General features: G+C 38.5%; 1 long non-coding RNA gene across 1 annotated transcript; it reads left to right on the plus strand.

The window, feature by feature from the left end:
• The first annotated feature begins 25299 nt into the window (after positions 1-25299).
• On the plus strand, positions 25300-28554 carry LOC139742385 (uncharacterized). The gene is made up of 3 exons (XR_011711671.1): positions 25300-25403; positions 27228-27293; positions 28246-28554. It is a non-coding gene; the product is annotated as an uncharacterized lncRNA (long non-coding RNA).
• Positions 28555-72089: the final 43535 nt, after the last annotated feature.

A 72089-nucleotide genomic window follows, 5' to 3' on the forward strand; every position in this document is an offset into this window, starting at 1 on the left:
CTACCCTCTGACCCCGCATTGAGGGAGAAAACAGATGTTCATACACATGGAATAAGATTAGGGTAAAGTTTAGGGTCCCTCGCCCCTCCCCCATGGTGCCAGGCCAGCACCCCCAGCAGCTGGACTATATATAGATTCGCCACTGGTTATCCACATGATCCATGTCCTGTAATGTAAAACAGAAACGGATATTAGACCAAATGGATATTGGACCAAATGAACATGAATTCTCGCTATCGCCAATGACGTAAAAAGTACCCGGATGTTCATTTAAGCGTCATTTACGGTGCATTATGGGATAGTCCGGTAGCAAAGTCACTTCCGTTCGTACGCGCGTGATACGTGACTAATGCTATTTACACACACAACCGACTGTATTCTACGTGTACTTCCGGTTTTCTCGACTTGAATTACAGCTTTAATATGATTTGAAATTTCTCCATTCTTAAGAAATTGCTGTTAATACGACTATTGGTTGTTGCTGCGAAGCTGCCATGTGTTGTTCGCACGACAATAAATGAAAAAAATCTGCAGAAATAGGACCCTTACTGGCATGCGAGACGTGACGTGGCCGCGTGGGTGAAGTTTGCGGGTGACTCCACAGCGCAGTACATGCACGCGCGACTTACTAGTAGTGGTAGTACAATGTATTATAGTAGCACTAGGTAGTAGGCCTAGTGCCTACGTACATTGTACGTACTTACTTGGAAGAAATTGCTTCGGAGACAGGATAAGTTCGAGATCACTGTTCGTTCCCGATTGTGTTCGTGACATTTCGACAGAGAACAAATAAAAAAAAAATGGGCATTCCATGACGATATACTGTATATCCAGGTGGGTGAATATTTTCCAGAATATTTTCAGCGTATGCAGAGATGACTGATCTGTGATGTGCACATCGATCGCATGATCAAGCAGTACGCCGTACCGGTATGTGTTATGTAATTAGCTTATGCGCTGCGTGCAGTGGTGCATGTTGACCGAAAGATCGGTCTGTATCTGTTCGTCGGGGAATGTTCCGCGAAGACTGCGTCTGGCTTCACCGATCCCCTCCGTCTACGGAGGACAGCGTTAATGGCAAAATATAAAAGAGTCCTCCGGACAGACGGATCTTTCTGTCTATGGTGCATGCTAATGCAAGGCCGGCCGCCGGCGGGGACTACAGTGTACGAGTATGACAGGCCTGGCCACGCGCCACTCGCTGGCTCGGCGGGCGCGGTACAGCGGCCTATTGGCCCACTGTACTAGTATCCGTGGTCGGCGCTGCGCTATAGGTAAGGTACACGTACGCGCACGCTAGCGTTGTGCAAATTATGCCCCGCGCCGGAAGTGCCCTTGCTACCAAGTGCCCTAAATCTTGACGAAAAAGCCACATCCGGGTACTTTTTACGTCATTGGCGATAGCGAGAATTAGATCCGGACGATAGCCTCTTTGAAATGGTTGTTTAAAGGTTAAATATAAATTCAAAACTCGTCTTTTAATAGTACATGAGAAAAAGTACCAACGCACCCTTTCGGCAAAACCAGGGGGGGGGGGGGGGGGCTTTGGACGAATGGTGGAGTTCCAGTCAACGCGACGCGACCCAACGCTCCCAACGCACCCTTTCGGCAAAACCGGGGGGGGGGGGGGGGCTTTGGACGAAGGGTGGTGTTCCCATTAACGCGACGCGCCACCACCCGACCCACCATTTCGGCACAAGCCGAACCTAACTGTAGAGGATGAAGTAAGGTTAAGCGTTAGATCAAGCAGCTCAAATGAGCAAAAAGTGTGGTTTGTATTAACAGTGCACCGTACTGTCGATCTAATAAAGTACAAGAATGCCACCACCTCTAGAAGATACACGGGGATACACGGAGTAAAATCATGATTTGGCAAAGATGATCTAAGATCTGCCAAAGTGTAAGCATCTCTACTGCTATCACCAGAGAGCCATGATTCAGTTATGACTACGACATCAAGCTTATTGTTTACAACTAAATCAGTACCTGCATGAATCTTATTGGTCAAGGACCGTGCATTCCACAGGCCGAGTTGGAGGCCCGTTGGAGGCACAGTGGTAGATACCGGGGTTGCAATCTTGGAATCCTACGCCTACGTCCGCGGTGAGTTGGACGCTGACAGCCGATACCAAGCTCGCAAATCCTATTCCACACAGGCTGCGGCAGCAGCTGGTATGGCTGGCTGTTCAACTGATATAGGGTATTGACATTATAGCATATACGATTTGAAGAAACATCAGTATGTGTATAATGAAACGTAGGGTCGTGGACAAGATCAGAACGATGAGCACTGGGTTGTTGTGGGCCTGGATTAGGTTCAATGTCACCAGAAGTTAAAGAACATAGATGAAAACAAGCTGTTGTGTTGCTGTAGTACAGTACTGGCTTACTACAAAACTATAACCTGCTATTAGTAGCGGGCTGTGAGTTTAGCCACCACTCCTTACATACAAGAGACAGGTCAACATCACAGTCAACACTTAGAACGGATAAAACAAGTGTAATGCAAATGAGCACTTTCACAAGTCTAGTACCCAGCATTGTCATGATATGCCATGTCAGGCATGCACAAAAGAAGCGGGAATGCCTAGCAGACAATTCAGCTTGAATACAAAGAACACACAGTCAATGGAGTGATGGAGAGTGCAACAAGATTGACAACAGAGCCACTCATGTATGCACTGCATGTACAAAATGTAGAAAAGTCTAATACTGGATTTCACCAGTACAGCCCCTGCTCGATGCACAACAACTCGACGCAAAAATTCCATCAATTCTGAGGATGTACAAGGATTTGGGCGAGTCAGTGCAAGTGTCTTACTTGCTAAACGCGTTCTACTTAAAATTTACTTGCGGGTATACTGTGTGACCTGTGTACCAGTCGCGTGGGTGCTGATAACTCAGTGAAGGAATTCCTCTGAAGGAATGACAGACATCCCACAGAATGTCATTATCTTGGCTGCATACAGGACTGCGAGGTACCCGCGTGGGAGTTGCCTGCGAGGTGCTGCAGCTTCGGACCTCTCACTGGCGTTGTACGTGGACCTCTCCGGGCATCCCTGCGACTCACCCGGAAAAAAAAAAAGTTTTGGTCATGCTTAAAACTTGACTGCGGTTAAATAGGACTTGCGTGGGCACCTCCGGGCAACTACAGGCGAGAGACGCGCTAGGTACTGTCAGGTAAGGGCCAACTGCAGAGAGCCTCGGGTAGCAAAGTTGTTTCCCCGCAAGTCAAGCCGCATAACTTCCCCAGATACAGTAATGCCTTGAGCATGCTCAAAAACTTGTTCCGAGTGAGTCGTGGGGGTTCGCTCGCAGAGGTACACGCATAACACCATTAGGAGACCCTTACCGGCAGCACCTCGCAGGCAACTTCGTTTGCCTGAGCAGCTGCATTATGGGGATTTTTGTTGTACATTTTAATCTTTATTTTGTTTTGCTCTGGTGTTTGGGTTTGTTTTTGTTTTGTTTTGTTTTGTTGTTGTTGTTTATTTTTGCTTTCTTCTATTCTTCTGATTAAAAAAAAAACAAACAAATTTCGAGCCTAAGGAACTGGCGGGCATTATCCTTTGATAAATAAAGAGAGTTACATAATTTCTGATTGAAAATGGGCTGCTTTCAATGGTCAAATCCACCATCACTGCGGCCGGGTATGTCAAAACACATTCCAACCCGGAGCTCTTTGGTTGATAATTTCCTTTTTCTTACAACTTATTGTTACTGAGCAAGAACATCTGAAGTCAACCAATTGTCAGCTAAGCTTCCATACATTTTTCCTTGTTTTGATATTCAACCATAGAACTCAATTGTGTATTAGCCTCTCCACATGTGGCCAATTACGTGTCTTGTGCATGCGTAAACCAATGTCAGGGCGAGGTTTCCCCTCCACGCCTCTGCTATCCGACCTCTTCGTTGATCCACTGTGAATCAATGTATAGAGATTCACTTCATAAATTATTATATTTAAAGAAATCACATTATATTGTAAAGATTTTGATAACCGGTAAGGTGAAAAACCTAATGAGAAAAAAGGGAAATCAGTTTCTGTCATCACTGTAGGGGTACACAGTTCAAATCGGCAAGGTTATGTTCATCCGCCACCAGCCTGCGAGCTGAATGTTGACAATTAGTACCTTACGTTTTCACGTATTAATTGTAAAGCCAGAAATGTTCACCTACCTGTTTCCCTTTAAGTTTCAAAACTTTTTTGAATCCATATCTCCAACTTTCTGAATGAAAGTTACTAATCAATTTGAAGTTTACTCATGCCGTCAATCCCTCGTTTGAGGCGAGTCCCCAACTGGGGCATACCCAAAGTGGGGTGCGTATATTTGTCGTTTGGGAGTTGGGAGTCGAAGGACTTGTCCATTGCAAATAAACTTTCTGCTCAGGCGTGACAAACCTGGAGGCCAAGCCAGGGTTTGATGACTCCAGCAGCTGTCGTATTACGTAAGAGCATGATAAGGATATCTGCCTGTGGCAGACCATTCAAAGTGAACTCAATTTTCTCTATCCTTTCTAAAGTTTTCAATTTTATATTCTATTGAGAAATTCTATGGTCATCCATTTTACATTTCGAACGAAAAAAATTGACCCGTAAATAATGAAAATACAGGAATAAGAAGGAGAGCATTGCTAGTTTGCCGGTGCTGACAATGTGCTATTTGGCAGTGAGTTACAACGGGGAGGTGAGACTACCTCCCTGGTTACAATCAGCCTGCTGACTGGATCATTGAGAAAGCAGCTGTCGTATTACGTAAGAGCATGATAAGGATATCTGCCTGTGGCAGACCATTCAAAGTGAACTCAATTTTCTCTATCCTTTCTAAAGTTTTCAATTTTATATTCTATTGAGAAATTCTATGGTCATCAATTTTACATTTCGAACGAAAAAAATCGACCCGTAAATAACGAAAATACAGGAATAAGAAGGAGAGCATTGCCAGTTTGCCGGTGCTGACAATGTGCTTTTTGGCAGTGAGTTACAACGGGGAGGTGAGACTACCTCCCTGGTTACAATCAGCCTGCTGACTGGATCATTGAGAAAGAGAGAGAGATCGGGAGAGAGAGAGAGAGAGAGGGGGGGGGGGGGAGAGCGAGGGGGAGAGAGGGAGGGAGAGGGGGGAGAGATGGGGGAGGGAGAAGGGGAGAGCAAAATGGAATGACAATAGTTCCGGTCACTACAGTACAGGCATGCTCTGTCTGCATACGCTGAATGTCTACACTCACACACACACACGTACACACACACACGCACCATGGAGCTACATGGCCCATGCCAAAACCAAAACAATCTCCTCCTCTCGCGGTGCCCCCCCCCCCTCCTGTGGCGCTGTGGCGATGACTGATGCTTAGATTAGGCCAGGGTCAAGAAACAGGTGTTTTATATCTTTGACTTTAAGTCATTGATTGCCAAGATATGCACTGGCATTATTTACTGGGGTGTAGCCTCTTCAAACGAGAGATTTGCGTCATGGATAACTGGCAAACGGTTTTTACAAACCTCCATACTTCCTGTTATTGAACCTCGATTTTCTCAGTATAGTATCCCCTGCACTGCTTTGGCAGGCATTTATCCCTGTACTTGCCCAACAAAATTATTTTGTTTTGCAAATCATCTTTGTGAAAGTCAGAGGTGTTCCCACTGACGTAACGTTCTTATTCTATGCATGTGTACTATCAGAATTTTGCAAGAATGTGTAATCGTTCACATGTTTAGTGTAGATACTGAGCGTGGCTACTCTTTCACACCACGACCTACTTATATCTCTGTATGTTAATCAAGCCACTGCAAGTGGCACCTGTGTTTGACGCATGTTGAACGGGTTCCTGTTTGTACACCCTGATTTCCATTCAATATTTGTACAGTATTTTTTTCTTCGACGTGTCTTTTAATGGGTACTGAGTACATGGTTAAAAGTCTCGTATTTGATAGTCAATACAGAGATTGCAAGAAATGTACCTTCACTCCCCCTTTACTCCCCCCCCCCCCTCCCCTCCCTAACTGGACAAGGGCCACGGTCCTTTGGTTTTCATATAAAGTAACTCTAAAGTTTGTAATGAATTTGTATTATGAATTTGTGTCTACCAATGATTTTATTCAGTTATTTCTGCAACGTAACCATAATTATATATAAAAAAAAACAAATGTGTAGTCTTTATAGTTGTCCACACACGTCTAAAATATAGACACAGGGCGTGGCTCCCCTTCCTCACCACGGCAAAAATTATATCTAATATTTTATATCGGTCTTTTGAGCCATTTTTCCTGTTCGTATGGAGGGGTCAAATACTTCGACACTTTGACTCTCATGATCAACTTGTATTGGTTTTATTGTGGCTAAGGATCATGTAAGGCACAATGGCGTTGGTTGAGTTAAAAAAAAACAAATAAAGAAAAAAAAATAATTTAACACATTAGCCACGAAAAGAATGTATGTTTGTCACTACCTTCCAGGAACCATTAAAAAACTACCATACAGGAAGATTTTATTTGCCCTGTTAGATTTATTGACGGGCATCGCCCTTTGACTCGTAAAAAAGTTACGTAATCTTTGATTGAAAATGGTTGCCTTCAATTGCCAAGTCCACCATTACTGGGAATGGGAATGTCAAAGCACATTCCCATCCGGAGCTCTTTGGTTGACAGTTTTCCTTTTTCTTACAACTTATTGTTCTTGAGTAAGAACATCTAAAGTCAACAAATTGTCAACTAAGCTTCCATACATTTTTCCTTTTTCGATATTTAACCGTAGAACTCAATTGTACCTTGTAACATCACTACAAATATAATTGTTGTTAATTACGTGTCTTGTGCGTAAACCAATGTCAGGGCGAGGTTTCCCCTCCACGCCTCCGCTATCTGTCCTCCTTGTTGATCCACTGTGACTCCCAACGCTGTGTGTAATGAATGATAGAACCATGGTTTGTTTCAACCATTTTTATTTCCTATTATATACATTCATATGTACATATATATATATATATATATATATATATATATATATATTTGTTTTTTTTTTTGATGGCGGTTATCAAAAAAGTTTAACGGGAAAAAAAGAAAACCTTTTTCGGTCATCATTTTAGGGATACACGGTTCAATTTTGCAAGGTTATGCTCATCCACCACCTGGTCATTCTCCACAGTATGGTGACAGTTTATAGTACCTCATTTTTTCACGTATAGATTGAAGCCAGACATTTCTACCCACATATTTCACTTCATAGTTTCAAAATGTTTTTGAACCCATAACTTTAAATTTTTAAAGAAAGTCACTAATCTTTTTAAATTTATAACTGGTAGATGGTTCTTTTAAACCTCCCACACTTTTTGGTATTGAACTCCGATTTTTTTATTATTATTATTATTATTTTTAGTACAGCACATCCCTCACTGCTTTGGCAGATATTTATCCTCCTGTGAACTGTCCGGAAAAAAAAAAAATCCCTTTGTTCTACGAATCACCTGTTGAAACTCCGAACCCATTGATAAGACGTCCGTATTATACATGTACAGTAAGCAGTTTCCATGAATGTATAATCGTTCACATGTTGTGTGTCGACACGAGGCGTGGCTGCTTTTTCGCGCCACGGCCGACTGATCTGCAATGGTAATTAAGCCACTGCAAGTAGCACCTGCGTTTGACGCATGTTAAACGGGTTGCTATTAACACCCTGATTTCCATTCAGTATTTGTACTGTTTTTTTTCTCTGATACGTGTGTTAATGGGTGCATGGTTAAAAGTCCCACATTCAATAGCCAATACAGATGTTGCAAGAAATGTACCTTTACTGTTTACTCCCCTTTACTCCCCTCCTCCCCCCCCCCCGTATACGGGAAAGTCTCCCTGAACTTTAACTGGGCAAGTGTCACGGTCCTTGAATTCTCTGTCTGTACGTGTTTTAAAACACAACACCTTTATACTGAGTGGTCCGGCTATCCCCTGGTGATCTGTTGTAATTGCGTACTAGTAATTATTGTAAGTGTGACCAAGATGGGTCTAATTGTACCAAATTTTGTATTGTATATTGAAGCCCCACACACATTTGCACTTTGCACACACACCTGCACAGTAGTATGCACTTGCAAAATGCACATTAGCACCTATGCAGTTGTTGTCTCTCAAATCTCCGGTAATTTACATCTCTGTATTACGGAATGGCGTCGTCACATGTGAATACCCCCGATATTCCTGCTGACATTATGCCTATGCGCGACTGTAAATATTACACACCCCTTGAATTCAATGATATTGTATCGTATAGTTCAGATAATATTTCACTTCTTCATATAAACTCTAGGAGTTTGAATAAAAATTTTGAATATTTGGAAAATCTTTTGCACTCTTTAAACAATTTTGAATTTTCTGTTATTGGAATAAGTGAAACTTGGTTACATCAAAACTCCCCAGATATCTTTAATTTACCCAATCATAAATTAGTTAGGGCTGATCGTCAAGGAAAAAGGGGTGGCGGTGTTGCGTTTTATATTGCGCAAAATTTACAGTTCAAAATCCGTTCTGAAATCTCGTTAAGATATGCAGAAACGTTATTTATTGAAATTGAGAACCCAATCTCTAAAAACGTTATTATAGGTTTAATTTATCGACCTCCTGATCTGAACTGTGAATTATTTTGTGATGAATTGGATTTATATCTCCATAAGATAGGTAATGAAAGCAAACATGTTTTTATTTTTGGTGATTTCAACATTAACTTTTCCCCCACATCCGATAACAATAATTCCCTTAATTTTATGCATTTAATGTATTCATATGGTTTTATGTCGATTATCAATAAACCCACCAGGATAAATCCACACTCGTCAACTCAGATTGATAATATATTTTCGAATGTGTATAATAATACAATTATGGGGGTATATTATGTTCTGAAGTTTCTGATCATTTACCAATATTTTCAATTTGTGAATGTAAAGTGGGTCGTAATAAATTACATGATAAAATATGGTACTATAAAGAGTCAAAACGTAATGTGGAATTATTGAAACAGAATTTATTTTTAGAGGAATGGACAGATATTTATAGTATTAACAATGTTAATTTGGTATATAAATGTTTTAATGATAAATTGTTGTATTATTATGAAAATAATATTCCTTTATGCAGAATAAAAAGTAACCGAAATAAACCAAGAAATCCTTGGATTACAAAAGGTATTTTGAAATCCATAAACACTCGTAATTTTTTGTATAAGTTACATATTCGTAACCCAACTGAATCTAATTTGAATATGTATAAAGTTTATCGAAATAAATTGACAAGATTGATTCGTTTATCCCGCAGATTATATTTTTCTGATAGAATGAAAAAGGTTTCTTTGAATATTAATGCAACATGGAAAATTATTAAAGAGGTCCTAGGTAAAAAGCCTGATTCTCCGCCAACGGATGATATCACATTAAACGGTATTAAAATAAATGATCCTAATATGTATGCTAATTCATTTAACTCATTTTTCGTTAATATCGGTCCGGAACTTGCTACTAAAATTAGCAATACTTCTGCTCATTTTACAGATCATCTTTTTGACCAAAATCAAGAGTCTATTTATTTTAACCCAACAAGTCCCAGTGAAATCATTAGTATCACTAAATCTTTAAATAGCTCTAAATCTTGTGGTTCTGATAAAATAAGTATGATGTTATTGAAAGAAATAGTTTATCCACTCGCAGAACCGTTAAGTTATATATTTAATCTTTCTTTATCACAAGGTATTTTCCCTGACCTGCTGAAAATAGCGAAAGTTAATCCTGTACATAAAAAAGATGATCCTCATGAAATTAGCAATTATCGTCCTATTACTTTATTGCCTAGTATATCCAAAATCTTAGAAAAAATTGTTTATAATAGACTTCTTAAATTTATTAATAAGTATGATTTACTTATTCCCAATCAATATGGTTTCAGAAAAAATTATTCAACTGATTTAGCACTAATACAAATTTATGACAAAATTACGAGTGCTTTTGCAAACAAAGAACATGTTGCAGGTATATTTTGCGATTTGAGTAAAGCATTCGATACTCTTGATCATTCTATTTTACTCACCAAACTTAGTCATTACGGTATTCGAGGACAAGCACTTTTATGGCTTAAAGATTATCTAACTAATAGAAGACAATATGTTATTTTTAATGGTTGTGAATCTGACCCCCTTTTAATTAAATGTGGTGTTCCTCAAGGCTCAATTCTAGGCCCATTATTATTCCTTCTTTATGTTAATGATATCATAAATACATCCTCTCTTCTCTCTTTTGTTCTATTTGCTGATGATACGAATATATTTTATTCTCATAAAGATCTTAAGATTTTAAATGACACTTTAAATATTGAAATTAGGTTTAAGTCTAATAAACTTTCTTTGAATATAAAAAAGACTCATTTTATTCATTTCAAACTTCATTCTCATAATGAAGATACGTTAATACATATTAACATTGATGATATCCCATTAGAAAAGAAAATGAATTCAAAATTTCTAGGAGTATATATAGATGAAAGTTTGACGTGGAATGAGCATTTACATTATGTTACAACGTGTATTTCTAGAAATATAGGGATAATTTCCAAGCTGAAGTTCTTTCTTCCTCGTTCAACTTTATTTCTATTATATAATTCCTTAATTCTCCCATATATAAGTTATTGCAATGTTGTATGGGGTACTTGCGGCTCTACCAAAATAAATTCTATATTTAGATTACAAAAGAAAGTTATACGTATTTGTACAGGATCGCATTTTCTGGCTCATACTGATTCTTTATTTCATGAGCTTAAAACATTGAAGGTTTTTGATTTGAATATTATTCAAGTAGCAGTAATTATGTTCAAATATATACATCATCAACTTCCATCATCGTTTGATAACATGTTTAGGTTTAATATTTCTGTCCATTCGTACCCTACTCGTATATGTAGAAATTTCCACCTTTTGAATCCCAAATTATTAGTGACACACAAATCTATAAGACATTCGGGTCCGGATATTTGGAATAATCTCCCGGATAATATAAAGTCTTGTTCAAGTATTTATTCTTTGAAAGCTTCACTTAAACGATATTTGATACAATTATATTCTCCAAACCAATTGAGCTAACAAATATTTATAGTATAGATTGTCATCTTATTGTCAATCTCAATTTTCTTCCTACAACTGCATCTTGCACTCTCACTTGCAACTGCACTGCACTCACCTGATCACCTTCCTCCAAGAGAGTTATGTCGTTGGATAGTCATTTTATGAGGCCTCCATCCATTTCAAGCTTAATCGCTTATGATGGTGGTCTCCTGCATTCAATTATCTCTGTTGTTTACTGAAAAATACTGTATATTTTATTTTATGTTTCTGTGTATCTACATTGCTCAATGCAATCACCTACGTGAATCTATTTATGTACTGTTATCGATTTATTTCACTGCACTTGTTATTCTTTGTCTTTGTACTTTTTGAAGTTTGCATTCAAATTGCATCTGATTGAATGCAGAAATAAAAACAAACAAACAAACAAACAAACTGCTCCGGTACCGTTCGAACCTGTTTGCATGGACGGGTTCACGAGTGAGTTCGAGGTGATCTGTTATGTGCGAAGCTGACGTAAACAATAAACAATACCCAGACAAAACCAAGTACCACATTGTTTTCTTATTCGAAAGGAATTAACACTAAATACCCCGGGGTGGTATTCTGAGACCGTTTTATCTCTTTTGTAAGTCTGTTGTTATTTTTTGAATGTTATTTAGGAAAATGTAGTTACTGCGGTGACTCACCCTTGATTCTGGGTAGTTTCCCCACGGAAAAAAGCAGTAGGCCTAACTGCACTCTATCTACAGATGGCCAGGAGTCTGCTGTTTTCCCCATGGAAAAAAAAGCAGTAACTGCACATGTCACATGACCATAGTTAGGAGAATTGTTACCACCACCAGCTTATAAAGTTCTTCTACTTTCTGGTTAGTCTAGATCTATAAGATCTAGGACCTAACGTTAGACCTAGACTCGGTCTTGTCGCTTCTACTCTATCTAGGGATAAATGGTATTTTGTGTAACAACAGTAACATCTAAGGTAATTGAAGTGAATGTAGACCTAGCGTTAGATGATCTACTACTAGACTAACTAGTGTATACTAGATCTAGTGCTCATCTCCACTCAAAATTTCTACTCATATTTTCAGCTCACCTTGATTTTCTGGTTCCTCTGCAATTCATGATAGATTTGCAGGCATGCCTGGACTGCAGAAAATGTTCAGTCACTGTGTGACTGCATGGTTGGTACTGTCAGACTGTACTGTACTGTGCAAGTGATGACTAGACTGTGTGTGATGTAGGGTTGGGGTACCACGTATCGTCACCCTAAGGATCTGTAGCTTGTTTATTCTAAAAATTTTACACAAATCCGCCTAATTCTTACCTCAAATATGCCATAAATACTGCAGTTTTGAATGTCGTGACCGTCTCGTTGATTATGAATCTCCGTTTTAAAATAGCGCAATTTTAGTGCGTGCGTTCCGTTTTCTTCGCGCAGCTAAAATTGAGTGTACCGTCCAGTATAAGTCGAAATGGTTGTTGTGAAACAGATATATTGAAACTGGCTGATACATTTACTCATGTGTGTGTGTGTGTGTGTGTGTGTGTGTGTCAATCGGTTGTGAATTAGTAGCCAAACTCTTTTGTATAGAAACAAGAGTCGCGTCTGGGATAATTATCACTCGGCCACTCCAGGTACCTTCACTTTTGTGAATGTAGAAGAGAATGTTGTTATGAAGGAGTTACAATCAATTCGGATTGACAAGTCAACCGTCTTAGACGGTATCAGTGCCCGCCTTCTTAAACTGGCTTCACCTCTTGAGAGTAAATCGCTTACTCACCTTTTTAATCGTTCCCTTGTATCGGGGTAATTCCCCAAGAATTTGATAACAAGGTGGATGATCATGATGATGAAGAGTCTGTAACATGTGGCAAGTGTGACCAAGTTATTGACTGCAAGCCAGGTCAGAGTAGTCCAGATGCAGTTGTATGTGATATATGTTTGTCAAACTACCACCAGTCCTGTGGGGGCCTCTCCGACGATCTGTTTGCAATACTGAATAAATATGGCATGCAAGGCTCACATGATAATTTATTATACCATGGCATTGCAAGACATGTAAACGGTATGCCAAAGCACTACTTGAAGAAATGGTTGATCTGCGTAAACGACATAATAACCTCGAAGCTGGAGTCAAACAGATCAAAGACAGACTGAAAGTTATCGAAACAAACAGTGGAAATGCTATCCCTGCCGCCGAAAGACAAGACTTGCACAGAACAGTCAGAGAAGTTTTGGAACAAGAAAAAAACACAGCTCAACGTTGTAGTAAGCAACCTACCTGAAGTCACGAACACCAGCACCCCACATACAACATTGAAAGCAGTGAAGGACCTGTTTCAAGCCAAGCTCAAGGTGAATCCAAACGACATTGATAGAGCGGATAAAATCCCAACCGATAAAGGGAATTTTCTGAAAGTCCAGATGAAAACCAAAGCGGCAAAGAAACAGGCGCTATTCAACGCCAAGAACCTACATGATGACCGGGTGTACAAAGACGTCTACCTCAAACCAGACCTCACCTATGAACAGAGAAAGAGAGATGCAGACCTGAGGCAAGAATTGAGGCATCGCAAAGAGCAAGGGGGAAAAAAAAAACTTGAAAATTGTGAGGGGGAAAATAGTCAAGACCAGACCTCCCCCTTTGATGGAGAAATAACTACCACTACATCCCCCATTGGCACAATGCACGATGTAAATACAGCACCAATGCACCAGTCACATGTGTTTATGCAACAGACAGAACGTGAGGGGACAAGTAGCCTTACTGCACAGTTTCAGGATGGAAACTGTTTTAGTCTCAGTGGCCAAGGAACTGGAATGGAAAATCACCAACCAGTGGACCGCAGTGAAGATGTACAAGTAAGATGGGCTCAGAATGACGGTTCTAAAGCATTTAGAGACAGCAACAACCAATCAGCAACACTGCCAACTAAGTCAAGGAAGGATAATCACTCAAGTAAAAGCAATAAACTCAAATGTGCATTTACCAATGCACAAAGTCTAGTCAACAAAATAGATGATTTACAGTGCTATGTTGATGAAGAGGCGCCAGATGTAATAGGTATAGTTGAGACATGGCTCAACAGTGATGTAAGCAACGCCGAAGTACACATCCCAGGATACCAAGTTACTCGCCGTGACAGAACCAGCAAGGCTCATGGAGGTGTAATTATGTACACAAGAGACAATATAGAGGTACACCCACGTGATTGTGATCCAGTACTGGCTGAATACGAAGATGCGTTATGGTGTGACATCTCGTGTCAAGGAACTGAACTCAACCTCCTACTAGGTATTGTCTACAGAAGCCCCAGCAATACAGATGATCAAAATGACTGCCTAAACAGAATACTCCTGAAGCTAGGCGATGAGCAAAAGGATGTCATGATTATTGGTGATCTCAACTACAGAGAAATCAATTGGGAAACCACATAAGCCAGGTCTGGTAGAGCAGATGCCTTTCTCGAAGTTATACAGGACAACTTGTGGACACAACATGTGACAGGACCCACGAGAGAAGATTCTCTACTTGACCTGGTCATCACCTCTAACCCCGACATGATTGACGAAGTGTTAGTACAGGCGCACTTGGGATCCAGTAACCACTGTATGTTGAGATGGGACCTGAATTACCTAATTGTGCCTGAGGAATCAGTGCCAAAGAGAGATTATAAGAAAGCCAACTTCGACAAAATCAAAGCCAATCTATCCAAGAACAAATGGAATGAGGAATTCAGAGACTGCGCAGCCGAACAAGCATGGACATCCTTAAGAGAGGAAATTCAACTCCTCATACAGAGGAACGTACCTACTAAGCAGGAAACCAAGAGGGAAAAAAGCGATCTGGCTAACAAGAAGAGCTCAGAACGCTGTGCGCCGCAAACAGAGAGCTTGCAGAAAGTACAAACAGGCTAAAACTACTAAGAGCAAAGAACACTACAGGAAGTGCCAAAAGGAAGCCAAATATGAAGTGAGGAAAGCCAAACGTGACTTTGAAAGAAAACTTGCCGAAACATAAAAGAGGACTCCAAAAGTTTTTATGCCTATGTGAGATCAAAACAAAAGGTACAAGATTCCATTGGCCCTCTGAAAAACAAATCAGGCCACACTATCCCACCAGGACAGGAAACCGCCTACACCCTCAACAAGTTCTTTGCATCAGTGTTTACTGTGGAAAGAGATGAAACACCTCAGCCTGAACAAATATACATGGGATCTGATAATGATAAACTAGTAGACCTGGAGGTTACAGAGGAGGATGTAAAGAGAAGATTACAGGAGCTTGACCCATCAAAATCTGCTGGACCAGATGGTATTCACCCTTGTATACTGAAATCTCTAGCAGACAAACTGAGTGAACCGATTGCCTGGATCTGCAACAAGTCCCTCGAAGAAGGAGTAGTTCCTGAAGACTTGAGGGTTGCCCACATCATACCCATCTTCAAAAAGGCATCAAGGTCACATCCAGGAAACTACAGACCTATAAGTCTTACCTCTGTAATTAGCAAAGTCTTGGAAAGCATTATCAAATATCGTATCACACAACATCTCGAACAGCAAAATCTGATCCACAGGTCACAACATGGGTTCAGGAAACGAAAATCTTGCCTAACAAATCTTCTCGAACACCTCGAAGTCCTAACCAGGCTCGTTGATGACGGAATCCCAGTAGATGTGGTGTACTTAGACCCAGCCACCATATTTCTAATCTTGGACCCAATAGAAGCACTTCCAAGAAGTGTACATTAGAATTATCCATATACATGTATAGAATTCGTTATATGCACTTTTGAAAATTCAGAACAAGTGCTCAGGCATTAATGATAAGCATTTTGGAAAAAAAACAACAACAACAAACATTAACCAACATGTGGCGCATGTTATGACCTCGCTTAAGATAGATACTCTTTTCACTGCATATAGTGATAACCCTGACTTTACTAAACCGATTTAGATCGCACATTTCTGTGATCATGACATAGTTATTTCATACATTGAACCAATCTGAAAGATATTCTTTAATTTCAATTTTGTGATTACAAACTAGCTATAAGTTTTACGATAAAATGATTTGGTGGTGTTTTCCCACTTTTGGCTGTTTCTTGTTACAGACCACACACACATACACACAAAATTACTCCGTCTTGAGTTACTACATTTGAAAACTCAACTATACAAAACGCTATATAATTATGTCCTTATACAGGTAGTATCATAGGAACTGATTTGTATCATTAAAAACAATAAACTTTTGTCCAATCCAACAAACTCGTTTAACAAAACCCCAAAACATTTTTTCTTTGTCGAAAGTATTTTTCTTTCCTTTTTTCTCTCTCCTATTGGATGTATAATAATCAAATATCTATTGTCTCTGCTGAACAGTCTCTTTTTTTTCAAATCCGTAAATGAACATTTTAACAATTTCTGAGAGATCTCAGCATCATTTTTTTTCATCACGTTTCAATTATGTCTTCTTCTTTTTTACCTCTATGATTTTCTAACAATATAATGGTTAACAAATATTAACACTCAATTATCTTTTTTTTTTCATTAAAAAATTCACTGGAAGGAATCTTATGGTGTATGTATGTATCAACAACAGATCATAAAGAGACACGATTCATACATTCCCTTAATCAATATGCACATTCGCATCTTTCTCGATCACGGGCAAAAATCGATGATCGCGTAAGGGTTTTAACACATCAACGGTGATAAGATAACATACTGTAGACTCGACCACCGAAATCACCAAAAAAAAAAAAAACAAAACAAAACAAAACAAAACAAAAAATGCGTTTCATAATAATCAACTTGAAAATGTGCTGATAGAACATGTGTTGATAGAACATGTGAAGAAGGTAAAATATCTTGGTGTTTGGTTGGATCAACACTTTACATGGAATGAACATATTGCCAAGGTATCTGCCAAAATTGCTTCCAGGCTAGCGTTCTTCCGTAGAGTTAGAAAGTATTTGACTGTTGAGAGCGCTAAGCTATAAGCGAATGCTCTGATATAACCTTATTTTGATTTTTGTTCAAGTGTGTGGACAAATTTTAGCCAAGGAGTAAAGGATATTCTCATCAAGCAAGAAAAACAAATAGCAAGAATAGTCTCGCAGACAAACACTCGCACATCAACAAATGGAATGTTCACGCGTCTATGGCTGTGTTTATCAATTCCTTTTCTCGGCAGAAACAGGTTATCCAAACAGCTTTCAAGGAATTTTTACGAGTTGATAAACGCAAAGCTGTTTTGAAAGCCCTTTAGGAAAGCCTTTTACGAAAGGGTGCGTTTATCAACTCTCCTTTCTCGGCAGAAACAGGTTATCCAAACAGCTTTCAAGGAATTTTCACGAGTTGATAAACGCAAAGCTGTTTTGAAAGCCCTTTAGGAAAGCCTTTTCGAAATCCCGAAATTTGTGAGGTGTTTCTCTCACCAACAAGGTTTGAGAAATAGAGTAACAACAGTCGCACTCCCTTTGATCCCATGTCTCATGCCGCCACTCAGAAATATTTGAAGAATGTGCTAAACTGGAGCTGCCTCACAGGTAGGAAGACAATTGATTCATGTGGCATTGTATCATGACTCGTCACTCTCAAAGGAAGATAAATTGTCTTTATGATGGTAATTGCTTTTCGCCGTCCCTTCTTAGAAAACAAGCGGCATATTAATAGTACAGGCAGTCAATGCTTTGGAAAGGGCTCTCGAAAGGGCTATGGAAAGGGCTATCGAAAGGGCTATAGAAAGTTGATAAACGCAGCCGACGAAAACAAGCGGCACATTAATAGTACAGGGAGGACAGGGCTTTCGAAAGGGCTATGGTAAGGGCTTTCGAAAGGGCTATGGAAAGGGCTATGGAAAGGGCTATCGAGAAAGGGCTTTCGAAAGTCGTTTAAACTGGGGAAAGTTGATAAACACAGCCTTAAATAGATAGATTTTGAGAAGAGATGGCAGTTTCAAAAAGGCAAACGTATGTATGATATTTTGAATAGTTCTGCCCCTGTATATCTGCAGAGTATGTTTACATCTGCCATGAGTGTACATCGATACAGTACAAGAAATGCTGAAAGTAGAGGTTTAATTGTGCCCAGAGTACAAACTGAAAGTGGTAGAAAGGCACTTTCTTTTGATGGTGCAATACTTTGGAAGAGTTTTCCTAGTGAAGTGAGAAATGCTCAAACAAAGCAAACATTTTGTACTCGGTTTCAAAAAAGTCGGCAATATTATACATATTTAGTATTTTGGTATATGTTTTTCTTTTTAAAAGCTATAGTTGATTTGGTAATAGTATATTCTTTTGAATATTATGCAGAAAAAAATGAATTTTTCTTTTCCGAGCTCCCCTCTTATTTTTTTACTTAAAGTTTACACACATGTGATTACTATGGCATGTAGGAGTGCAGACCCACTTTTTGTAGTAGTCGGATGGTATGAGTTGTGGTGACAGGTTTTGATTTTGTTTTTCTTTTCTCTTTTTTTGAAGGTCATTTAAAGTGCCAGAGGGTGTGATAGGCCTTTTGGTTAATTGTTTAATAATGTGTTGAAATGGTAACAGTATATCATTTTGAATGAAAAATTATATTAAAAATATTGGGGAATTAGTTAACTCAGTGTATGAATACTGAGTTTTTGGTTTGGAATTTCTCATATGTAATCATTATTTTTTAATAATTTGGATGCATAAAATGTATTTTTTGTATTCTTTATTGTTGAAAAGTATGTTGCCATGGTAATGATATGATTTGAATGAAAATTTTATAATAATCATGCCGTCAAACCCCCGTTTAAGGGAAGACCCCATCGCCAAACGAAGCTGATGGGGTGCTATACCCCCCTAACGATTTGTCGTTTGAGAGTTGGGAGTTGATGTCCTTGCCCACTGCAAAATATCTTTCTACTCAGGCGTGGCAAACCTGGAGGCCAAGCCAGGGTTTAATGACCGCAACAGCTGTCATATTACGTAAGAGCATGATAAGGATATCTGCCTGTGGCAGGCCATTCAAAGTGCACTCAATTTTCTCTATTCTTTCTAAAGTTTTAGATTTTATATTCTATTGAGAAATTCTATAGTCATCCGTTTTGAATTTCGAACGAAAATTTTTGACCCATAAATAACGAAAATATAGGAATAAGAAGGAGAGCATTGCAGAAGTTTGTCGACACACACATGCACCATGGAGCTACATAGCCCATGCAAAAACCAAAACAATCTTTTCCTCTCGCGGGTGCCCCCCCCCCCCCCCCCCTGTGGCGGTGACCGATGCTTAGATTAGGCCAGGGTCAAGAAATAGGTGTTTTATATCTTTGGTTTTTAAGTCCTTGATTGCCAGGATATACACTGGCATTGTCTACAGGGGTGTAGCTTCTTCAAACGAGAGATTTCATGGGCGTCACCAGGGGGGGTGCGTTGGGTGCGAACGCACCCCCCTTCAGATCCTTAAAAGAAAAAAAAAATCAGTCTGCGAGCGACCTCAACGCCGGACGCTAAATAATTATTCTTTTCTACTTTTTTTTATATATTTTGCACCAGGGACACACACACACACACACACACACACACACACACACACACACACACACAACTCGTTGGCAAAAACAATTCGCTCCCCTGGTTCTGGCAGCACTGATTTTATACATATCTATTGGTATTCTACAGTGTTTACTATTTATCGACCGTACTGTACATCCATACGATACGGAGCACTTATTCACGTTTGCATGTACGTGTGCTACTTACAAGTTAGTATGTAGGGTCTATGTACGTTACTTCTGACCAATCCATATTGCCAGCCCAAGAGCGAGCCTTAGCCTCATTAAAAAGAAAAAGAAAAAAAATGGAGGGGCAAGCATATTAATTGCCCCCCCCCCCCCGTAATTAATAATTCCCGAAATGAGAAGATTTTCTTGCTTTTGAAAGAAAACAAAAATGTTGCCCCCATGAAAATATTGGAAGGCAAGCGCACCATTTGCCCCACCCCACATAATCATAATTCCCGCGATGAAAAGATTTTCTTGCTTTTTTGTTAGAATTCAAGAAATCTGTCCAATCATTTCACCCAAAACAATGGCGTAACTACGGAGAGGGGGGGGGGGGTGCGCCCCCTCCCAATCCGCTGGTTAAAAAAAAGAAGGATTTCCCGAAATAGTAGTTCAAGTGTTAGTAAACTGCTTTTGAATGAAAGGGTGATCCAGAAATAAGATATCTTTCTATGATTTCTTTTAACCATAATTAAATAGGTATATAGTGTGAAACATTGTTCAAAAAGCCCGGACCCGACAAAAGATTGTAATTCCTGGTTGACATTCTGCATATAAGCAGGATGTGCGCAGTGTACCCAAAGCGAAAAAATATACTTGTAGCTACAAACGGCAGTTTGGGGACTGTAAAATGTCAAAATTTTCAAGCTCGCTCGCTCTGTTCGCTCGCATTTAATCTTTATGCCATTCTTCTGATGTTGCTGCCAGTAATTGCCTGCAGTTGCGCCCGGTGCGCCCCCCCCCCCTTTAATTTCCAAAGCGAAAAAATATGGATAAGAACGGCAGTTTTTGAACTGTAAAATGTAAAATTTTCAAGCTCGCTCTCTTCACTCACTCGCATTTAATCTTTATGCCATTCTTCTGATGTTGCTGCCAGTAATTGCCGGCAGTTGCGCCCGGTGCGCCCCCCCTTAATTTCCAAAGCGAAAAAATATAGCTACAAACGGCAGTTTGGGGACTGTAAATATAATGTCAAAATTTTCAAGCTCGCTCGCTCCGTTCGCTCGCATTTAATCTTTATGTCATTCTTCTGATGTTGCTGCCAGTAATTGCCGGCAGTTGCGCCCGGTGCGCCCCCCCCCCCCTTAATTTCCAAAGCGAAAAATGGCTAAGAACGGCAGTTTTTGGACTGTAAAATGTAAAATGTTCAAGCTCGCTCTCTTCGCTCGCTCGCATTTAATCTTTATGCCATTCTTCTGATGTTGCTGCCAGTAATTGCCAGCAGTTGCGCCCGTTGCACCTCCCCCCTTAATTTCCAAAGCGAAAAATATGGCTAAGAACGGCAGTTTTTGGACTGTAAAATGCAAAATTTTCAAGCTCGCTCATTCCGCTCGCTCGAATGTAATCATTATGCTCTCTTGATATTGCTGCCAGTATTTGCCATCGCAAGCAATTGCGCCCGATGCGCCCCCTTAAATTCTAAAGCGAAGAAATATAGCTACAAACGGCAGTTTGTTTGTTTTTTACTGTAAAATGTCAACATTTTCAAGCTCGCTCGCTCGCTCGCATTTTTTTAATTGTTACGCAATTCTCCTGATGTTGCTGCCAGTAATTTCCGGCAGTTGCGCCCGGTGCGCCACCCCCCCCCCCCCCCCAAACGGCAGTTTTTGGACTGTAAAATGTCAAAATTTTCAAGCTCGCTCTCTTCGCTCGCTCGCATTTAATTGTTATGCCATTCACCTGATGTTGCTGCCAGTAAAATTGCCAGCAGTTGCGCCCGGTGCGCCCCCCCCCCCCTTAATTTCCAAAGCAAAAAAAAAAAAAAATGTGGCTACAAATGGCAGTTTTTGGACTGTAAAATGTCAAAATTTTCAAGCTCGCTCGCTCGCTCGCTCGCATTTAATTGTTATGCAATTCTCCTGATGTTGCTGCCAGTAATTACCGACAGTTGCGCCCCGTTACGCCCCACCCCTCCTTTATTTCCAAAGCGAAGAAATATGGCTCCAAATGGCAGTTTTTGGACTGTAAAAATAATGTCAAAAATATTCAAGCTCGCTCTCTTCGCTCGCTCGCATTTAATTGCTATGCCATTCACCTGATGTTGCTGCCAGTAATTGCCAGCAGTTGCGCCAGGTGCGCCCCCCTTAATTTCCAAAGCAAATAGATATGGCTACAAACGGCAGTTTTTGGACTGTAAAATGTCAAAATTTTCAAGCTCGCTCGCTCGCTCGATCGCATTTAATTGTTATGCAATTCTCCGGATGTTGCTACCAGTAATTATCGGCAGTTGCGCCCGTTGCGCCCCCTACGCCTCCTTTATTTCCAAAGCGAAAAAATATGGCTCCAAATGGCAGTTTTGGGACTGTAAAATGTCAAAATTTCCGAACTCGCTCTCTTTGCTCGCTCGCATTTAATTACTATGCAGTTCACCTGATGTTGCTGCCAGTAACTGCCAGCAGTTGCGCCCGGTGCGCCCCCCTTAATTTACAAAGCAAAAGAATATGGCTACAAACGGCAGTTTTTGGACTGTAAAATTTAAAAATTTTCAAGCTCGCTCGCTCCCCTCGCTCGCATGTAGTCGTTATGCCATTCTCCTGATATCGCTGCCAATAATTTGTCGTTTCACACCGTCATTCCATAATCCATTTATAGGGGTATACAACCCCCTCCGGCACTTCCACACCCTCCCCCCACCCTTGCTCGCTCCTTCGCATACTAACCCCCCCCCCCCCAAGATGAAATATTAGCTACGCCGGTGCCCTTTCCCCGCTTGGTTTCCCTAAAAAAACAGTAAAAGTCTGGGGATTGAGAGCTTCCTATATTCCAAATGTCTGTCAAAAAAATCTCGTAAACATTTAGTGTCAAAACGCACCCCCCTTGAAAAAAAGCTGGTGACGCCCCTGGATTTGTCTCATGATATTGTGAATTACTTTTTTGTAATATTGATTTCAAATCTGGAATTTGTGATGTTTATGTTATCATAGTTGTGTAGATTTTGTATATTAGATATTGTGTTGTTATTTTAACAGAATTTTCTATTGACAATCATAGAATTTGCTGATCTATTCATTTTCCTCAGGTTTTGAGGATTTGACTTCAGATGTGATATAATTATGTGACTGTCACTGGGCAGTACTGTATAATGATGCCGAGTATCGCATTGCAATGGCAAAACTGTTGTTATTAGTACGAATTTAAGACGATTGTTGGTCGAGTTGATTTCTTTTCCGTTTAGGTAGAGGGTATTGAAGTGCAGACCGGAATGTGTGATTACATTCCCAATTCCAACAGATGATGCTGATTTTTTAGAAAGCTTACATGGGATTAACATTTCCTTATAACCAGTAAAGAGGAGTCGTTTTGTGTATGTGTGTCTATGAGTGTGTGTGTGTGTGTGTGTGTGTTTGCGTGTGTATACTCTATACTGTGGCATCGAACACGGGAAGTAATTTATTGAATAACAATGCGCCTCTAACGCTGCATATAAATTGACAATAACAATGATGATAGTTTTTTACTATCCTAAATTCTCAATAACGTCTTAGGAACGTCCTTGTCCGTAAATGTTATCGTCATCAAATTTATAGCCTTTGAAGTGCGAGAGTAACACATGGACATTCTTGTCATTATCATTATTTGTTATTATTACTATTAGAGATTTGCCTGATATGAAGAACTTGAAGAACATAAGAGATATTTAAATGTTTGCACTTGTCATGTAAATGCGTCACATTGTTATACACTTGACAAGTTTTCGTATCCTTTCTTTCATCTTCCTAACTATATTGAAGTTTTTTCGGAAAAGAATATGTGACACTGCACCTCAAAACAAACAAAAAGTCGCCAGACATGAATTTTTAGTTAAGACCATATTCTGAAAGAGCAGACTTTAAGCTTTAAAATGATGTATAACTCAAATCAAATGGACTCTCCTAACATACCTAAATATTGGAAAGAAAACACAAACTTAGGAAAAGTATGAAGTGAGAAAAGAGGCTCTGAAGTACAGTGTCTATTCAAGCGCTTAATCTTTACCAAGCCGTACTGGCTGTGCAATGAATGGGACAAGAGACAGGAAGTAAACCACCAGAGTAACAACAATGAAGGGATTATCAAATTAAACTGAAATTAAACATGCCTCATTAACACATTCTGTCCATAATTAATGCCAACTTTCAAAGCAGTAGCCCTATCCTTTCAAAAGTTATTAGAGTTGAAAGTGAAGAGTGTGGACAAGGTTTTTCAGACATGAAAAAGGGATTCTAAAGACACACCTAATCACACTATTCTACCAAAAATGTTCGAGATAAACTGCTAAAAAAACACACTTTCCTGCCCGTTTTATGATACCAAATTTTAGCATAATGTAAAGGAAGACCCGCTCTTTCAGAAAATATGAAAAAGTCAAGTTTGGCTAGGTTGACCCATTTCACTTATTTTCATTCCTCACGCAAAATCAGTGTGTGCGACTTTATGTTCGTTTTGAGGTGCACGGTCACATATGAACAAATTCTAATTCAATATTTTACATATAATTTTCTCCCCCAGCAATGGCATCAACACATACAATCGAGGAATGCGTCGATATAACTCAGTCCCGCCAGAGTCGGTGTACATACCAAACTCCTAACACTCCCACTTTTGACCTGACTTGTGTTGTGAGTGGATTCAAGCCTAACATTTCCATGCTATGGACTGAAGAATCTGGAAAGAGACTGAATTCAGTGGTTTCTAGACAGAAAATGTTATCTGACAGCACATACGAGAGGAGTGAAACGATAACTATTTCAACTGAACGTGGGAGAGAACAAACCTTCATGTGCATGGCTACCGGAGACTCGCTGAATGGAACGTCCGTCGAGGAAATCACTCTTTTACCCATATCAGGTTGTGTACAAAGTTCTCATTTGTTTATCTATTTGTTTGCTCGTTTGTTTTTGTTTTTCGTAACAATATAAGATAAGAACGTTATGGCTTTCGTCCGCACTATCAAAACGTTCACGGAAAAGAGGTAAAAATACTGACAGCTTAACAGCTTAATGTAGCTGAATATGGGCTATCCAGCCATCTTCCCAGATGGAAAATAAACAAACAAACAAACAAACAAACAAAAACTGGATTTTGATTTGTCATATGATTATATCCGAGTCGATAATTTGGAGCTATGAAATGATTTCAGGAAAGAGCTTAAACATATTTCCTTCAATAAAGATATTGTTCCTTAATCATTAACATTACGCCTATCAAATCAGTTTTTCTCAACGATGTATTACTTAGATTATGATTGTATAATGACCCTAACCTAGTATTGAAATGCTTCGGCACTACCCATAAACTTGATATAATGCGTTGCGGTGTCATTTATCATGATGTTAATTACTATTATTTTTTCATTTTTTTAAAATATTTCTGATGAAACAAAGTAACGGAAAATATGATGTTCTTTATTTTTTTTTTAAATATCATTCTCCAGGAAAACGTAAAAATGTCGGTTTCATCGTTGGACTAGTCATCGGTGTATCAGTTGCTGTATTTTTCCTTTTTGTCCTTGTTGGAAAGTTTCTGCAGAAGTATCATCCGCACTTCCTACCAAGAAAAGGTGGCGATATTTTCTTTTGCGTTAATCATTTCATTCGTCTTTTTGTTTTTTGTTTTACTTTGTCTTCAATACCTTCAGATAGCTTTGTGTATATGTTATATACATCAGTAATTATCATTTCGTACTTTCGCGTAAATCTATGTTTTATTACAAACTCGGAATTCTAGTACCATTGTATGATAACAAATTCTAGCAATGTCAGATGACACCGATAAAAAGAGATCGCGGAATTCATGTATGTGCTTATCGTTGCTGGGACGACAAGACCTCGTATCTACAAAAAGTTGAATGTTCAGGAGAGCCAAAAAAAACATGGCGGCCAAAGCACTATGGCGAATGGGATAGCCTTTAATTTGACGTGCAGTGGTGGCTTCATTTTTGGAGAAAGACAGTTAGAATTCGGACAGGACATCAGTTAAACCCATTATTTGACCATTAATCCAAAAAATTCATATTCCCCCAAATTGCAGATACCAGGTCTTGTCACCCCAGCGACGTTATGCATTTTAGTATATTACTAAATGTGAACTTGCATCACAAACCAACAGAAAGTCGCACGACCCAATTTCATGTAGGACTTAAGATATTGTCCTCTTCCGTCTTTGGGATCCTTTTGTTTGAACTGGTCACACACACACGCACACACACACAGACACAAATACATAAATGTATATATGTATATATATATATATATATATATACATATGAAGGGTTTGTTTGCAAAAACCGATAAGTCCATTTTTGAAGATTTTGAAGTATGATCTCTATCATAAAGTACAAAATCATACCTTTTAAATGATACATTGGTCACTAAATATAAAGATATGTTTTTGAAGTTATGGTCAAAAAAAGCAAATTTTGTCTTATTCTTCTCTTTATTTTTCTTGACCTTTAATCGCAAATATTTCTATTTGGCAAATATGGACTTATCGGTTTTTGCAAACAAACTCTTCATATATATATATATATACAGTGTACTCTAAAAAAAATATTCCCTCTTAAAAGAGTCAATAAAAAAAGTAAATTTAGAATGAAAATGCTCATTTTCACTCGTTTTAGAGTGACTCGGGGATCACTCCAAAATCTTCGAGTGATCCTGACGTCACTCCAAAATGAGTGAAAATGAACATTTTTCACTCAAAATTCACTCGAATTTCACTTTAAATTCACTCTTTTAATAGTGAATATTTTCACTCGATTTTTAGAGAGTATATATATATATATATATATATATATATATATATATATATATATATACATGTACTACATGGAAACGTGAATATAAGAACGACGCAAGTCCATTTTTTGGCCCAGTTCAGTTTGAAATGGTAAATTGTAGCTTATGCATGGACTAAACTTGTGTATAAATGATAACTCCTAATTACTCCCTGGAGTGCCTGAAATTAATGAATGAATTCTTATATGAATGTAAAAATGAAGGACTTGGGCCATTCTTACATTCATATCATAGCGCCCTCTCTCATCCTTCTCTCATCTCTATTGAAAGGCAGAATATCTTGTAAATGATTCAAAGAACGACCCAAGTCCATCACACAAAATGGCCTCTCCACAATTAATATAAATATTAATTGTCATAATAATATATGTTCTAGTTTGTATATACAATGTTACCTTCCCATCACAGTTAAATAGAATATTATTGGACAAATAAAAAAGATTGGAAAGTTTTTTTTTTAAGTTTACTCGAAATGGTCTTCCATGGACTTGGGTCGTTCTTATATTCAGACACTCATATAATATATACACACACACATCTCCTTGGATATCATTGTTTTAGCTTTTCCTTGATGTCATATTTTACAGGATGCGGCTGGAATCCCTGCTGGCGGAGACCAAAACGAGTTGATGAAGAAGAAACAGAAATGCTTGGTATGGGGAAGTTTGAAATGATTACCTTGTATTCCTTGTTGCGTATTTCGTCATTTTATACCAGTATAACGTACTCCAACGTTTCACGTTGTAATTCATTGTTAATTGTGATTTGAATACACTTAGGTTCCAAAGTTAAAGAACATATTCATAAACTGACAGTTGATTGTCCCCCTTTACCAAAAGAACTGGCATGTATCCGCATAGAGTGGAGCTATTCAGAATGATGAAGGCAACAATATGTAACTGAATTACTAACATGTTCAAAAGAGCAGCAATATGCTCACAGGCAATTATAAATTATGACTTATTTCTCCTATTTGAATTTGACGATTTGCAGAATCCATTCTGTCAAAAAGAAATATCACTGAGTTAACGACATGCACATTTTCATAAAGGAAAAATAGGGTTAAAAGGTATGGGCTACTAAGGGCTGTGGAATTGTAGCAATGAAGACCTGTTGTATCACAGTAAGAGCAGTACCTTTTCAAATATATATCACCAAGAAGAAAACAAATAGCATATCTTGAATTTAGAGGTAGTTTTGAGGCCTGAAAAATTAGAAATAGGGTAGAGAAAACTGACTCTTCTGGAAAAAAAAAATGATACCTGGTCTTCTTGGTTTATGCTTAGCAAGAAACGTAATCTTGAAATCTGTACATGATAATGCTAACATGAGTAGTATTCCGCGCATAGATGCAAGTACTCCTAAAGTACATACGTGATTATAATGTGTTTAAAAGAAATGGAGAGTGATAAAAAGGAAATGCTTAGAAATGTAAACATGGTAAACATGGGAGGAATAATCAGAGCTGTTACCAGGGCGTCGTTGATTCTGTTTGATGTTTGTTCTGCAGTGGCATTTAGCAGCGTCATGGGATGTACAGATCGTGATATCAGTACGTCTTAACTTTATCTAAATCATATCTGTAATCGTTTTGCTTTCAAACAGCACCTCTTTCACGATCGCTTACAAAGGAACAAGTAGAGCAATGTAAAGAAGACCTGAAGGCGTACTACCGGTTGTCACGACGCAAGGTCACTTTGGATCCACTCAACTTTATGGATCGTGTTAACTTGGATGACATTTATACCAATTTGAGTCTGATAGACCAAAATGACATGAGCAAAACTACACCTATAACGTACCAAGACCTTTTAACCAATGATGGAAGTTTAAACCTTTCAAAACGCCTTTTGATCCAGGGTGAAGGTGGCGTAGGTAAAACAACGCTGTGCTCTAAGATAGCCTGGGACTGGTGCCAGGGACGGATTCTCCAGGATCTCGATATGGTACTCGTAATCCCTCTTCGTGATGTTACCGACGGGAAAAGTATCGGTGGTATAGTGCATTCTTATCTATCTGACTCAGATGTAGCAACACAGGATCAAATAGACGGATATATCATTAACAATTTAGATAAAATTTTAATTGTTTTTGATGGACTCGACGAGTTTAACTGGAAAATCGAAGAAAAGAGCTGCAGTGAGGTCATTCGAATTTTAGGTTTAGAGCAATATAAGTCATGCAAGGTAATTGTGACCACAAGACCATGGAGAAGACATGAATTCACCGTTGTCGAAGGCCTTGCCGAAGCCTACACATTTATCAGGGTCGACGGATTTAACGAGGACAATTTGACAGTTTATATCAAGAAATACTTTCGGATAAGAGGAAAGGAATATCTGGCAGAAAGTTTAATTACTTTCATGGAGGAAAATGATGTAATTCAGTCGAACATGGCTCCGTTTCCTATCTACTCTGCCATGCTTTGCCTAATGTGGGAAGAATTCAATGAAGGGAGACGAAAGGAACTGACAAAAATGCAAACTTTCTCTCAGATTTTTGGAGAAATGATCACTTTCCTTGAAGAACACTACGCGTCAAAAGCATGTCAAACTTTTGGGAATCAGAACGTTGTTGAATGTTTCAAGGAGGCGGATAGGGCAATTCAAGATATTAGTCAGATAGCATTGAACGGTTTGTTAGAAAACAATATGACATTTTCTGAAGAAATATTCAAAGAGTGTATTGATGCCAAGGAAATATGCTGCAGAGTCGGGGTTTTAACAATAGAAAGATATGTTATCAACAGGAAGCGTCTGCGCAATGTCAATACTCAATCCCTGGTTTTATCAATTGTTTCGTTTCCCCACAAATTGTTCCAAGAATATATTGCAAGAGTATACATTGAAAATGTGTACACCAATAATCACGCCGACTACAGTCAACTGAAAAACAAACTTCTTGCCCAATTTGAGCAATTCCGCTACCTGCTGTACTTCATCTCAACCTTACGTAATGAGATTCGCCTTGATATCATCGATGGATTGACAAAGTGTGCTGACCAGTACTTTTGCGTTGATGTTGCGTTTGAATGTCATACTGAGGAGGCAGCTAGAGCAGTGGGAGAACGATGGGATAAATACAGACTGTCTCCTGATTTGTCAGAGCACACTAAGTCAGGTGTCGTCTTCATGGTGCAGTGTAACCAAGCGGTGAGTTGCTCATTGGCTTTCAAATCGAAAAAAAAAATACATAGAGAGCGTAAAAGATGTATGTGTATGCCTTTGTGTGCGTGTGCACGTGTCAGTGTGTGCTGTCAGAGACCTTGAAATCTTCATACACTTTTTCTGTGATCAATTTCCTTTGTTCTGAAAACTAAGGTGGACATCAGTTAATGAAATTCAAATTTGGGTAGAAGTTGAAACACAAGGCATAGAAGACTTTTATGATAAAAAGACCTCATGTTCTCCCTCTCAGGCAGTTAAAAGATGTAATGATCCTATAGATGACTCCAAATTGTCATAAGACATTATAATGATGATCATTATAATTGAGGGTGTCGGTGCAATATAGTGCTAACCCACACAATGGCCATTTTGAGATAATCGCTGTTGAATATTTGGAAATAAATACGATTATATACATTGCACATGAATAAAATATGAATGCGTACATTTTTTATGGAGATAAGAGTGAAAGATAAGAATTATGAAAATGTATGTGACTCAATTTTAACAAAAGTGTGTGTCATCACTATATTGCACCGACCCCTTCACTTGTATTCGATGTAAACCGTCGTTTTACTAGTCTTCTTGTGGAAAATATGACTGGGGCAAACCAAAGCTCCGTCCTTGCACAATAAGTTAATTTCATGGGGAAAGAAATCAAACTTTTTCAGGAAATTGCAAACCAGTCGAGCGTGCTCGCTAAATTCCCATTGTGTCTTGGGTCGGGACGCCATAATGCACGTTCTGCATCGTACCTGAATGCATAATGGCTCATGATAGTACCCTGATCATCGTTGTTCAAACTATCAATGTTCCTTCTCATTAGCGATCGTTACATATTGACCGTTTAAACTGCGGAAGAAATCTGTTACTTGACTTGGCGGAGGGAATGTGCTCCAGCCGTGTGCTGCGCGAAGTCGAAATGGACTTGTTCAACTCAAGATTTCAAACAGATTTCTACAGGATCATAGCAGACAAGGCTTCGACCTGTCAGGTAAGATCTTCAACAACAGTTACATAACATGCATAATATGTGTGTTTGCTATGAATTTGTTATGCGAACGTGCATCATAAAATCAACAAGAATAGAAAAAAGGGGTGGGGAAGGGAGTCAGTCAAGACAATTTGGAATTTTGACAATGCTGAGCATAAGAATATATCAAATATAATAATGTCAAGGATCTAATGACATATTCTGCTCTGCAAAAGCGGCTGATGTACTTGATTATAGACAGTAAATGAAAAGATGTGTTTTGCGCCGTGATTTAAAGACCGCTTCAGTTGGGGATTCCCTGACTTCTAATGGTTTGTCATGCGATATTTGGGAGCTGCACAGACAGATGTTTTGTCTCTTTATGATACTTTTGTTTTACGTCTTGGAATTTGTGAAAGAAGAGTGTCCTTAAAACTGTGCAGGTTATGGATGTTTGTAGGATATTTGCACTAAAGATTGAGATTTTGTTACTCGGAACGTGACCAACAAGTGACTTATATAATATACAATCAACAAAATCTTAAAAAATATTCGTTGACGAATCGAAAACCAGTGTCAGTCTTTCAGAAGACAAGTGATCCTTAAGAACCTGGATTTGCTTCAGATAACCTTGCGCTGAAATGTTGGACTCACTGCAAGGATAATGCTACTGTTTTAAAAGTTGGTATTATTCATTGATAGAATCAAGAGTTCGTTTACTGTGATTATCCTTTCGTTGTTGATTCGTTTCTTTTTTTTTTTCCTTTCTTTTTTGGGTTTTGGTTTCGGTCAAATTCATCGCACAGAAAGCATGGTTTGACAAAGAATAAGCGCTTAGAATATAATATAAATTGTACTTCAGAACCTATTCGAACAGTTTAAACCTTTCCAGAGTAGATTAGGTTAAAATAGTCAATATTGCATTGAGTTATATACAGCTGCTATATCATTTTAACACTTAAAGTCTACTCTTTTACAATCTGCCCTTGACTCAAAATCCTTCTCTGGAGACGTTTTGTTGTTTTTGTGATGCACGGTAACATTTTGCAAACATTTTTCATTAATGTAGGAGTTTAACATTCCCAACCTTGAAAAACATCTCTTGGGAATTTCGGGGTCGTTGAATCAAGGGTCAAGGTCAGAGGCCTAGCTAAAGGTTCTAAAACTATGCTAATTAATGCTGATTTTGCACTATTTTCTCGATACCTTATTAGATGCATACATTTGGTTAACGTCTGTAACTCTGGGTGCACGACGGTATAAAACCCCGTTTGCCGCATTATTCTAGAACTATACGAGGGCATGCAATGGGGAAAACGTGTTTGTTTTTTTCAGAGACATGTTGCACATTTTTGTTACAAATGCCATACACCCTGTAAAGCTGTAAAGAAAATGTTGAGATCGATATGATGTCAATTCAATGACAAATCACTGATTATTTTTTAACAATATGACAATGGCTCCTATTATTATCCAGCCATGATTTTCGCTCACGCAAAAATCAAGTTCAAGAGATCATTCTTAGTATTGCCGTACATGGAGGATACGGTACCTGATACTAGATATTTATAAAAGGTTGTATTTTAAGGGGATACAGAACACGGTTTAACGGTCAAACGAAAACGCCATTTTTTGGATACGTTCATTTCTTATAATAATCAGCCATATAAATGAAATTTCAGGTGAAGGAATGTTTTCAAAAACACCACATTCTTGTAACTCTGCAAATACTTCGAACGCCTCACTTTCCTTCTTTTTTTTTTCTATTTGTTTCTTGTGCCAGCCATGTGAAACTCAACTGTCGTCTCACATTGTGATTGTGATCGTAGACCTATAGAGGAATCATGCGATATGACAGAAAGACATACAAGACGCCATAGCGACATTAATTTCAAGTTTTCTCATACGCTTAATTTGTCAGATAACTTTGTTGGTGCTTGTTGTTTTTTTGTACAGATACAAAATCTGGCACTGACCATTAGCTACTGGAATGACAACCTTCAATATCAGTCCTCAATGGGAAAAGACTTGGCACGTTGGGTTTCTACTTTGCCGCATCTTTTAAACCTCAATGTAAAATGCCACACCGTTCCCGATGGTTTCTTCTTAATCGCAGCTGATTCGGTGCAATCCTGCCAGGTATGTCACAATCACTATGCTCATATATTTCTAAGAAAATACATATATTTTTTTTTTCATAAAGATTCATTTCTCTCATTGATAAAAACCACCACACTATACAACGAATCCTCACTTGTTACAAAGTGTCCAAGCAGTGTTTATCCTTTTATAGCACAACAAAGTCGATATGTAGATATGTATTAATTGATTTGGTTTCAGCACTGGTTTCATCAAACAATTAGTATGTGTGCTTTTGAATTTGTGTGCGCGCGGACGTTTTAAGGGAATAATGGTCAAGGGTATTAAGTGGTCATCGTAATGTCCGGAAAAATATAGAAGGGTTTCGAGATGACGACTACATAACTGCTATGAGATTTAACACAAGCACTAAATGCATATACAGATTTGCATGCGAATACGCTGCTTTGCCAGCTCACAGCAAAGAAAAATTGTATAATGATTTTGTTTTGATAAAGTAACATTAAAAAAAATCCATAGTAGAGGGTGTTTCACCAGATGTCACATGTATAGGCCTACACAGGTTGTCAAAAAAAAACTATGCTCTTAAGATATGGCTGACAAATACACAAGAAATATAATGATACTGGGTAAAATGTTTATATGTATGGATAGCTTATTGACTTAACTTTTATATGACACCAAAAAAACTAAAAATAGATCATGCTTGAATGAGTACTGGTCACTTTTGTTAAGGGTATGAAAATGAGGCTGCGCAGAAATTAGTCTTTTAGATTTGCACCTTTTTGTAACTGTGACTTGAATAAAAAACTTCGAACCACATTTCAGTAATTTTCAGCTACTGGCTAATAATTAATCAGGTTAACCATTGACCTAAAGAATAAATAGCTGACGTCTTTGACATTCTCTTTTTTTTTCTGACAATCCATAATTGAATATCCAATGTTACATAACCCAACCTGGGTATTGAGTAAATCAATGAGATATTCAATTTGGGATGGAGGTTTTTATTCAAAGTCAGTGATGTTAAAAAACAATCTATAACAGTGTGTAAAAATGTGTCACTTGATCATGATACATTAAGACTAAATAAAGAGCTGCAGGCTGTTACTCAGCCCTCATTCATCTTGGAGTCTTGGACTGACAACCAAAGATAAAGAGGCCTCATTTCACACCCCGGCAGCGTTCTTTTATGGTAACAGAAATTTTGGTGTCATATGAAAGATGAAACATGCATATTGTAACTATTCTTACATTTTAAATGTGTATAGTTGTTGGGAAAAAAGTTTGATATCATGAAATGAAAGAAGGACAAAAGAGGTGAAGTAATGCTGAAGCTTTTTGAAGCATACACTATTCTTCAGATAAAGGGGAGCAGCGCTCATGTTCGAATTTGTTTTAAACTGCGTTGCCATATTAAAATGATATTTCATCTTTGTGCGTTCCCATTTTCGTCGTTGATGGGACCAAAGCTGGTATGCCTCCTGTTGTCATGAACACGCAGCCGCTATACTAGCATTAGTGCTACAATCCACACGCCTTGGGTTTACAGTTAAGACAAGATTTAGACGCATACTGTACAACATGCATAAACGCAGCGGAGCACGGAGAAAAATTTCCTGAAATCACAATACTTGCCAATGACGTAACTATTTTATAGTGGACCTGGGTTTTACCCGAAAACACACACACACACACACACACGCACACAAACAAACACACACACACACACACACACACACACAATAATAAATTGGATTGAAGTGCACGTTTCATAAAGATTATATTGGTCGATCAGTAACATGCATTCCCGGCTAATCCTACAATTTTGTCATTTAAGTTCTTATTCCAAACATTCAGTATCGGGCATTCCAATCCGTTTTTTTTTTCTTCTGAAACAGCAATGATAAAGAAGACAAAAAAAAAACACACACACACACAGTTAGGGGAAAATCTTTTGCAAACATTTCTCATTAATGTTTCAATTTCGTGTTTCTTTTTTGTTTGTTTGTTTGAAGGGTTATTGTTTTCATTTTTCTTCAGGTCTGCGATTTTTCGATCGTGGTTGAGTCGGGTCGGATTTCACAGTCAGAGGCTACAGCAGCAGCCGAATTTCTGTGCCATATGCCACATCTTAGACGTGCCCGTATCACATGCAAGAACCTACCCAGGACATTCTTCACCACAATTGCTCTACAAACCACACCATGTAAAGAACAGGTAAGATGTTTCGATTGGTTCACCAGTATGGAAAGAGGGGGACTTTTTACATTTGTTCTGAATAACATCAATCTGTGTGATGAAAATAAGAGTTTGTACAGAAGCAGACCCAATCAGTGAGGCACACTCCTGTTTTTCAGGGTATATCCAGAATCTTGCTTTCCCTGGATTTCATGAGGAGGCGGGGCTTAAGACCGTGTCACACCTTTCTGGGCATGTTACGTTGGCTTGTCGCGAGGAGGGATTTTCTAGCGCCCGGGTGTTTTCTTCAGGCGGACAAGAATGTTTGCGAGTTCGAACGTGTTATTTACCTGCTATACCAGCTCTATTTACCTTCCACTTGGGTGTATCCCGTGTGACCCGTATAAGAGCTTTGTAACCGATCCGTTTTCTGTTATACGAGGTACTTACAGGTAGTGAGAATTAACTGTGTTGGAGTTGCCTGCGAGGTGCTGTTGTGAACGGTATCCTGCAGGTGTTCTGTACATGTGCGAGCGAACCGCCACTACTCATTCGGAACAAGTTTCCAGCTTCCTCAAGACTTTTTGATATCTTACCTGGGAAAGTTTAGCGGTTGAATTGCGGGGAAACTAATTTGCTACCCGGAGCTATCCGCAGTTGGTCCGCACTTGACAATACCATTGCGCATCTCGGCTGTAGTTGCCCGGAGATGCACATGCAAGTCCGATATAACCGCAGCCAAGTTTTGAGCATGACTATTTTTTTTTTCGGGTTAGTCGCGGGGATGACCAGAGATATCAACGTAAAACGCCAGAAGGCAGTACCTCGTAGGCAACTCCCACGCAGACCTGGACTTTACTATCCCCGTAGGCAGCCAGGATAATAACACTCTGTGAGACTTCTGCCATTTCTCCAGAGGAATTCCTTTACTGAGTTGTCTGCCCCCACGCGGCTGGCTCGCAGGTCACACAGAATGCCCGCGGGTGGAACTTAAGTAGAACTCGTCTAGCAAGTAAAGCACATGCAAAACCAAATCCTTTTCCGCCCTTAGAAAATGTAAAAAATGCTGGAAAATCAGAAGAAATAAGGCAGAAAGGTGTATCTAAAGATAAACTATGCAAAAGGACGCTTTGTCCCCTACCCTGTACAACACACTACACTTAGCTCATGTGGCTTTAATATGCCTAATACTCTTTGTGCAACCAAAGATTCATAAACTGGACATTCCATTTCGACCTATCGTCTCAATCAGGGAGTTCTCCCACGTGCACCATAACTCAACACTTGACTTCTGCCTTGCACCCTCTTGTTGGCCAAACTGTACAGCATGTGAAGAAATCCAAACAATTCATCGACCAAGTCCGTCAGATAACAGTGTCTAATAGTGATGTCTTCGTCATCTGTGATGTTGAGTCACTATATTCATGAGTGTGTCAGCTAAAGATGCGCGCTCCCATCGTCAAGAGGCTTGACTCTGATCGAAACCTACCAGATAGGACCAAACTGTCTCCAACAGAGATCTATGACTTGCTTGGGATGTGTCTCAATTCCACCTCTTTCAGATGGAGAGACACTTTCTACCAGCAGACAGAAAGAGCAGAAATGGGGTCCCCACTGTCCCCTAGTTTGCAGGCACAAACCCTTGTTGGTCGTATAGGAGTCTGCATGCGCCAAGACTAATACACGCACCACTACACTGCAGCCTCTCCTTGGGAGAAGCTTCAACACAGGGCCTATGGGACAGTGCCAAAGTGGCGCATGTAGTAGTCTTGGCGCAGACTCCTTTACGACCAACAAGGGTTTGTGCCTGCAAACTAACTGTCCCCTATTGTTGGATATCTGTTCATGGAAAACTTTGAAGAGACAACACTAAAGACAGCGACACTCTGACCGAAAGTGTGGATTAGATATGCGGATGTCACCTTTGTGGTCTGGCAACATGGTGCCGAGGAAATCATCAACTTCCTTCAGCACCTAAACTGCAACGCCCATCCATCAGGTTCACCATGGAAATGGAGAACCAAGGGGATATCCCCTTTCTGGACACCAAGATCACGAGGACGGCACAGGGATCCCTTTCCCATCATGTTTATCGCAAACCTACTCACACGGACTGATATCTGAACTACCGTTCATATCACCATCCTTCCGTGTTGAGATCCATCAACAAGACGTTGGTTAACCGAGCCTACCAGGTCAGCAACCAAGCCCACCTACCCGGGGAACTGAAGCACATCAAGCAGGTATGGAAACATAACAGCAACCACCAACACAATATTTCCACAGAGCTGCCACTTATGAGGAACGTTAGTGTTACTCAAAAGAAATCGAGAGTGATCCTATCATACATTTGAGCAGCCTCTCACAAGATCCAGGTGATTCTGAGAGAAGTCGACGTTGAAGTTCGTCACAGTTCTTCAACCAAACTTCAATCTCTCTTCACCACACACAAGGACAGACGACGCTTCAAGAACCTTCCTGGAGTCTACCGCATTCCTTGTGAATGTGGTAAGGCTACATCGGAGAGACAAGCCGATCCTTTGCCACCCGGAACATCAGGTCCATGGCCGTCGGGACGAACGGGACAAGTCTGCTATAATCCACCATGCCCACACCTGTGAACTAAGGATCCTGTGGGATGAAACCAGCACGCAAATTCCCAACTGGTATCAACGACGAGTCAGAGAAGCTCTAAAAAATCAGGGTGCATAATACTGTCCCCCAGGATAATGGCCTCCACCTGAGCAAGTGGCTAACTGTACTTGACAATCAGGCTAATTACCCATTAGTCCCCAAACACAGTAGTGGCCCTAATTGATACTTACAACTAAAAGACAGCCATCACAATGTGTGCAGCCAACCGTCACTACCCCCCCCCACACACACACATACACACACGCGAAGTGAGTGTGCACTCAACCTTGATCTGCCTACCTACAGTGACCCATTCAGCCAATCAAAGACTTTCCCACCAGGAATCCTTTTATCCTTCCTGAGGATATTCAATCCGGATTTTCCTCTCACTTTCTCATTTCCTTCAAAAAGGCAAGAACATGCTTGCCGAAACGTCAGGATTGGGTAGACCCTTTTCAGGGCCCCTCACTGACATTAGAAAGTACACGTTGTGCGTCGTGAAACCTTCTACCATCCATTTTTTTTTTTTTTTTTGCGGAATTATAACTCAGTTTTTTGGCCCACTTGAGAGAGCATGAGAAAAGTACACAAGACACCCAAAAGTAATTCTGTCAGATTACAGCCGATTTCATCGTGTTTATTCAGTAGTTGACGTAACAAAAAAAGAACACACTTTTCCTTTGCTTGCAGTATAAATCATCGTCTAGAGATAGGCCTACCACTAGTTTTTTTTTCTTGTTTTTTATAGAAAATTTACTAAAAAATGGATTTTGATTTGAGCACATTGCAAAAATCAAAAACAATTAAGCACAACATAGGTACCACTGAGCTTGTCATGATATACGTAAAAGGAACAGAAAACCAAACATGGACGAAATAGGTCCTAAATTCTGAAGATTGCTGTAATGTTCTTGTAGAACATACTGCCTTTAGACAATGTAAAAGAGCAATACGGAACAGGCACCGTGCTATTTTGCCATGAATGACGTAGGATCTCTTACGTGTTTTAGTTGTGACTCTCTTTCACACGTTACCTACATTTTGCGCCCTATTCAACTCTTGAGCATCTTTTTTTTTTATTTTTACTAACATATCTTAGTATCTACCTGTCTCTCAACTGCTGGTGGAGGCAGATGTCTTGGAGTCATCCCACGAGACTGACACCCACGAGTCATACGGTCCACGAGACCGACATCAAATTAATATAGGTCCATGATTCATACGGCCCATGAGTTATACGGCTCACGAGTCATACAGCCGAGCCCATAAATTCGACACTACGCACAAAAGGCTCACGAGAACGACACCAATTAAATAAAAAAAAAAACACCTTGAGAAAGACAGTGCACAATAAAGGCTCACAAGACCGGCAGTACTCAAAAGTGGCCTGCGAAACATAAACTATGATAGGCCCACGAGACCGACACTAGGCAAAGAAGGCTCATGAGCCCAACATTAGGCAAATAAAGCCCACGACACCCACACAAGGCAAAGAAGCATCATGAGACCGACAGGATAAACAGGTCCATCTACACGCCAATTACAAATTTCATGTACAGGGTGTTCCATGAAGAGGAAAATTACATACTGACGAGTGCAATTTCTTCACGGTATCGAGTGGCCGACTGTAACTTATTGAATAGCAACATCCGCGACATCAAGAACGATTTCTACACCTGTGGCTTAAAGGGGACAGTTCTGTCATGCTGGGAGGATCGACATTGTTACCATTTTTTAAAGAAAATTGTTCTCTTCATGGGACCCCCCCCCCAAAAAAAAAAAAAAAATGCCATTTTGTTATTTTTAATTAGCTTTCTCGATTCGTAGCTAGACGGTGGACAGCTATTTCAGCCCTTTTCTTTTTCACTTATTTTCTCTGTAAAATTTACAGATAAAATTACAAATTGAACTCTAATGAGTTGAATGATACATTATATTCAATGTAATGCATATCTTTCAACTGGTGAAAACATTCTGTATCGTAGCGATTCACCTCGATTTGTGGCGTTTGTCAAATCATTCTCGAAAAAAACATGTAATACTTCATGAAATAGAATAGCTGTTTTCATAAATGCATGTTCTTTTTCCATATCCAGAACGTTAAATCAATGGAACGTTCTGGATATCATGGACGATTACATTTTTTTTATGTATGTTTATACGAAATCGACAACTTTGCAGATGACTACTCCCCCTCCATATGATGTTAAGCAGGTGTATACATTGACTATTTTATAAAATATATTCTTGTAAGTTTCACTTCACAGCTGGGTACTTTTCTAGTTGATTGATCTGAATGTCCATACCATTTCACTGTATTTTTTTTTTAAGTAGGACTCTACCGGTATGTGTTTTGAGGAAAGGGAATCCAGGGTGTTTTGGCAATTTCTAAACCAATAAATGAAAGGTCTTTGGACACTTTTAATGAATTTTGATTATGTTTTCACAAACGCTCACACAAACACAATAGTTCTTGAACGTTTTAGGGGGTAAGGGGGGGGGGGCAACTGACGGGGTAATACCCTTGAAAATCTCCTTTTCCATCTCTCGTATCGTATTATTCTATATGCCATCATCCGGACACCCTATACAATTAATTGGTCTTAAGGTGGTGCTGTTCATCCTGTCGATCTAGTGGGCCTTCTTTTCCTAGTGTCGGTCTAGTGAGGCACTTTTGCCGAATGCCGCTATTGTGAGCTTTGTTTGCGTAGTGTCGGTCTTGTGAGCCTTTTGTTCAAAGAGTCGAACTCATGCACTGTATAACTCATGGGCTTATTTCATTTGATGTCGAACTCGTTTGGTTTATTTAGTTAGTGTCGAACTCGTGGCTGTATGGGTTGTATGACTTGCAGGCTGTATGACTTTTGAGCTCTCTGACACGTGGGAGTCGATCATTATCGTGACGTGCACCCGCGCATATCCCCTAGACCTTCGAGCGTCTGCCCGATAGCCTGTGACATTTGGAATGCCTATAACATCATTGTGCAGCGGGTAGTGCATAATTATTCAAATTGATGAAATTTTTACTCGAGTTGTTTTAATTGCAGTTGACTTGTTGCAAGAAAAACACCCGACATAGGAATTTAATACATCTCATAAGTTTGAGTAATTACGCAGAACAAAAAATTTTAACGATACTTCTTTTAATTATTTTCTGCACTCTTATGTATACATTCTGATTCTACCTGTCATGCAACGGATTAGCTTTTGGAAAACCAAAGACTTATATTTTAATAATCTATAATGCAATTTTGTCTTGATTACGAAATTTACTGACTAAAGATCGTGGACGTAATTTTTCCTCTGCAATATCTACAATAATTCACCGAAATAACAATCTTGTTAAGTGTCACTCGAATTAAAGTCTCTGCTAAATGCTCCATTTCACCAAACTCCACCATAACTTTTGGTTAACTTTACACTTTTCATTATAATATAATACAGTTCGCCAGGTTTGTTTTCTCCTTAATATCTCCAAACTATAAATACAATTACTTTCTTTTCTCCCTTTTCATTTCTTACTTCCCTCCCCATCCCCCAATTTTTAAATCCCTGGTCGTGTTTTGTTGTTTGTTTTTTTTTGTCTTTAGCTCACGTTTTTAATATATGTGTGTGTATGTATAATATATGCTCCTTCAGTTAAACATAAAAGAGGTTTGTAATAAATCATAAAGCCCAAATGCCGTTATCCGTTTCAAGCAAACTTCTTATCGAAAACGTTTTGGTCCACTTGTATTCCGTTATAGATAAATCATAATTATCTACGTATACTTTATGCGTCTTTATCTATTTCTTATGAATACCATTGCTTATCATGTTGCATTTTTGTTTTGTCACACTGATTTTCGTCCTACGAGTGCAGAAATAAAAGAAACTGAAACTGAAACTTTCAAGCTGTGTTTTGCATTTCGGTCTTCACATACAACGGTGTGTGAATCTTTGCAAGAATTAAGGCCCTGTCACACCGTTCCGGGCAAGCTACGCGGACTTGTGGCGAGGAGGTAATTTCCAGCACGTAGACGATTTTCAGCGGGCGAACAAGAATGTTTGCAATTTTCATCCATGCCTTGTCATACCGTATGTGGGGGAGTTTTGCGGCTAGACTTGCGGGGAAACAAATTTACTCCCCGAGGCTCTTCGCAGTTGGTCCGCACCTGACAGTATCTAGCGCGTATCTCGCCTGTAGTTGCCCGGAGGTGCTCACGCAAGTCCGATTTAACCGCAGCCAAGTTTTGAGCATGACCAAAACTTTTTTCCTTGTGAGCCGCGGGAATGCCCGGAGAGGTCCACGCAGAACGCCAGTATGAGGCCCTTAGCGGCAGCACTTCCCAGGCAACTCCCTCGCAGGTACTTCGCAGTCCTGTATGCAGCCAAGATAATGCAATTCTGTGGGATTTCAGCCATTCAATCAGAGGAATTCCTTCACTGAGTTGTCAGCCCCCACACGACTGGTACAAAGGTCACACAGTATACTCGCAAGTATAATTTAAGTAGAACGCGTCCAGCAAGTAAGACACATGCGCTGACTCGCTCAAATCCTTTTCCGCCCTCAGGAATATCCGGTATGCTAGAAAATCCCTACACGTAACAAGCCCGAGTAGCTTTCCCGGAAAGGTGTGATAGCGCCTAAACATGGTTGTGGGTGAAAAAAAAAAATATGCATGCGCACCTCCGGGCGACTACGGTTGAGATACGTGCTAGGTACTGTCATGTGCGGATCATCTACGGGGACCTCGGGTAGTCAAAATTGTTCTTTGCAAGTCGCACACAAGGCTTGCCCGGAAAGGTGTGACACGGCCTTTAAGGAGCAATATTGTTTTATAGTTTAAGATGCACAAAATGTACGTACCGATATCTATCAACAATAAAAGCATGATTTTCGGGTCTGACAAAGACTTATTTTGTATTTTGTATTTTCTTTGTTTTTCAGGATGACTTCAAAAACAACGCTGATGGTACGCTCATCCCACAATTCGACCTTACTACAACGCACAATCACTCAACTGTAACTGTCACCAAGGCTGTTGTAGATCACAATACTGACTTCAAAATTCCCTCGGAAAGCCGTCGCGCATATCTTTACAAAGCTGTTAGACTGGATGACGATGAATAAAGATGCGTTGAATGCTCACCAGCTAAAAATGCCAGAAAAACAGGAAAAATATCCCTTGGCTTTTTAAAAGCATAATTATATAAAAAGTATGATGCGTCTGGATAAAGCAAACTGTAAGAAAAAATAAACAAACAAACAAACATGATGTAATATGATGTTGTTTCACTGAAAATGTATTGTGTCTTGCACAATTTTATGTATTATACTGGACATAATGTACATTTTCTTTTTTAGATTGATTGATATCCGCGATATAGATTATTGCATAACCACAAAGGCAAAGTAATGTTAATGAAGTTTTGCTGTGTTGTATTATAGATTCTAGCGATCAACTGATGTGTGTCACTTGACATTAAGGAGAGACCAAGGGATATCTCCGTCACCTGAGTATTGCAAGTTGTTTGTTTGTTAATGTTATTTTTCTGCTTTTGTTAGAAAAGTGGTGAAGGAAGCTTTACATTCCTCCAGAGAGCATGTGTTCATTTGCAAATTGTTACATACTGGCAAAAATATCTGTCAAAAGGATACATTTCCTTTACAACAAAACACGGAAATTTATCCCGAGCCTCAATAGCAGAGTAGCTATAATTATCTACTATAAGTATTAGAAAAAACATTTCACTGATGTATTTACTTAGAGTACCTCTGGTTTCACAACTGATTTTCTTTCATTTTTTTTTCCAGATAATCTGAGAAACGGCGGGGGGGGGGGGGTCTTTGGAGTGCCCAAGGATGTGGCATTTTGGACAATATAAAAAGAAAAAATTATCCACAATATCTCTTGATTTTTTGGTTGAAGAATTTCACCAAGTGTTTTCGAGAAGAAGAGAAAGGTTAAAAGAACTAATGTAAGACCTAATTCGGTCACCGCCCCTCCCTACACTGCACAGTAAATGCACAAATCTACAAAACCGTAGCACGAAACTTTGTAATTATTCTTTTTTCTGGTTTTAAGACGCAGACAGAGAAAGAAAAAAAAAATATTTGGAGATCCCCCCCCCCCCCTTGCCCTTCGGAACCTCAAGTGGGAAACGGCGTCCAGCTGTATAAATGTGACCCTGCATCACAAAATAGACAGAAAGTCGCCGCCAGACATGACATTTTTGTTAAGAGCATATTCTGAAAGAGCATACTTTAGAGTTTAAAATGATGTATAACTCAAATCAAATGGACTTCCCTAACCTATCCAAATATTGGAAAGAAAGCACCAAGAAAAGAGGCTATGAAGTGCAGTGTCTATTCAAGCACTAAATCTTTACCAAGCCGTGCTGGCTGTGCGATGAATGGGACAAAAAAAAAACACCCCAAAACAGAACGTTAGACAATGGAGTAACGACAATGACGAGATTATCAGATTAAAATGAAATTGAGCATGCCGTATTAGCACATTCTGTCCAAAAAGTAATGCAAACTTTCAAAGCAGTAGCATGATCTCTTCAAAATTTATTAGAGTTGAAAGTGAAGAGTGTGTACATTTTTTTTTCACACAATGAAAAGGAGATTCTAAAGACACACCTAATCACACTATTTACAAAAAAAAAAAAATGTTCGAGATAAACTGCTAAAAAGCACATTTCCCTGCCCTTTATGATCCCAAATTTTAGCATAATGTAGAAAAAAAATATGACGAGTCAAGATCGGCTAGGTTGACCCATTTCACCTATTTTCAGTCCTCACACAAAATCAGTGTGAGCGACTTTTTGTTCGTTTTGTAATGTACGCTCACAAATGGTACTAGTAAAAACGTAGTTGGGTAAAAATCAAGCTTGGTGAAAATATAGCCATGCGTTTGAAGATGACGATGTGAAAATTGAGCCCGACTCTCCCCCATCCCATCTTACATAAATATACTTGAAATGTCACCAAGCAATTTTCTTACCCGTAGCTCTACCTAACCTAACCGTAACTTTTTTAAACGATAGCCAAAAACACTGGAAACACCAAAATTTAACACTTTTTAATTGATTTTCTTTTTTGCTAATTAGTCATGTGCGACTGAACATGAAAGACTTTCATGCCAACTGAAAGAAAATTTATCATCCTGTCATTTCCTGCTATTGAACAATTTGGCTTGCCTCGAGAATGGTGCATGCATTCATTATACACACGCAAAGTAAACAACGGAAGATGTAGTGGGAAACTATGCTGGGAGGGGAGCACAACAAACTTTTTGCTAATAATCAGTGAAAACCGTGATAATTGGTTGGCTTAAATAACTTTCGTGTATTTATGTCATTCCTATTTCTTTTTCTGTACTACTTTACTCTTTGTCTTCTACATTTTCTTCGTTGTCTTTTCTCTTTGCATCATTAGGTTTCCTTTATTATCGTTTTTCTTTGTTCGGGTTTTCAAGACTTCAGGTAACGAATTGTCAGCGACTTTAGGATCCTTTTATTGTAGCGGGTCACATTAATGTGAGAGTTGTTGTTCCGTCTCAAACTGAACGTTTATCTGTGAATCTAGTTCTCAGAGGGCTTCCAGACTACTTCCTCTTTTTTTCCTCTCCTTTTGTATTTATGATGCTTCAATTAATCTTTCCATTGATATTATTATTCCAGAGGGGCCCACATTCTACAAGCTCTGTCTCTTTAGGTGGTCTCTCCATTCTTCGCACTTTAAGCAAAGTTATACATGTACTTTATATCGATCACTTCTGTTTTTTTTTTTACTACAATGTATAATTACTATAAGGTCCTCCTCAATTGTTTTACATTCTTTTCGATACATAATGTTCTGTTTACCTTATTCTCTGTTGTCAAAAGAAGTGTAACTTATGTTTTGTCGAAAAATGAAATAAACTTTGAATTGAATTGAATTGTCATCGAAGCGTTTGCTACCATACATTGTTAAGTATATCATCAGATTACAATGCATCTGCGCAAGGGTTCACCGAACGAGGTAACCACGCCCCTCTGTCATTTTCATCTCAGTTCACACATCATCATGTTAACGAAGTCTCATTACGTACACACACTATACAGATACTTGTCCATTTTTTTTTTATTTCTGAGGTCAATGCCTGTACCAGAGTAGCAATGATATATTCAAGTGGCGGATCTAGAAATTCCGTAAGAGGGACCCCTTTGCAATATTAAAGGGGGATCACGCACCCCTCCCCGGTTTTCTTTTTATGTCTTTTGTTTTAACAAAAATCATTAAGGGAAGGGGGCGTGCGACCGGTGCAAGGGATCTAGCAAGATCCGCTGACTGTAATCCAGTAGAGAAGCTTTGGGATATCATTCACAAAGCGGAAAGCGAGCAAGAAGGTGAAAGATGACACTTCACTGCAAGAATTTCAGCGCATCTTGCAGAGAACATGAGCCAACATTGAGCAGCGCCAAGTATGCATTTAGTTAACAGTATAAGGAAGTGATGCCTGCTGGTCATTGAAGCGGATGGTGGACATACCAATTATAAAATCCTTCACTGTATGATCATGTGAAGAAAGAGATAGAGAAATATGCAATAAACCATGCTAAATGTTCAGAATCATGAGTGATTGTTTATTTGTGTAAAAGTCGTTGCAAATCACTAAAGTGCAACTTTTGTTTCCATGCATTTTGACATAAAATGCATATTTTCACACCAATAATGATATCCGGTGGCAAAATATTTTTATTAAAAGTTTTATCTTTTAATCGTAGACTGATTGTATGATAATGTATGTTACCATATGAATTTTCCTCCAGATGTACATTCCTCCTTCATGTCTCACCTTCGCAAACTATCTCTACGTAAATGCATAGACGTTCGAAGGGGCTTGTCAGCATGACTCTGTAAAACAACCAGTCTAATTTTTTACCTTAACTGTTAGAACACTTCGTTCGTATGCTATTATTGGAGTAATTATATTTCTGTTATTACCATATAAGCGCCTTGTCTTCTTTTATAATCATTGTTATTTCATATTACTCATACGAATTTACCTCACCAACGTTAAGTATAGGATTCCATTTAATTTTGTAGACATAAATTTAACGAGACTATATGTGACCGTGCACCTCAAAACGAACATAAAGTCGCACACACTGATTTTGCGTGAGGACTGAAAATAAGTGAAATGGGTCAACCTAGCCGAACTTGACTTTTTCATTTTTTCTGAAAGAGCGGGTCTTCTTTTACATAATGCTAAAATTTGGTATCATGAAATGGGCAGGAAAATGTGTTTTTTTAGCAGTTTATCTCGAACATTTTTGGTAGAATAGTGTGATTAGGTGTGTCTTTAGAATCCGTTTTTCATTTCTGAAAAACCTTGTCCACACTTTTCACTTTCAACTCTAATAACTTTTGAAAAGATAGTGCTACTGCTTTGAAAGTTGGCATCAATTATGGACAGAATGTGTTAATGAGGCATGCCTAATTTCAATTTAATCTGATAATCCCTTCATTGTTGTTACTCTGGTGGTTTACTTCCTGTTTTTTGTCCCATTCATCGCACAGCCAGCACGGTTTGGTAAAGATTAAGCGCTTGAATAGACACTGTACTTCAGAGCCTCTTTTCTCAGTTCACACTTTTCCTGAGTTTGTGCTTTCTTTCCAATATTTAGATAGGTTAGGAGAGTCCTTTTGATTTGAGTTATACATCATTTTAAAGCTTAAAGTCTGCTCTTTCAGAATATGGTCTTAACTGAAAATTCATGTCTGGCGACTTTTTGTTTGTTTTGAGGTGCAGAGTCACATATGAAGTAACATTTGTTCTATTGTATAACGTAAAAATGTATCAGTATCATTATTGTTATTATCAACTCACATGCACTGCACATCCCCACACATGCACACACTCATATTACATTCACGCACAGGCATTGCAACGTACTACACAAAAATACATGGCCCCAGAACAACTATTCTCAACTTTCCACTCAAATCCTCATAATGGCTCATAACAACGATCATCCTGACCAGGGTATCATAAGTAATCACAGTAAATATTACACTATTTCGGATTTCAATAATATGTTCAAATCTTCACTTGATTCCACTGCAAGTCATGTTAATAATTCCCGTAGTAATTCCACAAATAGGAATGATGACACTAATTATAACCCCATTAAAGATTTTAGCTTATTTCACAGGAATGCTAGAAGCTTAAACAAACAAAAAAATAAACAAAAAATTTAAACAAAAACGACTTCTTATTTCTTTACAAAATTTTACCTTTTCCGCAATCGGTATAACTGAAACTTGGCTAGGGCACACGTCTCCAAATTGTTTAGCCTTGATAGATATAAAATATTTCGCTCTGATCGTAAGAGAGGTAGAGGGGGAGGGGTAGCCCTATATACATATAACGAATTGCGAGTAAAAATAAGAACTGATATTGATATTGAAGGTTGTGAAAACCTGTTTGTGGAAATCATCAATGATAAAATGAAAAATAAGATAATTGGTGTTATATACAGGCCACCAAATCATAAAACCGAAACGTTTTTAGAAAATTTTGATGAATGCCTCAGCACGATTACACAAGAAAATAAGGAAATTTATATTATGGGCGACTATAATATTGACATGACGAAAATAGATACTTTAGCGGTAAAATTAAAAACTATTCTTTTTTTCATATGCTTTCCATTCCCATATTGCTAACCCAACAAGAATATCCTAAACATCTAAAACCTTGTTGGATAATATTTTTTCTAATAACTTTTCTGTAAATAAATTCATTAATGGTATCTTATATTATGATATATCTGATCATTTACCGATATTCATTATTCTTCGTTATTCTGAAAACGTCAAAAGTATTTCAAAATCCAGGCCAATAATGTACAGAAAAGAATCAGACGAGAATATTGAATTACTTAATCTTGACTTAGTAAGGGAAGAATGGCAAGAAGTGTATCTTCAAAATAACGCCGATAAAGCTTATGATATTTTCCTAGATAAACTTTTATATTATTATCGAAAAAAACATTCCTTTAGTTAAGAAAAAACACGTAGAAAGAACAAACATCCCTGGATTACAAAGGGAATCATCAATTCAATAAAAACCCGAACTAAATTGTATAAACTGGCGATTGCTACCCACAATACAAAACATTTTACAGATTACAAAAAGTATAGAAATATACCCAGTAACTTGATTCGTATTTCTCGTAAAATGTATTATTCTGATAAGTTTGATAATCAAAAGGATAACGTAAATGGTTTATGGGAAACTATATATGAAATAACAGGTAAAAATAATAAGGTAACATCGTCCGTTTTTTTATAATGACAACAAAGAACTCACAAACCCTGATGAAATATCTGATGCTTTTAACTCATACTTTGTAAATATTGGCCCCCATTTAGCATCAAAAATAAAAAAAACAAACATGTTCATTCAAACTTTACTGAATTTCTTCCACCAAACTGCGACAAATCCCTTTTCTTTACCCCAACAGATGAGGAAGAAATATTGGAGATTGTTAACAGATTAAAGCCAAGTAGATCTAGTGGCCATGATGAAATAAGTGTTTATATACTGAAGAAAATCATCAAACAAATAACCACACCTTTATCTTACATTTTCAAACTTTCACTGTCTTCTGGAATATGCCCAAACTCATCAAAAATTGCGAAAGTAGTTCCAATTTTCGAAAGAAAAGTCGACCCTTCTCTTTTAACAAATTATAGACCAATATCGTTATTACCTAGTATTTCTAAAATTCTGGAAAAAATTATTCATAAACGCCTGTACATTTTTCTTCATGTAAATGACCTACTTATACCTAATCAGTTTGGATTTAGAAAGGACCATTCCACCGATTTAGCTATAATTCAATTGTTAGATAAGATTACTGAATCTTTTGCAAATAAAAAAAAAACACTTTATAGGAATTTTCATGGATTTATCAAAGGCTTTTCTTACCATAGATCATGGTATATTAATTTACAAATTAAAAAGATATGGTATTCGTGGTTTAGCACTTTCATGGATTATTGATTATTTATCCAACAGAAAGCAATATGTACTATTTAAGTCATCTAAATCTCCGAATTCTAATATTGTATGTGGTGTTCCCCGGGGATCAATTCTTGGCCCCCTACTGTTCCTTGTATATATCAATGATATAATAAATACATCAAAAACTCTTAAATTTATACTTTTTGCGGATGATACTAATATTTTTTACTCCCATGAGAACCTCGACACACTGTTTAATACTCTGAACACGGAAATAGACAAAGTCTCCCAATGGTTTATATGTAATAAATTATCCCTTAATGTCTCTAAAACAAATTTTATACGTTTCAAACTACTGCTTCACAGAACATTAACAGCAGTTATAATAAATTATTAATATTGATGGATTATCCTTAACTGAAGTAAGATCTACTAAATTTTTAGGAATCACAATTTACTCGAGTTTAACTTGGAACGATCACATTCATAATATCCACACGTCTGTCTCAAGAACTGTAGGAATTTTATATCGACTGAAAAACTTCATTTCTCAAAATTCCCTGACTATTCTATAATGCATTGATCTTAGCACATATCACATACTGCAATATCGTTTGGGGAAACTGTGGCTCAACTAAAATTAATCCAATTCTTACCCTCCAAAAACGTGCTGTACGTTTGATTACCAATTCCCGTTACTTATCCCCATCCCATCCAATCCCCTATTTCGTCAACGAAAAACATTGAAAATTGAGGATCTTCACACTTTTCAAACTGCTGTTTTTATGTATAAATATACATTTAATTGTCTTCCAAAAATTTTTGATGGCTTCTTCACTCCAAATTCCACCGTTCATTCATATCCAACACGTCAGTCGTCCGATTACCATCTCAAAAACCCCAGAATCATTTTAGCTCAAAAATCATTAAAACATAATGGACCAGATATTTGGAATTCTTTACCCCCTAATTTAAAACAATGTACGTCGTTGAACATTTTCAAACGAGAACTAAAAAACACCCTCATAATCCAGTATACTTCTGACACATAAATATTCATACCACCTGGTCAACAAACACCCTAAACAATGAGTTCACGGCCATAACTGAAGTAACATTCACCTCATCACACTCATACACAATAAACACTCAACGTACAAACCAAGATTCATCCCAACACAATGCATACCGCACTGCACCGCACGTCCTTCGCACAATTACTTCCCACTCAGTGAGTGGCAAGATTTTCTTTATGTATCTCTTTATTGTGCCCTTCGCACAATTACCCCCCACTCAGTGGCAAGATTTTCTTTATGCATCTCTTTAGCTGGGGCCATCTTCCTCGTCAAGCTTAGCTTATGATGATGGTCCCCTGCATTTCATTTTTATCATTTCCTATTGCTTCCTTTCATATATGATATTCGTTCTTGAAAAAAAGAAAATGTATGTAAGATCCAAACGTTACGAATATTAGCTGTGTAAATGATTATGTAAGTATTTTGTTGATTTGTTGATTTGTATTGATTTTGAAATGCAGAAATAAAAACTGAACTGAACTGAACCATAAAATGAAATATTACACTGTACAAAATTCTGCAATTCAGCCATCTTCATGGTTGCAAATGATTTTTTTTTTAATAAACCGTTACCATTCCATTCCATTCCAATAATTCATTTCCGTTTGAATTACGAAAATTGGTAAAATACTTTTTGAGATATAGCCGAAAATGCTAGGGGGGAACTTACTTTTTTTGTTGAGTGTATATATACATATATTCTATATAAGGGTCGCTTATCATCACAAATTGTTTAACTTGCTACATGTGTGAATGGAAACAAAGATTAATTTCATGAGATATGAAGTACAGGTTCCTCACTCGAGCACTAATGTGACGAAGAGTTAAGGAAAAATGAAACACAAAACACCCCCCCCCCCCACTCACACACATACACAAACACAACAGAATGCCAAGTAAGCAAACTCAAATCATAGTGCAAACAACTCATAGTCCAACATTTCTGATATGCAAGGAAATGATTGGAGCCGAGTGACACACGGGTCGCGGATAAAAACGACTGGGGAACAGTGTTAATGTTTGAAATATATTTGGCACGTAGGCCTATCTTGTTCACATTTGAAGCATTGCCTCTTTAGAAGGATCTTACAACCATGCGTGTCACAACTATGTTCTTCGCGTGAAGACAAACAGTTCAAGTAAACTGGTCTAAAAGAATCTTCAGTTCATACTCTCCCGGTAAGTATCTTATACATGTGTGATGTTTCTATTCGTTCGTTTTGCTCTGTCGGTAATAGAGGTTTAAGACTAGTTCGCTATTAAAACACTTGTATTCCGAGGTTGACGAGATTGGTACGGAGACCTTGGCAACATGAAGACCCTTTAACAACATTGTCATCGCAGTAAATACTGTTTCTCCTTAAACTGATATGCCCCATACACATAATAGTTTAATGCCGAATATCGTGTTTTGTGCATTTCACTGTTGCAACAAAATTAATGTAAATCTTAAAATAGAAATTCAAAGATACCCGGTAGCAATAACATTTGCAATATGGGGATTCCATTGAATTTTTGTTACTTCATATATGATTTTCAGAAGTCGATCCTCGCAGCGTTCGGAAAGTCCCTGCTAAAAAGTCCACCAGAAACGTCGTCTCACACTAGGTGAGTAATCTCCGAGTATCTACATGTTCCATAGGTATGATGTAGAGTAGACAGTAAGTATGTCTTCACAGCCTGACAAATTCCATATTTCAATCTCTTGGTACATTTCTTCAACATCTATAAATAGTTCATTCTATTAGATTACAGGTGAACTTTTTTTTTAAATCCTAGCATTTATTACTGCTACCGTTACATAAAGGTGATTAATCTCACCATCGATTGTTGCTTTTGGTGCTCATTTTGGTTCCGTGCCTTTAAAGGACTAGTTTACCTTCATAGGCATTCAGAACTTTTGAACGAATTGTCCAATTTTCCTTGAACTGTCAATGATGTGTTCTAATAGTACTGCTGCACCCATTCAAGACACATGTATATGAAGGTGGATTTGTCCTTTAAGAAATGTAGGTCTAGTCAGGGGGTGAGACCACACCTCCCTGGTCTAGTATAACCGCGCACCCCAATCGCTCTTACCCGCTCTCAGTAGCAGTGTGCTGACTGGTGTGTGTGTGTGTGTGTGTGTGTGTGTGTGTGTGTGTGTGTGTGTGTGTACTTTGTAACGGAAATATGCTTTATAGCAAAAACACTTAATAAAATAAAATAAAATGATTTATGCTTTGAATATGTGAAGAGTTTGTTCGCAAAAAAGAAACGATAAGTCCATATTTGCCAAATGGAGATATTTGCGGTGAAAGGTCAAGAAAAATATAGAGAATAATAAGAAAATGTCTGTTTCTTTTGACCATAACTTCAATAATGCACCTTTATATGTGTGACCAATATATCATTTAAAGGGTATTATATTGTACTTTATGACAGAGACTATACTTCAAAATCTTCAAAAATGGACTAATCGTACAAACACACAACACACACACACACACACACACACACACATTGAATTTATCCAGCTGATAAGAGTCACGGCTAAATTCTTTTGCAATGGAAGTAGTACCCATCAGAGATATCCAAAACACCAAAGCCAGCTATTTTATCCTGTACGGGGCCCCAGACAGTAGCCCCAAAGTGCCCCCCCCCCCACACACACACACAATAGTTTCATTCAGCTGAAAAGGGTCACAGCTAATTTCTTTTGCAATGGAAGTAGTACCCATCAGAGAAATCTAAAATACCAAAGCCAGTTATTTTATCCTGTACGGGGCCCCAGAGAGTAGCCCCAAAGTGCCCACTACACACACACACACACACACACACACACACACACACGCACACACTCACACACACACACACACATACACACACATTGGTTTCATTCAGCCGAAAAGGGTCACGGCTAATTTCTTTTGCAATGGAAGTAGTACCCATCTGGTATCCAAAATACCAAAGTCAGATATTTTATCCTGCACGGGGCCCCTGACAGTAGCTCCAGAGTGTTTTGCTTTCTTCTCTTCTTTGTCTTCATTTCTTCTTCTTCTTAAATATGCGATCCTTCGTCTTCATTTTCGTGACAACGACAACGTCCTCCTCATCATCATCAGTTTTGCTGTTCTAGCTGGCAAACATTTTCCAGCGTATCGGCTACGTTCGATTTTAGAGCAGCGCGAGCGGAAGACATTGAGTCTGGGAAAGCGTAGGAACAGCGTAGCTAAAGCGGCCAACAGCGTTACCGAAGCAGGAATGAGGTGTCGTAGGAACAGGCCTTGATTTTGTACGAGAGTAGAGAACTTAGTGAGAGCGTCGTTAAAGCGGGAAGGTCGAGCTTTGATCAAGAAAGCGGCGCAGCAGCGGGACCACGTCGGTGTCTAGTTTAAACTACTTCCCGTTCTTGTGCCGCTGTTACTACGGTCAGAAAACCCTGGAATTGTTTCGCTCATCCCGCGGTATTTACACTGTCACTGCTCTCTCCCCGTTTGAGCTACGATTCAAAATAGGTCAATCTTGATGGGGAGATGGGGGAGAAATTTTGAACCAGTTCAAAATTTCTTCCCGATCTGTAAAATTGCCAGATCCAACCCCATCACCCAAACGCTGCTGCTACGATGCTCCCGGTCCCCGTATACACTTTTGCCGCTCTCTCTCGATCTGACAGATTGAATAGATCGGGATGCAGATCTTGATAGTGGAATTACATGTGGGGACACTTTAGGAACACTCCGTGGGGCCCCGCACAGCTATAACTAGTTTCGGTGTTTTTGATACCTCGTTGAGTACTACTTCCATTGCAAAAGAAATTATAGCAATGATTCTTTTCAGTCAGAATAAAATAATACGGGAGTACTTTCCAGCTACTGGCTGGGGCCCCTTGAATAATAAAAATAACTAGATAGGTTTGTGTTTTAGGTATCTCAGCTGTTAATTCCACTGCCAAGAAAAATAGGCATACATGACTCTTTTCACCTAAGAACGCTTGATTCATATGGGGTGGGAATACCTTGGGGCTATACCTGTCAAGGGCCCTGCATCCGGGCCAATTTTGCACCTCTTTTAATCCTATTCTTTAATGCTGAATTAAATTTAGCAAAAATTTCGCCTAGATGACATGCTAGTTAAATGTCGTCATCTCTTCATTCAAATTCATTTTGAAACATTCACATTACCTCTAACCTTATTCTAAATAACACTTTTTCAACTGAAATCCATATTACAAGCACCATTCCACTATCCGTTCATTCATAAATTCATAATGATATAGTCACGTGATCACATGCTGCGCTCGTTCATTCAAATTGATTTCTGGGCATCTAATTTAGCATGTTCTGCAGTCAATTAAACAGATATGTTCATGCTTGACCTCTTTCCTTATTTTCTTTCATCGTAGTTATTGTTTTGTAAGCATCATAACATTTCATGTTTTTGTATTCGTTTAACCCTAACTAGGCTATTTAAGTAGATCATAGAGACGGGGGGGGGGGGCTCCCATCCAGATCTCGGCCGTCGACCGCGCGATCGCGACGAAAATTGGCACACACATTGCCTATGAAGTAATCTTAAGTACTAGAAAGTTAAATTAAAAAAAAATATATATCATATTGTTATGCTAAATTTTGCTAATTTATGCATATATAATGATGCATGAAATCAGACAATTTGGTATAAATCAGTAAATAAAGCTCAAAATGGGCCCATGTTTTGTTTAGATATTTTTTTAGTGTCCTGAGCAAATATAAGAGAAAAAAATTGTGCCATCAGAAAAAATTCTAATGTATTTTGTTGTTTTTTTGAATTTCTTATGTATTTATTTGTTTTTTCGACTTTAAGTTTTTCATTGTTTTTTCGTCGAAACTTGTCCGCGACATTGTTCCGAACAACAAAATATGTTTTTAATTGATTTTGATCAATAAAACCCCAAAATAAACATACTTTTATGAAATTTGCCTGTAAGCACAGTTTGCATTGAAATTGTACATGAATTCACGTTTTTGAACAATTTTTGGTCGGCATGCACGTACATATCTATGCACAACTTCGGAACCGCGCGCCCGGGCATCGCAAATTTGGTGTCAAAAGATGCGGGGGACTCGAAAGAAGAAAAGTCATGAAACGTCGCGGCGATAGCTTTTCACGTTAGCGATACATCGCGCGGAACGTCTAGGGGGGGGGGGGGGGGCCTCGGAGCCCCCTCCTCCCCCCCCCCCCCCCCGTGCTTATTGAATCCGGAGAAGTAAGAAGTCACAGATTAGCTGGCCGTTACGAGAGCTTTATTACGAGCGGTCGGCCAGTTCCAAGAAGTCAAGGTTATGATCCTCAAATTATTATTTTTTTATAATTCTTTCTATGTCTTCTAGAGATATACGGCTGTATCTCTTGTGCTGTCATGACTATCAAAAATGAAATTAATCTGCATTACTGGTACACGTATAGGCCTATAATGACATGTATGAAAGAGAAGGAGCGTTACAGAACAACCAAATCCAGTTATACTAGATAAAAAAAAAATATGATACTTTTACTGCTTTATAACAGTAATTTATAGATGAAACAAAAACACATATAGAAAGACACGTTAAAATGTTCTCACCTTTAAAAAAAAAAAAAGAAATAGCATGATGTAAATTTGAATGAACACGTTTGGAATTTTATGGTCTTTTGCGACATTTAATGACTGAAATACCCTTTTCGACAAGTCAAGGCGAATTTCAATGAACGTAGGGTACCAGCCAATTTGAATACCCATTTTACGAATTCGAATCTTCTATCAAATGAACCGACAAAAGTGCGAAATTGGCTGGGAAAACCTAACTGGCTTTGATGTTTTGGGTAGCTATGATGTAAACTAAGGCCTCCTTCGATTGTAAAAGAAAAACAGCTACATGTATGACTCTTTTCAGCTAAATGATGTCATAATAATTATGTGGGGGAGGGGCACTTTATGGCTACTGTACCGGGCCCAGTAGAGGATGAAATGACTGGTTTGCGTATGGTCATCTCGGTCATGCACTATACAGAAGTATGCTTCCTTTCCAAATTTCTTTGGTGTTTTGCTACTGTAACCTATGGGACCCCGTATACAAGACAAGATGACTTACTTTGGTGTTTGTGTAAGATATCTCTGTTCAGTAGGCCCTGATATTTACATTACAAAAGAATTTGTAAGACCATTTTCAGCTGATTCAAAGTACATGTATAATGGATGGGACACTGTGGAGCTACTGTCTGGGGCTCCGTAGAGGATAAAATAACTGGCCTTGGGTTGTTGAATATCTCTGATAGGTACTTCTTCCAGTGCAAAAGAAATTACCCGTGTTTGGGGCTATACTGTCTTGGGTCCCGTACGGGATGAAATAACTGGATTTGGTATTTTGGATGTCTCTGATGGGTACTACAGTGTACTTCCATTGCAAAAGAAATTAGCCGTGACCCTTTTCAGCTGAATGAAACTGATGGGTGTGTGTGTGTGTGTGTGTGTGTGTGTGTGTGTGTGTGTGTGTGTGTATGTGTGTATGTGTGTATGTGTGTGTATGTGTAGGGGGGCAACTGTCTGGGGCCCCGTACAGGATAAAATAACTGGCTTTGGTGCTTTGGATATCTCTGATCTATGGGTACTACTTCCATTGCAAAAGAAATTAGCCATAACTCTTTTCGGCTGAATGAAACTAATGTGTGTGTGTGTGTGTGTGTGTGTGTGTGTGTGTGTAGGGGGCAATTCGGGGCTACTGTCTGGGGCCCAGTACAGAATAAAATAACTGGCTTTAGTGTTTTGGATATCTCTGATAAGTACTACTTCCGATTGCAAAAGAAAGCAGCCTTGACCCTTTTCAGCTGAATAAAATCAATGTGTGTGTGTGGGGGGGGGGGGGGGGGGGGAGGGAGCAATTTGGGGCTACTTACTGGGGCCCCGTACAGGATAAAAAAAAAAAAAATCTGGCATTGGTGTTTTGGATATCTCTGATGAGTACTACTTCCATTCCAAAAGAAATTAGCCGTGGCCCTTTTCAGCTAAATGGAAGTAATGTGTGTGTGTGGGGGGGGGGGGCACTTTCGGGCTACTGTCTGGGGCCCCGTGCAGGAAAGAATAGCTGGCTTTGGTATTTTGGATATCTCTGATGGGTACTACTTCCATTGCAAAAGAAATTAGCCGTGACACTTTTAAGCTGAATGAAACTAATGTGTGTGTGTGCCGGGGGGGGGGGGGGGGGCACTTTGGGGCTACTGTCCGGGGCCCCGTACAGGATAAAATAGCTGGTTTTGATGTTTTGGATATCTCTAATGGGTACTCCTTCCATTGCAAAAGAAATTAGCCTTGACTCTTTTCAGCTGCAGAAAATCAATGTTTGTGTGTGTTTGTACGTAGGGCCTATGGGGAGTGGGGCACTTTGGGGCTACTGTCTGGGGCCCCGTACAGGATGAAATAGCTGGCATTGGTGTTTTGGATATCTCTCATGGGAACTACTTCCATTGCAAAAGAAATTAGCCGTGACCCTTTTCAGCTGAATAACACCATATTTGTGGTGCCCTTTGGGGCTTAGGCCCCGTACAGGATAAAATAGCTGGCATTGCTGTTTTCATGATAAGTACACCCAAAGGAACAATATCCACCAACTTTTGTCCGCGACCCCCTTCGGCTGAATAAATCCATTTTTCGGGGCGTCTTTTTGTGGCCCCTAGGCTTACGGTACAGGATGTGACTTGCCAGCAATTCATTTTATTGACCCTTGGCCACATCCTTACATGATGAGACCATCAAAAACTGTGACCCTTTTCAGCTGAATAAATCTTCTGGGCCCCCGGTCTAAATATATCAGGTGGTTACAGCTCGTTATTTCGAAGGTTCTTCGGTCTGAAGGTTCATTACTCCAAAGGTTCGTTATTTTAAAGATTCGCTATTCCGAAGATTCACTAATCTAAAAATGAAATAAGGTTCATTATTCCGAAGGTTCCTTAATCCGAAAATGAAACAAGGTCGTTGTTCCAAAGGTTCGTTACGGACCCTACATCACTTCGGATCAACGAACCTTCGGAATAATGAACCCAATATCATTTTCGGATTAACGAACCTTCGGAATAACGAACCTTCGGAATAACGCCACAAATGTTCGAATTAACGAACTCCTTTTCTTTTTCGGATTGACGAACATCTAGATGTAGGGAATTCCCGTGTTTCGGATTAAGGAACCTTCGGAATAACGAACCTTCTGAATAACGAACAGCACACCTTATTCCTGGTTGCACAAATTCAGAATAGTGATCAGTTGGCATAGGAGGACTGGAATCTCGGGCAATGCGTTGAATGGAAAAGTGGAAATTCCGCAATTTTATGTAAGAACTATAGTATTATGGTAGGTTTTTTACATATTCATATTCTATTTACTGTTAAAAAAAACGTTTCCCCTCCTCCCCCCCCCAAAAAAAGAAAAAAATCATAATGCCATAATTTCCTTATTCTTCATCTGATTTCGATCAAATTTATACCACTGAACCAGAGGCGTTACCAGTTTCGTTTTGTTTTTTGTTTTTTTTTTTTTTTCAGGGAGGTGCGTATTTACTCTAAAAAATGAAACCTGCGAGATCCTTTTCTATTTGATTTGTTGGTTCCTGTATCATCATGTGCACATGCATACATATGCATCTTATACTTGCATTGCTAGTCTTATACATATTTATAAAGAAGTTTTAAGGTCGAATACCTTTACCCTTAGATTAAATCATTCTTAAAGAAATCTTACATTTCAGAATGAGATACTTTTTTGTAATCTGACTCTTCTAATTATTTTTTAACTGCATTCCTTTATCGTCTACCACAACTCCAGTTGACACTTCTTTACTTTGAGGAACTTATATATCATGCCTCACGTGACCTGGTTTTTACCCATCATCTTCCTCTTCCCTCTCGCTTTTCTCTGTCCACTGTGAGGATAGCCACTTCCTCTCATTTCACCCTTACTTTATACCTTTCCTCTTTCCCTCATTACAAGGACGCTGTCTTATAAGCATTGTGTCTGTACGTGTTTACTTCGTTTCTGTCTTACTTCACTTCTTTGCTTCATTTTATCAATTTTGTAACTTACAGTGTATAGTTGTTGTTGTTTTTGTAGTCTGCTTACTACAATCTCTGTTTATAAGCAGTTCCCTCCATTTCCAACCAGATTTTCTTTACTTGTCCTGAAATTATTGGGAAAAAATAGTAGGCGTTATGGTTCATTGGTTGTTGTTATTTCTCGTTACATTGTTGCATCATTAGTATAGGTGTATTCAAGAAATGCCACTTTGTGTTGGATATAAAATAAAAGAAAATGAACTGACACTAAACAAGGGATATGATTCCCCCGGTACAAATACCCCCAGATAATAACTCTCTTACAGATAATTATCCTCAAGTCCAATTCCTCCTAGGACAATTTCCTCCATAGGGCAATTCCAGCTCTATCAGACAACTACTCAGGTGACGTTCTGCTAGGGAAAAAATAATCACGGAGTATTTCATAAATTACTGAAAAGATAATGTATCTGTTTCGACAAAGCTTATCACTGCCATCACTTGTATTAGGACGTTTCTTCGATGCGATTTTACTGTAATACCGTAAACGCTCATTTCAGAATTATCCTGCTGCATCATTGGACATTAACAACTAGTATAATCAGGGACAAGGGAAGAGATTCCCACCTCCTTGGTATAATTACCACAGAAAATTACCTCCCTTGACAATTACCTCTTGCTAAGATTAGGTCCCAAACAATCACCCCACTTTACAATCAGCCTGCCCAGGAAAATTACGTCTCTCATTGTTATTTTCGAACATCGTTTCTTATCATTTTGATTTGAAAACACACACACACACACACACACACACACACACACAAATACATTTTTTTTTCTGGATGAAAGAGGTCGTATGGAGTGTCACATGCTGCACCTCAGCACTCCCATCTAATAGGTAATACTTTAAGAGCATAATCCAGGTTAAGTACTACTTAAATCAATTGTCATAACACACAGCATAACTAATGTATCATTCTGGAATGAATGTTTGTTTGTTTGTGTGTGTGTGTGTGTGTGTGTGTGTTTTAATTCCAGTTGGTATTGCTGTGTAGTGTAAGGTCTTGTGATAGTCGTGTGGTATAGTATATGAAGAAAAGCCAACGAACACAATAATACCATGGTGTTTTTCTGTGGTACTTTTTATTGTATTTCGTGCGGTTTTGCCTCGTGTTATTGATGTGTGGTATAAAGTTTTGCTACTGCTGTGCGATATACTATGTGGTTTTGCTGTGTGGTACTCCTGTGCAGTACTGCTGTTTGGCAATAGTTTGCAGGCATTACCCCTCGTTGGTTGTAAGGAGCCTACCAACTGCACCACCCTGGCACTGTCCCATAGCTTCTCGCTGGTTAGGTGATCCGAGTATCCTCTTAGATCACCTTCTGTAGGCCTATCTGTACTGATTCTTTGTTCTTCTTCTTCTTCTTCTTCTTCTTCTTTTTCTTCTTTCTGTACTTAAAAGTTGTGCAGAGGTTAAATCACAAAGTCCTCTGCCTATCAATTTTCAAAATTGTACCATGTATCTAATAAAATCATTGTGATCAGTCGACCGTGACGTCACTGTCTTATTCGCATTTATATGTCATTAATGGAATTGAATTTTCTGAATGATATTTACGTCTCATATATTTTAAGTCAATCTCTTCCTTCTCATATTCTTAACCCGTTGAGGACGAGTCCCGAGTATACTCGGGCAAGCGTCTATGGGAAATGCGTGTTGTAGCAAAATCAAACCGTCCTCAACGGGTTAAAATTCATCTCTAAACTTAAAACGTACGCGTACGCGCACGTTTAGATGATGGCATGCTCCAATCAACATCAAAATTTATTTGGACACGCTTCAGACCATTTGGAGCATTTCTTTTGTGAAATAAAAATAATCGACGGACGCGTACGTGCGCGCCCTTACATATTCACGCGCAGCTCGTATGCAATAAAAATGTTCCCGTTTTTTTTTTCCACATGGATCGGATGTCTCAAATGTTAAGGAATAATTCTACCAAGTTTCAAGTCTCAACATGACACCATAAGGGCCCGTCAAAGTTGAAATTCCGCGCGCGCGACAATGGCGATGTACAGTGCAACTATGCCGAAAAACTGTCAATTTTAAAGCCGTTTTCGCTCGCCAGGATGGAACTTGATCCCCATTTTCTTTCCATATTCTGAAAGCTAATGAGTTGTACATGTGATTTCATTGGCTGGCGATGGTGGAAAATAATTAAAAAATATCAAATTTCTCAATGAATTAACAAAGGCAAATTCTCAAAATGACGTCATCAATTTCTAGTTTACTCGAGCGTATCTCACTTTTATCCGTTGCCAAGTTATCCAGATTTCAGTATGTTGTAGCTTTTTTCTTTTTTTATTTGATGATGTCATCACCTCGTAAAAAAATGGATTAAAAGTAACCTTGTCAGATCTGATCAGTTTATGTGTTATCTCTATGGGAGTGCAGTTTTTTTTTTCTTCTGGAAATTAAAATTGACATGACTGTATTTATCGAACACTAGCTCACTTACCCTCTTCTCCAAGATTTTAATATGTTGTAGCTGAGACTTTGGGCTTTCGTAGATGTGCCCTCAATTTGTTCATTGCACGTTGAGAACGTCTCGAAAAACTTGGTTGAAATTGGCTCCGATGTAGCGTCATTTTGTTAAATACAGAGATCCTATGGGGATGAAATAGGTGCGTGGATAGTACATCGGACATTCTACTCCTGCCCCCCCCCCCCCCCAAAAAAAAAGGGCTCTAGAAAAACTGCTGAAAAGACACTTTCTCATCCATTTTATGATCCCAAATTAAAGTATAATGTAGAAGAAGGATAGCTCTTTCAGAAAATATGAAAAACTCAAGATTAACACGGTTGACTGATGTCACCTTTTTTTAGCCCTCGCGTAAAATCAAGGGGAGCGACTTTTTTGTTTGTTTTGTGGTGCACGGTCACAATTAATTCATCAGACACCGTCTTTTGTAGGTAAATTAGGGTCAAAATCATAAATGTTCGCCCTGTATTTTGGTAAGTACTTGTCTTATCTTTGCCATATTTTGCACACGTATAGACCATGTCGCATTAATCGTTTAATAGATTAACCACTTTTTGTTCAGATGCCATAATGGTTGTGCAAAGAGGGATCAAAGGTCAAAATGTATGCCCTTTCTGCTTTAAATCTGCAGTCATGACAAGTTTGATTCCCTTTTCTTCGATGAGAATCTCAGAAATCTCAGAAATCATTTGTATATCAGATCACCTAATTTGTCAATCTTGACAAATTCTCGAATTTAGTGTTAAACTTCCCGATGTTGTAAAAAAATTATTTCTCCTCCAATGTTGTGCAGAGGTTGACTCAAAGAGTCCTTCGACTATCAATTTCATACCTATACCATATTTGTATCATGTCCTCAAGACGACAGATCTAATCTATCTTTTCGTCCTGTCACTCGTGACGTCACCATGACGTCATTATCTAAAATCACCTTATGAATCATACCTTCGTAACGGAAGATTTTGAACTGAAATTTGAACGTAATATAGGTCATGGCAATTCTATCTATTCATTTCTTTCAAATTCATCTGTTGACGGTTAACGTGCGCGTACGCGCGCGTTAAAATATTGGCATGCTCCAATCGAGCTCAAAATTGTTTTTCTCACGTTTTATGCCATTTAGTGCATTTCATACAAATTCGACGGACGCGGACGCGCGCGTGGATGTATGCATATACGCAGCTCATACGCCGTGGAAGTTTTGTTTGTTTGTTTGTTTTTTTGCTTGGATCAGATATCTAAAATGTCAAGGGATGATTCTGCCAAGTTTCAACTAAATCAGACTCAATATGACGTCATACGGGCCCGTCAAAGTTAAAATTCCGCACGTGTATCAATGGCGATATACAGTAAAAACTTATACGGTAAAAACCGCCAATTTTAAATCCAAATTTACTCGTCAATATGGAAGGTAAACCCCCCATTTTTTTTACATATTCTAAAAGCTGATGAGTTGTACATAGCATTTCATTGGTGGTCGATGGTAGCAGAACGATAAAAACGTTTAAAATTCCTCAGTAAATTAAAAAAAAAACGCTGATTTTTTAAATGACATCATCACATTTCTAGTTCACTCGAGCGTATCCTACTTATCCTTCGCCGATTTTCACCCAGATATTAGTATGTTATCGCTTTGTCACAGGGAACTTTCCTCCGAATGTGGGGAACGAAAGTCCTCCCTACGACTGGGATCTTTTCTATAGTCAAAGGTTGACTTTCTCTAAATGCAGCAGATTGTTAGCAGACCATTCACTCAATCAACTCTTTCGACTTGTGCAACTACAGTGCCTCGAAAGAAGTAGCCAATCACACCGTGTTCTTACAATATAACAAGCAATAAGATTTATTATACTGGTCTCAAATTGTGGTCGTTTACAATAACAACATAGTACAGACTTGAATACAGATATCCAATTCCACTTGATCTTGAGCTTGGTTGCTCTGCTCGTTGGCTTATTCTAGAAGCTCCCGTGCTTGGTTGTTCTAGGTTGTCGACGATGCCCTGCCTGAAGTAGCGGGTCGTCTCCCCTTACTTCTGGTCCTCTCTGGAACCGCAAACTGTGGCTCTCTCTGGAAGCCTAAACTTGGTCCTCGCTGGAACCCTAAACGGTGGCTCTCTCCCTGGAACCCTAAACACCCTGTTAATTTAATAATATGATACCTCCCTTATAATTTGTGGTCTTTGGTTATTCCTGATTCTATTCATATAACTTCAACAAAACATAATTAAATATTCCATCATATTAACATTGATTAGCCACACATGATTACCATAATAATGTTTCACCCTGGATCATTATCTTTCAATGTTGAATAGGAGTGATTAATCAGCCAATTAAAATCTAAGCGTTGTTCTAATTCTCTATTTTTTTCACAATGCAATTAAAATTCGGTTTGACATTCTAACATCACACATACAATGTAATATCGGGAATTACATAGGAACTTACAAGGCATAAACAACTTCAATTAAATGATCGTGTACTTACAACAGTTGTTGGTGTTTACACTTGAATCCTCCTAGATTCTCTGCTGGACGGTCAGGCTGTCCAAGCCGAAATGCAACAATCCCTGAATCACACTGATTCCAAATAACACTCTGCTACTCTCTAACTTCGCAATTCTCGAAGTACCGTAGCCTGGTCCTGAGTGTTCCGCAAATTATATGGCATCTGAATTTTATGCCCAAACACTGCATATTTATACATTTGTTGGACCATAGGTCTCCATGTAAAATTAATTAAATGAAGTGACTTCCTAGAAAGTTTTCATAGAAGTCCTGCCCCCTTTTCCTTATTGGATGGAGTTTTCTGTCTGTCAGAACCTTCCTGAGTATCTCATTTTGCATTGGTCAAGCCCCTGCTTGACGTCATCACTTCCTGTCCACGGAAACCAAAATTCGTTGAAGTGGTCCTGTTTTGACCTAGCTAGAAACTTGTGTTTGACGTCGTGAATGACGTCCACATACCAGTTAGTATGAGGCATACTACGAGGGATACCCTTTCCTCGTATTTTGACGTTATGTAGGGTTTACTCATCCCCAAAACATTTCATTCCAAATCACTCTCTTTTACTTTGATTGTGCATCGCAACATCTCCTTATATGGTTATTTTGATGCAAGCTTTTGTCTTTAAAGCTGCACTTCTTTTGTAACCAGTGCGATAACATCAATTTCTTTCATGAGCTACATAATAAACAGTAGTACAATGAGACAAATTATTACGTGACAAATACAAAATATGTCATATCATGACACGCTTATTAAATGGTCTTTCAGAGACGTATAGCAAAATTTGATTGGATGACATCACCACCTCAAAAATATCAATTGCAAGGTACCTTGTCAAATTTGACCAGTTTACATGTTATCTCTATGGGAGTGCATTTCTCCTGGAAATGAAACTTGACATACTACTGTCTTTATTGACCACTAGCTTTCTTATCCGTTGATGAATTTCTCCCACATTTGAGTATGCTGTAGCTGAGACTTTGGGCTATCATTAATGCGCCCTTGTTTTTTTTTTCTTTTTCTTTTTCATTGGACGTCGGGATCACGTCAAACGTGGTTGAAATTGACGCTTACCTTCAATGTAAGGAGATATGTCTTCCTTTCTGTCACCTTCTTTGCAATAGTTCAAGAAAAACACTCCATTTAACCCTCATATTATCCTGCACATGTTTAGCCCATGTCAAGTACATCATTTCATAAGATATCAACTACTTCATCAGACACTGTCTTTTCTTGGTAAATTAGGGTCAAAGGTCATAACTGTTTCATCTTGTATCTTGGTGAATACCCGTTCTATCTTTCCACGTTTTGCACACGTATAGACGGTGTTTTCTTCAATGAGAATCTCAGAAATTATTGTACACTGGATCACCTACTTTGTCAGTCTTGACAAATTCTCGAATGCAGTTGGGAGAGGCTTCATTGCCAGTGGTGGGTATTGTAGTCCTGGCGCAAGCAGACGCCTTAACGACCAACAAGGGTTTGTGCCTGCAAACTAGTTTTGTATTGTCCTGGGGTACTCCAGTGGTATATGTGGCAAAATACCACAGGCACACAGGAATATCCTGACATTTACCTGTGATACTTTGACTTGTATTTTCTCTGGTTTTATTTGTTGATACTTCTGTACCAAACAAAGTGATACAACGAAAAATCATTATATGCCTATGTACAAGGCTTCAGTTATGGACATTGGTATGAATATACATTTAATGTTATATAGCACAGGATAATGTACAAGGTTTTACAATGTGCATTCATATGCCATTAAAATAATGAATGACGTAGAAGATAACCTTCGATGTAAACATAATAAAAATACTTCTAGAAAACATTGGTTCAAATAAACAGAATGATAATAAATTACTGTGCAACCAATTATTGGTGCATGTACTTATCAATATATTTGGTTTATACTTATTACATTTATAACTATTTATGCTCTGAGCTTGTTTCAGTGAATGATTGAGGGAATTCAAAGAAAAAAATTATTTTGCCAAAACTAGTTCTATTTCAGGAAGATGGCAATCATTTACATACCTTGTTATTAGTACTTATGTATAACTTTATTCTTTAAGAAAATTTCCTTAAATGTAGCAGGGTTAACGTTACTTTTTACATTGTACATAAAACAACCCAGCTGAATTCGATATAAATCAGTAATCTTAAGAATCCGGATTTCTCTAAACAAACAAAACATCAGTATGTGAGCTATAGGCGATATAGCGAATCAATCGCAGTGCTCTTTTCTGCAACAGAAGAACTCTATTTTTGTTAGTATTGCATTTCCCCATGCAATTACCCCATAATTGAGATAAGGTAGAATGAGGGTTTAATACAACATTAGAAGTAGGACTAACGACTTGGGGAGAATCCCTTTAACGTGATTGATAATCCGAATACTTCTTGAAACTATAATGCAATTTTTTTATAAATACGATAATTCCAAGTTAGCTTATTGTCAATTGTAATACCTGGAAATTTTGAGGTCTTGGGGTCTTTAATGACAGAATTTTCAAATAGGACTCGGTAAGGAATTTTTCGTTACCGACTTACCTAATAACATGTATTTATGTATTTTTAATTATTTAAAGATAATTTATTCTCTTTCATCCAATTTGAAACATGAGTAAGTTCTACATTTAAAACGTCTACAAACTTATTTGGATGACATGGAGTATGAAAGAAATATGAATCATCAGCAAAGAGGATAAAAGAGAAAACACTCAAAGAACATCGAATGTCATCGAATGGTAGTGGACCAAGAAAGTTTCCTTGGGGACGTTCCCACGTGATTGGAAGGATACACTGATTATATTCATCAGTGGTTTCGAAATGCTTTCTTCCAGAAAGATAACTTTCGAACCATTCCGGGGTCTAACATCTAATGCCATAGTGCACAAGTTTGTATAATGAAATGTCGTGATTGTAGTATTGAACATTTTAGAAAAATCTAAGAACAAATCAATAGTCAGGATTTTTCGTTTGGACCCTACTGGTGTGGTATTGATATAAATTTACGATGGCATTATTGAATTTTTCTAATGTGAAATTGGGAGTTGGATATAATGATGTTGTTATTTCTTAAGGAGGGTAGCCGCCCTTGATTGAACGGCTTTCTCTGATATTTTGGATAACGAGGTTTACAAAGATATCGGGCTATACATGTTGATGCATAATTTGTCCCATTTCTTGAATATTAGGTTCATCTAAAAGTGTCAACTGAATATCAAAGAATTTTCCACCCGCTTCAATCAGGTCTGCATTAAAATCCAATGAGATCATAAGATTTTAAGCGAATCGGGAAAATCAATTTCAAAAAGCTAACTAGTTCATTTTTCAACAGAATACTAACTAATAATTTCCTAATATGGACGTGTGAAAAGCGATTTAAATTGCATGCGAAACGGAATCAAATTTGCATCAGCACCACCGTGGAGATTGTTAAAGATTTTTCAAAGTTCCAAAAAAAAGCACACACACACACACACACACACACAATATACATATATATATATATATATATATATATATATATATATATTTCAGCATGTAGACACTGTTTCCGTCATTGTTATTTTTTTTTTCTTCTTCGTAACACGTGTGCCTGAAACTGCATACTTAATGTAGCTTGAAATGGGACATTTGGTTTTCCTGACCATCTCTTCTGGCAATACGTTTCATTCTCATGGATGCATGCATATTAGCCTATATACATTCCTTTCTGCACAAATTTGACGGATGTTCGAGGATCAAATGACGTAAATGTCCTAAAATAATCAGGGAACTGTAGTAATTGCAGAATTTCAAAACCGGCATGATTTTATAAAACTGTTGCTTTACTCAGATAGGGCGGCCGTGATAAGGCAAAGGAACGTAACTCAAAATTTGGGCATTTTGAGTTATGAGCATATGGCTCCTAAATAAAATGCGCTCTTTTTAATGGTGAAAGTCTCAATTCTTAAATGTTTACCATTTCAGAGATAAAAAGCGTATCTCACACACCTTTTTCACAACTTTACCATTTCCAGCTAGGCAAAACAACGTAACCTGAGATACGTATAGAAATGACAAAGAAAGCATTTTCGCTGTTACGGCAAATGAACGTATCTTTACATACACTGTTTTTTCATGGTGGTTTCTAAAGAAAAAAGAAAGAAATTGCGACGCCAAAAGAACGTATGTCATCATACAGCGCTTTGCTGTATAAAATCAGGGCCATGCGCGCTACAGTCAGCACGGCAAAACAACGTATCAACATCGTGGCCATCACAACACACGCTACGCTGCATAACTCTATGTGTAATACCAACGGCTACGTGCTGCAGATCCATTTCAGCCGCGGCAGTGAATGTAGTTCCGCCGCTGCTGCCGCGCCGGTTGCGACAACAGCTGGCAGCAGCTGGGTGCAGCAGAGTACTCTCTGGTTGACGGGCAGGCAAGCTTTGCTGCAGTGTGAACCATGAAGTCATGCCCATTGTTCTGTTTTGCAGTCATGGAATGGACATTCTCCTGACCAGTTAATGCCACCACAAAGAAAATCAGCGGTAACACCGGTAAGTTGTATCTATTTTTTTGTCAGTTCTAAGTTTGATCTAGCCCGACCAGACGCCGTGCGAAGTACGGCGATTGGGCTGTACAGAGTGGATGACAGTACGCTATGCTAGTGTAGGGTCCAGTACTTTCGATAATAGTTTTCACTAACATTTAAGAAAACGATGAGTAAAAAAAAATAAACAAAATACAGCAAGCTATGAAAATAAAGAGCAAACTTAGAGCTAAGAGTATGACAGCCTTTTCTTTTCGTTGGGCTTGGCAAAACGTGGCTCATTGGTGTGGTTGTGGTTGCGGTTCTACTAATGTAATAAGGACTATGTAGTATGTAAATGTAGGATACTCGTACTATACTAGTGGTCTAGTAGATCAAGTAGTGACTCTCAAAAGAAATTTACCTAGCGCAAATAAATGAAGTGGACCCCAATATACTTTTATAATCATCGACATCATTCGACTTGACGTCGTCTTCCTCAAATTCAGTTTTCGTCTAAAAGTATAAAAAAGTAACAGCCTTATAGTAAACAGTAGACTCGACTTCAAGCTAATGACAGTAAAGCTTGATACATTGTACTGATGAATTCCATTTAGTCTTCAGTGGCAACCTGAACTGATGACAGACGATATATTCTGATAATGTCATTAACATCATTACTTTGGCAAGAAAAGTAAGGACAAACAATAATGTTTGGTCTACATCTTTGGTTAAACACAAGTAGTCTTAAGATCTTCGTTTGTTATTTCTTGAAAGGATGAAGAACGTGATTGTGGCGTTTTCATACATACATGAATCTACCCACTTAAAATTAGCCAAAAAAATAAAGTCATATTTAATGGTACTCTGTACCTGCTCACTACGGAGGCCTGATTTATTTATTTTTTTTACTCTTTGTGCAACTTTAGTCAGCTGTACATATTCGTTAAAACATTTATTTTTTTTTCTCATTTCGATACAATACAATGCATTGTAGCCATGGTAGATCCTATACATGCTATAAGTTCTACCCCTCCCCCATAAAAATGTTGAGGGCAAAAGCTCATGGAATTCAAACATTTATTCTTAAGTTAGGTGGTTTTAAATACTATGGAAAGTTCAAATATTAAGACCCAATCGTCTACTTCAGATGATATTAACATTCGTTTAGAAATACATATTTCCTTGTCTCTCTTTTCAGTGTCCACACCAACCGCCAGCCTAGACAAGCACAGAAAAGGAATGCAGTGTATCAAGTACAATAAAAGGTACAAGTTGAATAATCTCCTATTAATTCATTAAAAAAAAAAGTAGAAGAAGGGGCAAGAAATGAACCCCACCTTTGTCATTATCACTGCGACACAAGCCGGCATTTGGAAAAATTACTAAAAAAAAGAAGGCAGAATCCATGATGATGACTTTCTGATAATTTGAGAATACCGCATTTCACAGTTTATTCCTTAGCGATAAAAAAAAATAATATTAAATGAAAACTGATGAAATAATCACCATTCTCTCTCAAAACAAACACACAGCTTTGTACATCCTCAAGGGGTTATTTGTATGATTTTGAATAATATATATTGTGAGTGTGTTTCATAAATACTCATTCTCATTATTTTTTCTTTGCTTTTTTTTGGAGGGGGGGGGGTCTGTGAGAGATAATGTGTTACACACAACCATGTCTAATGAAGAATTTAATCAGATATAATAATAACTTAAACAGAATTGAAATTCACTAGCTGTCTTTTATGGAAAATGCAGAGTGCCTTATTTTGTGTTAATTATTCTCTTCCGTTTCTTTTACATTTTCCTGCAGTGGTCTACCGAGCGGTTCAAAAGCAGAAAAAAGAGCAACTGAACAAATTTCAGAACAGCTGTGCACGCCCATTAGAATCTCATGAAAGATGGAGTGGAATGTGCACTAGATCAGTCAACTCTAGAAGAAAAATAATAATACTTGGATTGTTTATATAGGATCAGGTAATTTTTTCACAGTTAAATTAAGAACTCGCAAAGCTCAACTGTGAAGTGTTAATGACTATTCTCACGTTATGAAGGCACAAGAAAGATTTTTTTTTTTTATTAATTTGCAACTAAAGATTCTATTTCGAAAAAAAAAATATGATGAGGGCTCATTGCCCTTTGAAATGATGACTATCAACTTAGGTAAAACTATAACTTGTTCATATCAAATATTGTTGTAAATGCTTTCCCTCAAAATCAATATCATGTCGATTGAAACATGTCAACATATTTCAGAAAACCAGGGAAATAGAAACCTGATTTCCTGCGTAATTTTGATTTATTTTGGGCCTAATCCCTCCGGGAGCTCTCAGACAACGCAGATGTGTTGCAGCACAGCAAATCACTGTTGTGATAAGACGTTTATTGAAATATGTTTAAAGTGAATACTGTTGCAAATTTTCCCTTCATTTCAGCTGCCTAATAATTGTTCGTTACCCAAGTATGTACTTATTACTACTCTTCAACAACAGTAAGGATTAAAATGTTATGTTATGTTATGTTATGTTATGTTAAAAATTGATGCGAAGGTCTGATATGGTAATAGTATAGCTAATCTCCAGAAAAAAAGACAAACACAATTTTGTTCTGTTCTATTGAAATTGAAAATGTTGTTTTCAGGGTTTTGTTCAACTGTGGTACGTATGTAAGCTACTTTACTCGGGA

Source organism: Diadema antillarum, unplaced genomic scaffold, assembly GCF_040938485.1.
Source record: "Diadema antillarum isolate AM-2024a unplaced genomic scaffold, OU_Dant_1.0 seq00000998_RagTag, whole genome shotgun sequence".
NCBI classification, from domain to species: domain Eukaryota; kingdom Metazoa; phylum Echinodermata; class Echinoidea; order Diadematoida; family Diadematidae; genus Diadema; species Diadema antillarum.